This window comes from Hippopotamus amphibius, chromosome 6 (assembly GCF_030028045.1).
Source record: "Hippopotamus amphibius kiboko isolate mHipAmp2 chromosome 6, mHipAmp2.hap2, whole genome shotgun sequence".
NCBI classification, from domain to species: Eukaryota; Metazoa; Chordata; class Mammalia; order Artiodactyla; family Hippopotamidae; genus Hippopotamus; species Hippopotamus amphibius.
Window position 1 is genome coordinate 128476804 of NC_080191.1, and position 72089 is coordinate 128548892.

The 72089-nt window shown below is 38.8% G+C and overlaps 2 protein-coding genes across 2 annotated transcripts in view; both read right to left on the bottom strand.

Moving 5' to 3' along the window:
* Nucleotides 1-255: 255 nt before the first annotated feature.
* Nucleotides 256-34339, bottom strand: LOC130855602 (ceruloplasmin-like). The gene is made up of 18 exons (XM_057739425.1): nucleotides 34185-34339; nucleotides 33100-33350; nucleotides 31770-31982; nucleotides 31130-31300; nucleotides 29388-29630; nucleotides 26493-26658; nucleotides 24573-24703; nucleotides 24076-24216; nucleotides 23584-23795; nucleotides 21772-21922; nucleotides 21033-21245; nucleotides 18001-18208; nucleotides 17073-17212; nucleotides 15301-15429; nucleotides 8470-8576; nucleotides 7294-7495; nucleotides 4622-4761; nucleotides 256-414 (listed from the first exon to the last, which is right to left on the bottom strand). The coding sequence occupies exons 1-18, from the start codon at nucleotides 34337-34339 to the stop codon at nucleotides 256-258; spliced, it is 3132 nt and encodes a 1043-aa protein (XP_057595408.1).
* Nucleotides 34340-53485: 19146 nt separating this feature from the next.
* The window catches only part of TM4SF18 (transmembrane 4 L six family member 18), a 21938-nt gene continuing 3334 nt past the window's right edge, over nucleotides 53486-72089 (bottom strand). Inside the window, exons 3-6 of the mRNA XM_057739727.1 lie at nucleotides 71796-71885; nucleotides 58479-58621; nucleotides 54615-54795; nucleotides 53486-53862 (exon numbers count right to left, since the gene is read on the bottom strand). Of these exons, the coding sequence (XP_057595710.1) occupies nucleotides 53848-53862; nucleotides 54615-54795; nucleotides 58479-58621; nucleotides 71796-71885 (429 nt within the window). The 3' untranslated portion in view covers nucleotides 53486-53847. The remainder of the gene's footprint in view (nucleotides 53863-54614; nucleotides 54796-58478; nucleotides 58622-71795; nucleotides 71886-72089) is intronic.

The following is a 72089-nucleotide window of genomic DNA, read 5'->3' on the forward strand; positions in this document are numbered from 1 at the left end:
TTTAAATCCTCAAGCATATATTATAGGACTCTAGAAATTACATTTAACTCTAAAGTATCTTTTATCGGGTCAGATACAGTTACCTAAATTTGATAAAGAAAATAAAGCTAGATTATCATGGCCATATCAAAACAGTAATCTTTGAATGAATGAGTGGTGTGTCACATCATGTAAACATCCAGTGGATCAGATATCCTTATATAAACACTGAGTTTATTTAAATATCATCACTTCTAATTAATTTGGCGTACCTTTTCACTCAATTACGGTGTAAGTGCTTTCCATTCCAGCCCCAATGTGAACAGTGACATGGCAATGAAATAACCAGATTCCAACATCTCTTGGATGCATTTTTACAGTTTGATAGGTCCCAGGAGGAAGGTCGTAAACATCAGAGCGATACACGCCAGCATCCTCAACAAAAAGGACAAAACACGACTAGATAGCTTATGAGAGGTATCAGTCATTTACAAACCGCTTGCTATAGCTTAGCGCTTGCTGTAACTCCTCATTTCTATATACTCTGTCAGATGATGATTAGAAAGCACTGGGTGCCACTGCACCTCTCCTCTGAATCCAGTTGAGAGTTTGGAGAAGGAAGTCCCAGAACGTTTTAGCGATAGGTCGCAGGGAAAACATCTCACTCTAAAAGGTTGCCTGTGTCAGTATCAGTCTTAGGTACCTTGTCAGCGTCTCACATAGAATGCTCTAGATTTCAGAGAAAATCGGTTTCACAAATCCCAAAGGTTTTAACTGAAATGTTTCTAACTAGAGATGTTGGTGATATGAAGATGATCATTTCTCGAGATGTAGCTAATTGGGAAAACTCATGGTTACAGGAAGGAGAGGAGCTATGTCTGCCTTCTGAGATTGGGCCTGAGGGCTGAGGGCTTGATGGCTAATTTCTCTCCTAAGCAGAGAACCTGAGGTTTAGGAGACTTCCTCATCTGTAGGCTACTTTCATTTTGATAAATGAAACCCAGGGCCTGGTTTGGCTGGATTAGGAAGAGAGTAAGCGGGAGATGAATTTCTCCGCATAATAAAATGGGAGGTATTTGGAGGATGGGGAATGTGTTGGAGACTGCAGCTCAAGATGGGCTCCAGAATAATTTGAGGAGAGAAAAGAAGTCAAGAGAGTCTGGAGAGGAAAAATACAGAGAAAGAAGTCTTGAGGGTGAGAGTAAAAAAGCAGGAGAGTCAGGGATTCTCAGTCATACATAGCAGAGGGATAATTAAAGACAGGGGAATTTAATGTCAAATGGTAACAACAAATGGTAATACTTTCACTATGTAATAATAATAATAATAATAATAATAATAACCCTCTTATTTACCCCCAAAATTTCACTTGAAGTGTACCGCCCACAATAGCCTTGATTTTGTGCTTGCTTAGGTGAGTCATAAGAAATGGGGATGTGTTCCAGTTTGGAGCTGCACAGATCGGTGAGGAAATACCAGCCACAGGAAGTGAGAAGCCAGAAAACTGTGCAGAAGCAGGAAATGAGGGTTGAAGATGGCTAGAAGAAATGTGGGCTCTCAAGACTCCCTGGAGATGTTAGAAGGTAGAGAGGAGAAAGGCTGAGCCGTCTCCCACTGGAGGCAGAGTAGGGGCTTGAGTCATTGCTACCTAGGAAAATTAATTTTGCATCTGAGGTGACAATAATATGCATGACATAGATCCATTTCTAAGAGGTCAGAAAATTTGGAGAACAATATGAAACAATTTTAACAAAGAATTGACAATGTCCAAGGTACTAGTAAATGTACCATATATACCTGGAGCCCTGGCACCAAAGGAAACCACAGCCTTAGGGAATAGGAGGTGTCTGGCTGGTTTGTCCCAAGACCCAGTTAGTAACCCCAGAGGGCTGCTCTACTGTCCCTAGATGTTCCAGGGAGTAAAGCCCAGCAGCTGCATCATTGCTGGAGTAATTAAATTCAACCTCAAGGGAAGGGTAAGACTACTTGTGTCCATCTGTGATGGGTTTACAATGAGTGGCTTGAGTTGACCGCTGGTGGTACCAGGCTCCATGGTACAAATAGGATCATTCTTATGGGAGGCAGCTTTGTGAAGAGGTTAAGAGTGAGGGGCTCTAGGACTTCCCTGGTGGTGCAGTGGTTAAGAATCCGCCTACCAATGCAGGGGACATGGGTTCGAGCCCTGGTTGGGGAAGATCCCACAAGCCACAGAGCAACTAAGCCCATGTGCCACAATTACTGAGCCCACGCTCTAGAGCCCGGAAGCCACAACTACTGAAGCCTCGTGTGCCTACAGCCCGTGCTCCACAACAAGAGAAGCCACTGCAAGGAGAAGCCTGCACACCACAACGAAGAGTAGCCCCCCTCACCACAACTAGAGAAAGCCTGTGAACAGCAACGAAGACCCAATACAGCCAATAAATAAATAAATAAATTTATTAAGAAAAAAAAAAAAGAGTGAGGGGCTCCAGAGTGAGAGCCAGAGGTTCATATCCTGCGTATAACGCTTCCTGATTGTGGAAAAGTTCTTTATCTTGTTAATCCTTCATTTCCCTATAAAATGGTGATAAAATAGTACCTCTTTCATACAAAAGTTGTGTGGGTTCAATGAGAAATCCATGCAAAACACTAAGCATAGCATCTGGCACATAAGGACTTCGTAAAGGTTAGCTATAATCCTCATTATAGAAATGATACCATAAATTCCACTTAATTTGAGACCTTATAATATGATCATTTATATAGATGTAACCCCTGAAAGGTAACTCTGGTTTCCTTTCACTTCCACACAACACTTGGCATGGTTCTAGGAATATCACAGGCGTTTGGTGAACTGAACAATCTGAACTGAACAACAAATACACTATAAATAACTATAACCAGATCTTAATTTCTTTTGTTCTAAACTCTAATATAAACAGCTATGAACTTAATAACAACCCTATTATCTAGGTTTTTCCTTAAAAAATTTGGGGAGTATAGGTGGAAGCATAGAAAGGTCATGATTGTTGGAGCTGGGTGATGGGTAAAGAGGTTCATTATACTATTCTGTCTACTTTATTATATAAAATTCCCTGTAATAAAATTAGTTTTTAAACAAAAAAAATGTTTAAGGAAAATAAGTTTGTTTATTAAAGGAAAGAAAGCAATATACCAATAAAGCTTTGTGTAAATTGTCATGCAAAATCATTTAATTTATTTCTATGATAAGCCCAGAGCATTAAAGAAACTATGAACTGAATGCATCTAGAATTCAGGAACACTTTAGGAGAAGCTTCTATTATTGTGTAAAAGATAGACTGTACCATGCCCAGTGGCTAGATTCAAAGTTTGAGGTGTCAAATGCATAAAATATAATTGGTCCTCAATTGCATATTAATGTATACATAAAGGATTAGGATGAGGAAATAAGAGAATGCTCTTTAAGTAAATAAATGATACTAACTTGGAGACAGAAAGAGGAAGAATGAAGTTGAAAATACTTACAATAAATTAGAGAAATAGCCATCAAAATTAGTCAGTAAAAAAAAAAATTTGTAGGGGCTTCCCTGGTGGCGCAGTGGTTAAGAATCTGCCTGCCAATGCAGGGGACACGGGTTTGATCCCTGCTCTGGGAAGATCCCACATGCCATGGAGCAACTAAGCCCATGTCCTACAACTACTGAGCCTGTGCCCTAGAGCCTGAGAGCCACAACTGTTGAGCCCACGTGCCACAACTACTGAAGCCCACGCGCCACAACTACTGAAGCCTATGCGCCTAGAACCTGTGCTCCACAACAAGAGAAGCTCTCACACTGCAAAGAAGAGTACCCCAGCTCTTTGCAACTAGAGAAAGCCCAAGTGCAGCAACGAAGACCCAAGATAGCCAATAAGTAAATAAATTAATTAATTTAAAAAAATTGTAAAGAACTATGACAGGTGGGGTGATGGAAAGCAACTCCTCAGATAGAAGATACAAAGAGACTAAGAACTCATAAAGTAGAAAAAGATGGCAAAAATAATAAATGACAACCACATGCTAAGTATAAATGATTAGATCTTGGATTACAAAAAAGTTACAAAGAGATTTTGGCGACAACTGGTGATATTTGAGTGGATTGTATGTGAGATTATATTATTGAATTAATGTTAATTTGAAGGGGGTGAAAATGTTATTGTGGTTGAGGCAGGTTGTCTTTACTCTTCGGATGCATGTGCTGTGGTATTTAGGAGTGAGAAGTCATGAGGTTTGCAATTTACTTTCGATTGGATTCAGAAAAAAATATATATATAGAGAGAAAGCAAATGCAGCAAAATGTAAATGAGTGTTCAAGGAATTTTTCTTTTATGTTACTGAGAGTTTGAAAATTAAAAAAATAAGTTGGGAAAGAAGGGGTAGATATTTTATTTACTTATTGAGAAGCATCAGAATAGAGCAACAAATGCAATTCACATATTCAGAAGCATTTATCAAATGTCTGTGGGATATAAAGAGCTAACGGTATAATTATTTACTTGCATCAGATATACTGCAGATTGTGTGTACTTAACCTCAGTTCTGGCTTGATCATTTCCTTTCCCGTCCTGTTATCTTGCTATGCTGCCCCAACAATTGGATTACAAGGTACCACAGTAATTAAAGGGAACTGCCCAGGCCACTTACCAGGTATTGAAAGCTGTGGCCGTGAAAGTGAACCGTGTGCAGGTCAAACTCACCCCCCATGCCAATGAGATACCAATTCACTTCATCCCCAACGTGAACTGTCAGGCCTTGGTTATTTGCAAACATTCTTCCGTTAATTGCTGTGGGGGGACACAGTGCATTATATTCAACAAGGATTTGAAATAATACGTTTTCTAAAAAACACCTTATAGAAAGCACCATGTTTTCAGAGACCGTGAGGGTTTTAAAGCCAGCCTCAGGAAGCTATTGAACATGACCAAGCCACCCATTCATGGGTGTGTCTAATGCTAGAGAGTTTTCCTTGCCCCTAGGAAATGAGGCACTGACTTTCCTTTAACATAATTGGGTTGTTCTAGAATAGTTCACAACTAAGGATACTTACACTGGTGGATACTTAAATATATCTATATATTTAAAGTATTCTTAAAAGTATCACCAGAGGCTTAGAATTTTAGGAGTATGTTTCCGTTTAACTGCCTCACGTCAGACCTTCATAATCTGTCACTGGTATGAGTAGAATGGCCATCTGCCTGAGGTCTTGTCTCATCCCCTCTCTAAGTCTCTCCAAGTGTGGCTTCCAATGGGTAGTAGGAAGAAAATATTAAAAAAAAAAAAAAATCTCTCTCTATATATATCCTCCTTTTTACTTTTCTATTTTGTGTGCATCTTTGGAAATGCATAGAATACATTATTACAGTGGTACAAATATATAACTAATAATATATAGTTAATAACTATGTATCTATGGAGGTTGGGCTCGAACAGTTTTAGCTGATGGAGAGATGTAACAGAAAAAACCTAGGAGACTCTGCTTTAGATCAGTGCTTCTCTAGTGTGTACGTGACTGGGGAATCTTGTTAAAATGCAGATTGTGACTTGCTGGGTCTGTGAAGCCTGAAATTCTGCATTTCAAACAAGTTCCCAAGGGATGCTGCTGCTGCTGGTCCACGGATCACACTTGGAGCACAAGTGCCAGAGTTGTTCCTAAAACACACATCTATCCCTATTATTCCCTGACACAGTGCCCTTGAAGCCTTTAGTACAGTGGTCCTCAACAGGATTTTGTCCTCCAGGGAAGTTAATACCTGTAGACATTCTTTAGTTTTCACAGCTGGTGGGGAAGGAGCTACTGGCATCTAAGGGGTATGGGTGCCACTAAACATCCTACAATGAACAGGACAGCCCCACCAGAAAGAGTTATCAGACCCAAAATGTCAATTGTGGCAAGCTTGAGAAACCCTGGTTTAGATCAAGTTTAACTTCTTAACAGGGGATTCAGGGTCTTCCACCCACGGATGACTTTTTCTTTCCAGGTGCTGTGTGGCTTAGCTTACATTCCTCCATACACCTGGAAGGTCATTCCCCTCATTTTCTACTCGACAGACTCGTAGGCATCCTTCAGTAGTCAACTCAAAAGTCTCCTTGCCTTCGTGAAATGTTTCTTGACCTCCCAAATAAGAATTCAAAACAGAGCACTGTTTATATTTCTGTCACAGCATCTCCTCAAGTCCGACTTGTCCTGCGGCAAAACACCGAACGACTTGAGAGATGACCCATCGTACGGATTTTGTATCTCCTTAGGGCCTAGGACAGGGCTTTGTGCCTTTAGTGATGCTTATTACAAGACTATGGATAGAGTGAATATTGTCCTCTAATTAATTTTAAATTTACATATATTCCTTGCAGGGGGATAAAACCTGAGAAGTTGAAAATGATCATATTTGGATTTGCTTTAGTTAAGGATTTCTTAACCAGTCATAACCCTGAACTTCCTCAGGTGAAAGGATTGGGACCCAAAGTTTGACTAGGTAAGATTGTAATTGAGATTGTTTATATGCTTTTTATTTGAATAATTGTCTTATTACTGTGATTCTAGATGGGGGATGTAGGTCATAAATAGGGCAAAACTGGTCACAATGAGCCTATGAAAGAGTTTTGGCTGATAAGCATGTGGTTTTTAAAAGTTCTGCCTGTGAAGGTCCTTTGGTAATGGTGGTGGGGAAGGGTGGGTGGGCCATGTGCTCTCCAGTTTGCCTCAAATCGTAGCTCTCCCTGGGTCCATCCAGGGAAAATCCTTAGAAGAGCGTGTAGTCAAACCCTCCAGAAATGATAGCTGATATCCTCGGTTTTACATTGCCCGCAGGGCTCCAGAGACATTAGAATTCGCCATGCTGCTAGGACAGTGGTCTACAGCCTGAATGCCAGCTCCAGCCACTCACTGCTCTTTTCTCTATGGCTCACGAGCAAAGAATGGTTTTTAAATTTCTAAAGAGTTGGAAAAAAATAAAAAAAGAAGAATATTTCCTGACCTGTGAAAATTGTGTGAAATACAAATTCCAGTGCCCCAAAATGCAATTTTACTGACTTGCAGCGACTTACATTTGTCTTTTCTGTGGATGCTTTTGTGTCACAAGGATTGAACAGAGGACAGCTCACGGCAGAGACCCTATGGTCTACGAGCCTAAACGCTTTACTATGTGGCCCTTGATGGAAAAACTTTGCCGGCCCCTGGTCCACATGATCTGCACCCCAGCTCTCTGTTATCATGTTCCTTAAACTGTGCCGAGAGTGACAGATGCAAACCTTTATCTGTTCCCTTTGGGCAGGACAACCTGTAGGCTACAGTCAGTGAATTAATGAGTGGACATTACCGTGCATTTTGTTGCTGAGGTCAAAAGTAGCATCATTCCTGTCTGTTTGGTTTGGTTCTTGAGAATAGGTGTTGATGTTTTCTTCAAAGTACCAAGATTCATTCTCATTAAAACTCATGAAGTGGAGAACACGGTGAACTATGCTGGCTTTGGTGTCTTTTCGACATATGATCAAAGGACCTACCAGTCCGCTATTAAGATCCTAGAGAGGCAAAGCAAGATGATGAACTGTGCCCACAACTAAACATTTTCCCCAGTCAAGGAAAAGAGTGGAAACAAGTTCTAGTTTGAGTGAGGTCAGATCCTGAGTTTTGAATGATTAGGATTCTAAGTCTGAGCTTAAGGGTCAAAATATTTGACATGCTAAACTCTTGATTGAACAAATGATCATCTCACTCATTAGAGTTGAGGTCTAAAGAGAACAACAAATTCCTAAAAGGGATTTTAGACACATTCCTTAGTGGATTTAGCTCTATCTTTGAAATTTTAATTAAAAACAGAACTTCTGTTTTAATTAGAATTCTCTGGCATTGGAGGTGGTTGACAGACATGCCTAAAGGGTCTCGGATCCTCCCCTCCGTGATGCCTCTGCCCCGACAGCCACTTTCAGCTGGGAGCCTTGGTTTGTTTATATTTATTTTGTTTTGGGGTTGAATGTCTCTGTTTGTTCTTGGTTTTGGTGGAGAGTAGGCCAAAAATAACTAAAAGGCCAAAGAGAGAACTTTTTTTTTCTTTTAATACAAACAAACTGGAACTCTAGAGTTGAGAGTTTTTAAAAGAGATATGCTATTTGTGTATTTATTTGTCACTCATCATAGAATTTTAAAACTCCATACTTTGCTTTCTGGAACCCAAATCTTATTCAAAGAAACAAAGAAGGGGGTAGTATCATATAATTTTATCTATATCTTTATCTATATCTATTATCTGTCTATCTACCTGTCTATCTCTATTCCAATCCACAGTAACATTTTGGAAAATATCTTAAATCTAAGTAATCATAATACAATAATTTATTTTGCTCTTGAAAAATGCAAACCTGTGTAGATTTAAAAACTGAGCAGTATTTAGAGAGTTTACATAAAACTAAGATTTTTTTGAAAGGAAAAATAAACTCCTTTCTTTCATTTTAATTTCTAAGAAGAGATAGGATAAAAACTGGGATTTAAAGTTTACCTTAACCACATCCACAGTTGAATAGTAAAACCAAGGTATGCACTCAAAATCCTTTGAGGTAGGACCAGCTCTTTCAGGAATCTGCCAAATATATGTTCGGATCTCTCCTGAAATAGGCAAATACAATGTATTTAAATAGAATCTTTTAAATCACACTTCTTTATGGAGAACCACATAATGAACAAACTCTAAAGCTATACAAATATTAAACAGCATAGTCCTTGTTTTCACTTCTGGCTCTCCAGCTCCTTGCTTTGTGATTTTAGTCAATGTGTTTACATTTTCTAGTCAATGTGTTTCTACATGTTCTGTTTTCTCATGCACATAAAATGGGGATTTAGGGATTAGTCAAGATGGTGCAAAGGAAGCCCTTGGTGTTGCATTACCTGGCCCACAAGGCAAGGTCAATGACACTATCAGTGTTGGCTATTATGCTTTCAGCATTACGGGATCAAAACTTTATAGTGATTCTGTCATAGAAAATCTCAATCATTAAATATCTAATTCATTTGTTCAACAAATATTTATGGCAGTGAAGATAACTCAGGCTTTGAAATGTGACAGAATTGTTTTGAATCACAGCTCTGAACCTTCCAGTTTGTTGATCACATGCACCTCCTGCCTGCCCCCAAAGCTGTTTGCAATAGCCCTCCTTAATTTGAATCCTCTTGACTCTTGCAGGAAAGTTCTTTTGGTCCCCACCCTTACCCCTTGCTGTATCATTCTACAGCTCCCCCTTCCAGAGGCTTAAGTTAATTTTCCCAAGCACCTGTGACATAGTCTTCCTTCTCCGCTAACCAACCCCATCCTCAGCCTCCCCACTTCCAAATCTTTAACAATCATCTTGGTACTAACCCTCCCCTTCCGGCACACCACCCAGTTGCCAGCGGCACAGCAGGTACTCAGAAGTGTTTGTGAAATGCACGTAATGTGATCTTTTCCTGACTAATCAGAACAAAGTGCTGACTTGCAAACTCCCTTGATAGGAGATTCATGTTGGTCCCACCATAGGACTGTCTGCTTTTAAAATCAAAAGGGAATATTTCACCTACCATCAAAGTCTATCTTCAGTCTCTCTGCCCCACATTTTTTTTTTTTTCTGAATTAGGCTCTTTCCTTGACACCCTTACTTCCCAGAACTGCTTATTTTGGTGGGCAAATATGGAGGACATTCTGGATGCCCCTTTCAGATCCCCCTTGAAAAATGCTCCACCAGGTGTCAACAGCCAGGCTCCCCACACCTGTATCCAGTGACTGAAGCAGGCACATAAAGGTCCAGCTCTCTTATCCCAAGTCAAGAGAGCTGAGGGCCACCTAATCTTTGGAATTTCTCACAGGGTTATGGCTGTGACTTCTATTGAGGCTGCATCTCTGTTAAACCTCTCCTCCTGCCCAATTCTGCTTCTTTCTTTCTTCCCCATACTTATTGACCCCAAGAGCACTACCTGCACACAAATCTTCATTTTAAAGTGTGCCTCCTGGGCATTTATATTAAAAAGTATTCATATTCTTTGAGTTTAGACTGCTGAGTGCCATGCTGTGGTGATGCCACAGTGGTCAGCATATGAGGTTCATCCCTTTTTCGTACCTGATCAACTCTCTCCCTTGCCCCCTCCCTCACACACTGCATCTTATACCCAACTCCTACTTTAGCACTTTAGTGGGAGAGACTGAACATAGCACAAATACCTGACAGCTGGAAAGGTAAAGAGGTGGGAGAGAAGGTGGTCCTAGAGGAGAAACTGTATATACTGGGGAGTTGTATACAAATCATATACACATGGTGCCCCATCCTGGAAGCAAACTCCATTTGCAAAAGGAACTTCTCTCCCATACTTGTTCTTCAGGTTCTTCTTACTAGTCCACTAATCTCTCTCATCTGGAACTACACCCGTATTTAAGAAAGAACATTAGCCCTACAGTCCTGCATAAAAGCTTTGGGGCTTTTCTTTCTCCCAAAGCAGTTACCTGGGAGAAACTGCTGTGTTGGAACAACAGTGGAATAGTTTGCTTTCACTCCAGGAGTGGTATATCTTTCCATCTGTTTGTGTTGTCTTCAATTTCTTTTCTCAAGGTCTTATAGTTTTCTGAGTACAGGTCTTTTACATCCTTAGGTTGGTTTGTTCCTAGGTATTGTATTCTTTTTGATGTGATTGTAAATGGGACTAATTTCTTAATTTATTCCTTAATTTCGCTTTCTGATATTTTGTTGTTAGTGTATAGAAATGCAACAAATTTATGTATATTAATTTTGTATCCATCAATTTTACCAAATTCATTGATGAGCTCTAGCAGTTCTTTGCTGACATCTTTAGGATTTTCTATACATAGTATCATGTCATCTGCAAAGAGTGACAGTTTTATTTCTTTTCCAGTTTGAATTCCTTTTATTTCTTTTTCTTGTTCAATTGCCATGGCTAGGACTTTCAATACTGTGTTGAGTAAAAGAAATGAGAGTGGGCATCCTTGTCTTGCTCCTGATCTTAGAAGAAATGCTGTCAGCTTTTCACCATTGATTTTGATGTTAGCTCTGGGCTTGTCATATCCTTTATTATGTTGAGGTATGTTCCCTCTACATCCACTTTGTTGAGAGTTTTTATCATAAACTGATGTTGAAAATTTTCACCCATCCTTCTCAAACTCTTCCAAAACATTGCAGAGGAAGGAACAATCCCAAACTCATTTCATGAAGCCACCCTGATACCAAAACCAGACAAAGATACTACAAAAAAAGAAAACTACAGACCAATATCACTGATGAATTTAGATGCAAAAATCCTCAACAAAATGCTAGCCAACAGAATCCAACAACGCATTAAAAGGATCATCCAGCATGATCAAGTGGGGTTTATCCCTGGAATGCAAGGATTCTTCAATATACGCAAATCAATCAATGTGATACACCACATTGACAAACTGAAGGATAAAAAGCACATGATCATCTCAATAGATGCAGAAAAAGCTTTCGACAAAATTCAACACCCATTTATGATAAAAACTCTCCAGAAGGTGGGCATAGAGGGAACCTACCTCACCATAGTAAAGGCCATATACGACAAACCCACAGCAAACATCATTCTCAATGGTGAAAAACTGCAAGCATTCCCTCTAAGATCAGGAACAAGACAAGGATGTCCACTCTCGCCACTACTATTCAACATAGTTTTGGAAGTCCTTGCCACAGCAATCAGAGAAGAAAAAGAAATAAAGGAATCCAAATTGGAAAAGAAGAAGTAAAACTGTCACTGTTTGCAGATGACATGATATTATACATAGAAAATCCTAAAGATGCCACCAGAAAACTACTCGAGCTAATCAATGAATTTGGTAAAGTTGCAGGATACAAAATTAACACACAGAAATCTCTTGCATTTCTATACACAACAATGAAAGATCAGAAAGAGAAATTAAGGAAACAATCCCATTCACCATTGCAACAAAAAGAATAAAATACCTAGGAATAAACCTAACCAAGGAGGTAAAAGACCTGTACTCAGAAAACTATAAGACACTAATGAAAGAAATCAAAGAAGACACAAACAGATGGAGGGACATACCATGTTCTTGGATTGGAAGAATCAACATTGTGAAAATGACTATACTACCCAAAGCAATTTACAGATTCAATGCAATCCCCATCAAATTACCAATGGCATTTTTCACAGAACTAGAACAAGAAATTTTACGACTTGTATGGAAACGCAAAAGACCCCGAATAACCAAAGCAATCTTGAGAAGGAAAGATGGAGTTGGGGGAATCAGGCTTCCTGACTTCAGGCTATACTATAAGGCTACAGTGATCAAGACACTATGGTACTGGCACAAAAACAGAAATATAGATCAAAAGGAACAGAATAGAAACCCAGAGTAAACTATGGTCAACTAATCTATGACAAAGGAGGCAAGGATATACAATGGAGAAAAGGCAGCCTCTCTTACAAGTGGTGCTGGGCAGAGTGGATAGCTACATGGAAAAGAATGAAATTAGAATACTCCCTAACATGATGCACAAAAATAAACTCAAAATGGATAAAAGACCTAAATGTAAGGCCAGACACTATAAAACTCCTAGAGGAAAACATAGGAAGAACACTCTTCAACGTAAATAACAGCAAGATCTTTTTTAATCCACCCCCTAGAATAATGGAAATAAAAACAAAAATAAATAAGTAGGACCTAATGAAACTTCAAAGCTTCTGCACAGCAAAGGAAACTATAAGAAAGATGAAAAGACCACCCTCAGAATGGGAAAAAATTTTTGCAAATGAATCAACAGACAAAGGACTAATCTCCAAAATATATAAACAGTTCATCCAACTCAATATCAAAAAAATAAACAACCCAATAAAAAAAATGGGCAGAAGACCTAAATAGGTATTTCTCCAAAGAAGACATACGGATGGCCAAGAAGCACATGAAAAGCTGCTCAACATCACTAATTATTAGAGAAATGCAAATCAAAACTACAATGAGGTATCACCTCACACCAGTTAGAATGGGCATCATCAGAAAATCTACAAACAGTAAATGCTGGAGAGGGTGTGGAGAAAAAGGAACGCTCTTGCATTGCTGGTGGGAATGTAAATTGATACAGCCACTATGGAAAACAGTACGGAGGTTCCTTGCAAAACTAAAAATAGAACTAGCATATGACCCAGCAATCCCACTCCTGGGCATATACCCAGAGAACACCATAATTCAAAAAGACACATGCACTCCAATGTTCATTGCAGCACTATTTATGATAGCCAGGACATGGAAGCAACCTAAATGTCCATCAACAGATGAATGGATAAAGAAGATGTGGCACATATGTACAATGGAATATTACTCAGCTGTAAAAAGCAATGAAACTGGGACATTCCTGGAGACATGGATGGACCTAGAGACTGTCATACTGAGTGAAGTGAGTCAGAAAGAGGAAAACAAATATTGTATATTAACACATATATGTGGACTATAGAAAAATGGTACAAATCAACCAGTTTGCAAGGCAGAAATAGAGACACAGATGTAGAGAACAAACATATGGACACCAAAGGGGAAAGCAGGAAGGGTTGGGGGGGGGCAACGAATTGGGAGACTGGGATACCAGATTGTACACTCTAAATATATGCAGTTTATTGTAAAAAGTAAACAAAAAGTTAAAAAAATTTTTTTTCAAAATTTTTTTCTGCATCTATTGAGATGATCATACGGTTTTACTCTTCAATTTGTTGATGTGATGTGTCACATTAATTGATTTATGAATATTGAACCATCCTTGCATCCCTGGGATAAATCCCACTTGATCATGGTGTATGATCTTTTTAATGTATCATTGGATTTGTTTTGCTAGTATTTTGTTGAGGATTTTTGCATCTATGTTCATCAATGATATTGGCCTGTAATTTTCTTTTTTTGTGATATCTTTGTCTAGTCTTGGTATCAGAGTGATGCTGGCCTCATAGAATAAGTTTGGAAGCATTCCTTCCTCTGCAATTTTTTAGAATAGTTTGAGAAGGATAGGTGTTAACTGTTTTCTAAATGTTTAGTAGAATTCACCTGTGAAGCCATCTAGTGCTGTACTTTGTTTGTTTGTTTTGATTGATTCAATTTCATTAATGGTAATTGATCTGTTCATGTTTTCTATTTTTCTTCCTGAGTCAGTCTTGGAAGATTGTACTTTTTTAGGGATTTATTCATTTCTCCTAGGTTGTCCATTTTATTAGCATATAATTGTTTGTAGTAATCTCATGATCATTTGTATTGCTGTGGTGTCAGTTGTAACTTCTCTTTTGTTTCTGATTTTGTTGATTTGGGCCCTCTCTCTTTTTTTCTTATGAGTTTCACTAAAGGTTTATCAATTTTGTTGTCTTTTTGAAGAACCAACTCTTAGTTTCATTGATCTTTGCTATTGCTTTTTAAATCTCTATTTCATTTGTCTCTGCTCTGATCTTTATGCTTTCTTTTCTTCTACTAACTTTGGGTTTTCTTTGCAAACTGGAGCAACCATTACTGGAAACAGTATGGAGGTTCCTCAAAAAACTAAAAATGGAACTACTATATGATCCAACAATTCCACTCATGGATATATATCCAAAGAAAGTGAAAACACTAATTTGAAAATATACATGGACCCCAATGTTCATAGCAGCATTATTTACAATAGCCAAGATATGGAAGCAACCTAAGTGTCCTTCAACACATGAGTAGATAAAAAAGATGTGGTGTATACACACACACACAAACACACACACACACACACACACAAACTGGAATACTGCTCAGCCATAATAAAGAACAAAATTTTGCCATTTGCAACTACGTGGATGGACCTGGAGGGCATTATCTTTAGTGAAATAAGTCAGGCAGAGAAAGACAAAAGCTATAATATTACTTGTATGTGGAATCTGAAAAATAAAACAAACTAGTGAATAAAGCAAAAAGGAAAGATTCACAGATATAGAGAACAAACCAGTGGTTACCAGCAGGGAGAGAGTAGTGGGGAGGGGCAAGATAGGAGCAAGGGGTTAAGAGGTACAAACTACTATGTATAAAATAAATAAGCTATAAGAATATATTGTACAGCATAGGGAATAAAGCCAGTATCTTATAATAACTATCAATGGAGTATAATCTATAAAAATTTTGAGTCACTATGTTGTACACCTGAAACTAATATAATGTTGTAAATCAACTATACCTCAATTTAAAGAAAAACATGGCATGGAATATAGTAGGTATTCCACAAAACCAACCAACAAATAAAAATAGGAGAAAAAGAGCAAACATGAGCCCCACAGTCCTGCATAAAATCTTTGGGACTTTTCTTTCCCCCAAAGCTGTTACCTGGCTGTGTTGGAACAACAGTGGAATAGCTTGTCTTCACCCCATGAGCGTGAATAGAATATGGTCTGGAGGCATTATTTTTAAAGACAACATGTAGTTTCTCGCCAGGGCTGAGAAATATTATGGGACCTAGGAAATAGAAAAAGGAAAATGTGTGGATAGTTGTTATTATTTTAAATTATGAGTCATCTGTCCCCTTAAGTATATACACAGAGACTTATTCTTATTCTTTTCCTTAGCTTGCAGCCAAATGAAACACAAACACATTTAACAAATGGACCATTGCTGGTTTATGACACATGGTTTTTGCCTGGAAAATTTAAATCACCTAGAATTTTTATAAGCTCCAGCACTAGAAAACTTATTTCGATGAGCATCAGTTAATGCCTATGAAAACACACAATTTAGAAATGGAACATTTTATTTTTTTTCTTGACAACTTCATCATGTAAGCCTCTTATTCTCTTCCCCCTTCACTCTAATGGAGGATTGGGAGAAGGCTACAAGGTGCCTTTATTGACCCAGGGTGATTATCTCTCTCACAAACTAAAGACCCTTCACTTTACTCTCTTTCCCTTTCATCCTAAGCCAAGAACTGGAGGTATATAATTTGTAATAAAAATTATATTTGGAGACAGATTGAATATGTGGCTCTAAAAATTCTGAAACAGAGATGGTTTTGAGATGAACTAAGCAGAAAAACTCTCCTTAAAATTGTGCTCTAATTACTAAAATCAGAGCCCCAAAGAGACCTGGTGGATGCTGGCTGCTAGCAAAGTAAACACCTCTTCGCCTTCTGTGGCAAGTTTACCGTCTCAAACACTATGCTTGTTTTTACTTTTCTAAAAAGTGGGGGTTTTTTTTGTATAAATAATAAAGGAATCTAGGGGGTCATTTCGTGTTATTTATCTTAGTACATTTGGCCAGAACCCCAGAGAAAACAAATATACTGTTGTTACTAAAAATAAGGGCCCACTCAAAAGCACTGGGAACTGGATAGTACAGACCTCCCTCCAGGGGTTGCAAAGCCCAAGAGGCCGATGAGGAGCCAAGAAGAGTAAAAGTCCCTCCTCGTCAGCATGTACATCCATCTTCTCAGGGTCCCATGCCAGAAAACGGCCTCTAGTAGACACACAGATGTTAGGAATGAAACAAGATTTGGGCATATGGAAATGCCACGTGACTTCTGGAAATACTACGCAATGTATGGAAATGCCATTTGACATATGAAAACATCATGTGACTACAGAAATGTTACATGTGGGTGCCTGGGAATGACTTGTAGGTTTCCTAGCTAATCTGTCAAGGGTGGAGGAAAGAGCTATAATTTTTCTCACTCCTAGACAGAAGATGAAAGTAAGTCTTAAGCACTTAACTGTTTCAATTAAACACTTAAATTTAAACAAAGAAGGCCCCCTCCTAATTATACTAGTGTCTCTGGGATTTGTTTTAATTTCAATGAAATTATCTCTAAATGCTACTTCTAAGGTCCCTCCCAGATCCAAAATTTTTGAGTTCCGAGTGTAAGAAACCAGGTAATCTGAAACTGACCATATTAATGGTCTATGGTCTCTTTATTTTCCATTAAACAATATTTGAATCACTTTTCTTTTCCCAGTAAAAGTGTCTGCCAGCAAACACATTAAAGTTAGAATCATAGGCACCTTCCTCCATCGAGGTAGAAGCCAACCATATCCTTAATATAGGCAACAATTCCTAATGGTTGAGGACAAGATGACAAACCCCAAACCAATCTTATAGTACATCAATACCTAGTATGTCCAGATGTATTTCATCTTCATTTCTCACTGTTTGATTTGTGAATGTGATATCATCATATTGACGGTATATGACTTTCTTGTATTTGGACCCAAGAAACGTCCCAACTCTATCCAAGTATATGTTTGTTGCACTTTGAGAAAATTAAAACAAAAACAAAAAAACACAGCGTTAGTTAATTTAACCATTAAATATACAAATTCTCACATGGAAGAACTCATTGGAATAATGCAATTTATTAATATTTAGAGTCTATTTTACCTTGGAAAGTAATTTCCCTTTTAAAAAAAATATTCATTTTGGTAAGGTTGTTGGATATTCATTCTGTACTTTAAAACATGTTTTCAGGATGAAATTTTAGTTTTGATAAATGAATAAATAGTAAGAGAGAAAATCAGAGAAAGATATCAAATTTTACACAAAGAGAAAGATCAGTGTCTTCAATTTGAGATTCTCAGAATAGTGATAGACAGAAACAAGTGAAGACAAAAAAATTCTGACTGATTTCAAATGTTAAATGTAGCTGAACTTATGTTTATTATACTTCAAAGTGGTGAGGTTGGATGGTAAAACACATAAGGAAGATAGGATGCAAGGAGTGATAAGAGAGACAGGAGGAAACAGCACAAAAGAAGTAAGTTATGTAGATGTTTGGAAAGATTTGAAGTCATTTATAACTGAAGGCATCACACACACACACATTTTGAAGTTATTTGTAATTGAATGTATCCTAAACACAAAAGTCACACACACACCACACACACATACCCGTCACACACATGCATACCACACGCAAATAAATAAACACACCACAAACATGTACGCACGCGCAGGTACACACACACCCACGAGACTGAAAGGAAAGCGTAGAGGACTACAGAATAAACCCTGCAGGATTAGAGACTGAAGTCACCGCCATACTTTTGTCCTTGAAGACGATGCAGTTCTTTCTCCCACTTCCTGCTAGGAGAATAATCCCACACAATTTCCTCAGCTGCGATATAAATAACCTTCTCCTCCTGGCACTGTGTTTGATCCGAGTTTGGCTTTGAACACTGACTCACTCGGTATTTATGTTTCATGCCTCCAATATAGTGCTCTGATGTCATACAAACCACGTTAAAAACTCCTAAAGGTGAAAAAGAAAAGGATGCTTAACACTTTGCATTCAGATTTCTTCTCTCTGTTAAGTCATCTATAAGATATAAATCTCCCCAAAGAAATATTGTAAGATAGTTCATTCATTCTTTCACTAATTTGACAAATATTTATTGAGTGTCTTCTTTATGCCAGGCATATTTCTGGGCACTTGGGAAACATCAATGTACAAAATAGGTAAAAATTCTTGCCCTTGGAGTTTATATTGCAGGGTGTTCTAGAGACAGACAATAAACATACTAAGTAAACTTTGTATATGTTGGAAGGTGATAAGTGCAATGAATTTAGGAAAAAAGTAGAACAGCATAAGGAGGACTGAGAATTCTGGGTGAATGTGTGGAGGGAGGGGCAATGAACAATATTCTATAGGATGATCAGGGTAGGTCTTGATGGGTGAGGGACATTGGGGCAAAGAGTCACGAGAGGTAAACGGTGGATCTAGAGGAAAAGCAATTCAGGCAGAGGAAGCAGATAGCAAAATCCCCAATCTGAGGGTCTGCTTTGTGTGACTGAAGGCTATCTAAGAGGCCCATGTGTCTGCAGTGGAGTGAGCAAAGGTGAGGGTACGAGGAGACAGGATTGGTGGGGAATGGAGAACAAAGTTACATGGGCCCTTGTGGGCCACTGAAGAATCTGTAGCTTTTACTTGGTGAAATGGGGAGCCATTGTGGTACTTTGCATCTATGAGCGACATAAGGACATTCCGGCAGCTGTGCCAAGAATAGACTGGAGTGGGCAAGGGTGCAAGGAGGGAGACCTGTTAGGAGCCTATTAAAATAACCATGAGAGATGATGGTGGCTTGGATCAGAGAGGTAGCCATGGAGGTAGTGAGAGGAAGTTGAAGGAAATCAGAATCAATATATTAAGAACCCAAAACAATAACCACAACAAAAACAAACCACCTCAACAACAACAACAACAACAAAACTCCAGCGTGGTTCAGACCAGAAAATTCCACCTGAATTCCAGCTGTCTTTTATTTTGGTAATTTTAAGCCCCTCATGTTCTGACTTTGCTTCTTAATATCACCTTCATCAACACTAACATTCTCTTTCAACTCTGTACACATATTTCTGTGGTTGCTGTTACTTTTTGTGGAGGGTAAGAGTGAAGAAGACTGACAAGGAAGCAAACCCTTCAGACTCAGAGGGTTTGGGAAAGACAATTTGTTTAGAAAGCAATGATTCCTGTATAGCACAGCGTTTGACACCTCCACGTGTTTACTGTGGTGGACACTGTTTAGGAAAGAAAATGAAATGCAGGCTACTTTTTTTTGTAAGAAATCCAGGGAAACATCTACAGGGGAAAGGAAAGAAAGAAGTGGGAGGGGAATGGGTGATAACTCGCCACTGGATGAGTGTGTACAGCAGAGAAGAGAAAGTGTTGGAGAAAGATCTTTCATTTTTCCTTCCAGTTACTTTTTTTTGGATGATCTTTTAAAATTTTTTTTATTTTTTTAATTTAAGTATAGTTGATTTACAATGTTTCTGGCATACAGCAAAGTGATTCAGTAATATATACATATATATTTTTTCAGATTTTTTTCCATTATAGATTATTACAAGCTGTTGAATACAGTTCCCTGTGCTATAAGTAGGTCTTTGTTGTTTATCTATTTTATACATAGTAGTGTGTATCTGTTAATACCAACCTCCAAATTTATCCCCCTTTCCACTTTGATAACTTTAAGTTTGTTTTCTATGTCTCTGAGTCTGTTTCTGTTTTGTAAAGAAGTTCATTTGTATCATTTTTTTAGATTCTGCATATTAGTGATATCATATGATATTTGTCTTTCTTGGTCTGATGTACTCCACTTAGTATCATAACGTCCATCATTGTTGCTGCAAATGGCAATTTTTTTAATGGCTAAATAATCTTCTGATTACTCATAATCACAGGCTTTGGAAAGTAAAATAAAAATTACTGAAATGTAAAAAAATGTAGTCAGATGAATCTGTGATATCACAAAGAGTTAAGGTACCAATCCATGGTATTTATAGAGTAACTTGTTTATTGTGCAGCCAGTATTCAACTGGTGCCAGTACTTTTTGACCAAGAAGGATTTTGTTTGCTTGCTTGTTTTATTTTATTTTTTTCTTAAGGTAGATCTGCAGGATAAGAGAAGAAACCAACATTTTACTGAAAGTCTAACATATGCCAGGCCCTTTACTATACTACATCTATCTCATATGATTGTGTTTCCTTTTTATGGATTGTAAATTATTACAATCCTTATTTTACAAATGAGGATATTAGGTTCAGAGGGGAGGGGAGGCTTCTCTGATCCCCACAACAATTCTCTGATACAAGGTCCCTTTAAAAAAGTTTCTAGCAACAATCAACTTCATTTAAGTAAAAAAAGTTTCCCTAGAGAGCAAAGCTAGCAAGGAGAGGCATTAAGAGAGAAAGGCAGAAGAGAATAGCGTGAGGTAGATGCAGGAGGAAGACCTGGGAAACAAATGGACAGAAGAGTAAGAAATGCAGCAGATAATAAAATGAAAACAAGTTAAAATGCTTCAAAGCATCTTCAATGCTTTTGAAATGGGTTGATTTAGAGCCTGGGTTGATTTAGAGCCTGGTGCCTGGGAAGAGAGAAATGGGAAGGGCTGAGGGGATTTTTGTGTACAGGAAAATGATATACTAATGCTCCTATAAATTTAATGGAGCAGGACAAAGGTTTTCTAAACACTATTTGGATAACCTCCTTTTTTTTCCTGTACAAACAATTTTCAGTACCTATGAAGACTGCTTTTTCATACTTTGGACATATTTCAAGAGAAGATCCACAACTTACCCGTGGAATCGGGTGTCATAAGAAGTGTTTGGGACGTATGGGGAAACAGAGCTATGGTGTCTTTCCTTGCTCCTAAGGAAGTGAAGGTATTTCCTGAAAAATATATCCCATGTAAGTCTTCATATGATCCCACACTAAGAACATGCCATGAAACGTTGTCTCCTAAGCACATATCCAGTCCAGGCAGATTTCCATACATGTATCCATTTATGGCTGCAAGACATTGGTGACAAAAAAAAAGAGTATTTAATTTATTGGTACTTGACATCTCTTGAAACTCAACCAAGGACTAATCATTAAGCAGTTCATTCATGTAAGATTTCAAGATTATCCAAGGCAACACCTTCCTTTTAGATTTGAGGAAACTAAGGCCAGAGAGATTTGTTTAATGTCATTAAGCTAATGAATGAAACAACCAACCAACCAACTCAACAAACACTCCACCTGTCCACTCCATTACTTTGGCAATAGAGAAATGCAAGACTTTTCTATATCACATTTAGTAATAGCTAAAACACCAAAAAGGCATTGGTAAATATTTGGTAAATTGAATGTAACATAACCACCCTAGCAGGCAATTTTTTTGGGGGGAAATTATATTTAAAGAAAACATGAAACAGATTAGCTAACAATTGAGGGGGAAATGTAAGTCTCTCTTTAAAAATTTGTAATTCTTTAGGCCTAGTGAAATTAAAAAACTGCTGAATACATTTATCTTGAAAATTAAGTGTTCCCTTACAGTACATCTTGTTAGAATTTTGGAAGTCCGGGTCCTCTGTATCCACATTTTCAGGTTCTGTGGTAAATATCATGATATTTTCATCTAAGAGATGGCTTTCATTTTCATCAAATATTGTGGCAAGAAGGTAAAATTCTTCATCTATTTCTTTCTGTGGATTGGAATAGAAAAATAAATATACATGACATATACATGGTCTGTATTCGAACTCTAGTCAAATGGTTGATCCTCATACAGGATTTCCCATATAAGGGCATTTGTATACTCCTGGAAAAACTGATCAATTGACTTCCCACTTATGGACATTTTATACAAAGGCATGAATCCCAGTGAATGAATTTATCACAGAACTAAGAAGTTGGGAGAAATCTCTATGACTGTTTTCATGTAAAGCTCTTACTCTAGGGACCCCTGTATCTTAACTCCATAAAACGAAACTGTGGAATCACAGATGTTTATAGTGGTTTCTCATAGGAATCTTTGTAAAAAGTAAGTTAAATAAAATGTTTTCAATTCTAGAAAGTCTGTATTTTTAGGGTTTATGAAGAAATACATGTGTATATTTATATTTTTGGATAAAATATAAAATTATATGTACTGTAAGAGTTATGAGACTATATGACTTTCATCATATAGATGAATATAAATATATAGCCATATTTTAAAATAAAATATACATTCAATTATATATATTTATATTGGGGTGTTTATAAGGCTTTATGATATATGAATTACAGATGCAGAAAAGAACGTGGATATTAGTTCACTTGTCAGTGAAGAACAAGGGAAGTTCACTCATTAAGCATTTATTGAACACTTACTACATGCCAGAGAGGGGCTGGGATTGTCTCAAAAAAATTAATAAAACCCCGTGAATGGTTTTAAGGCACTTATAGTCTAGTGAGGAAGACAGGCCAGTAAAAATAATTGCATGCGTAAGTGCCCTAACAGCAACATACACAAGAAACTACTGTCACCTGCAGGAACTTGAAGTAACTTTAGTTAAGGAATATTGTTTGAAGGAAAAAAAGGAGGCCCTCAGTCTGAGTTTTTATTAAAAAGTTTCCCCTTTTAGCAGGTAAAACAGTGAGGAAAGGCCATTCCAGAGAGAGAAAGGAAGGCAAAATCAAAGGGATGTGAATTAGTCGTCCTAACTCAGAGACTAACCAGCTAATTGTGCAGTAAGACCAGAATGGTGCGTGCAGGGTGGCGGGGAGGGCAGCATGAATCTGGAGGAAGCGGCAGGGTCTGATGTGTTGCCTTCTGAGCCAACAAATTCTAGGGCAATTTTTAGGGTGCAGGGTGTCATAACCAGATTAGAAAGGGAGGCACGTGGAGCTATACTGAAGCAGAATGAAAGTGCGGACAGGAGTTAGGAGTTTACAGGAATTCAGAAAGAGCTGACACTGCCTCAAATAAGGCAATGGTATCAGAGAGCTGGTGACTAATGCTGGAGGTGAGAAAGAAGGAGTTGTTGAAAGAAGTCCTAGGCTTGGTGGTGTCATTAACGAAGACACAGAACAGAGGACAGGGGGCTGACTTAGAGAAGGGCGGCACAGGAAGTGGCTGTCCAGAAGTAGATGAAGAGTTGAAACAGTCAAGTGAGATTAGAGGTGTCCGTGGCACATGCCACACTGGGTGTTCACTGGGCACGAGAAGACAGAGATCTGGAAGTGAGGGAAGAGTAAAAGTGGGAAATATTGCTATACAGAAGAAGTTGAAGGTGCCCATGGCCACATTGCCTTTTCCTTGAAGTTCTGGCTCAGGAAAACTCTCAACAAGGCATACCTGGACACAGGTCCCATCACTCACCTGTTTGCCATCCTCTCCAAGACTTCCATTTCTGCATACGAGGAGAGGCCCTACGAGGCCACTGTTGATGTCTTTTAAAAGATTTACGGAGGAGTAGTATAACCAGGTCAGGCAGTTGGGGTCCGTGGAAGTGGGACCCACATCTGTTGGAACTTCCCATGTATAGACAAATATTGTGCCAGGATTTACATGTGAGGAGGGTGAAGGGGGGCCTGGTAAGAAATGAACATTTGTGAGATAGGACCCAGGACCAAAAGTACCCTAGTCTAGACTGCGAGATCTCTGAGGGCAAGAACTGTGTCTTGCTCAGCTTGTGGCACCCTGAGTGACAGCTGAACGGGGCTGAAGGACTCCCTCTGCCACAGTAAGTACACAGAGCTGTTATGATGTGAAAAGCAGGCTGCACAAGGATTTTAGGGGGAGTTTTACTTTCTTGCTGGCATTGTGTTGCAGTCTGCTTTGCTTGGGCCTCCCTTGAGTTGCGGTACTTACTTCCTCCCGGTGTTTTGTAGTAGGCGCCCTCCTTGCTCTTGTTGTAACGCAGTCCATGGGGCTGAATGCTGAGCGGCAGGGAAGCATTGTTATAGAAAGTGACCTGGATGGTCTGTCCCACCTCTGCCTTTAGGACAGGGCCTAGAAACCAGCAGAGTTAGGAGCTGTCCTCAGCGTTCATAAACATTATTGTCAGGTTGTGTTACTTGGGTGAGGTTCTTCTAGGAACAAATTAAAGGGATGATGCCATGAACCAGAAATGTGTTCAATTATAAGATGATTCAGGGTCTTAGAAATTCACAAGGATATATTCATCTTATTGATTTACAGGGACAAAAAAATACAGTTTAAAATCAGATGAATAGGCACGTATTGTTTTCATAAGGCTATAAGATGAGAGCCAAAATCTCTAAAACTGAGTCGGTGAATATTCTTTTGATGACACAGAATATGTATAAGTGGTGTTTATAACCCCACAAGCTATGAAATAAATTTACCAAGGATTCCAAGATGATCTGGTTTCAGCTTCTGTGTTTGGAAGGAAGCATCTGTGTATTCAAAGTAACTTAGTTTTTTGTAAATTCCTCCAATTCTGTTTGGGCCTTGTTCAAAATAGAGCCAGGATTCACTGTGCAGAGAAGGTAGATACACAAAGAACTTTTAAATTTATAGTGATCATATGAAAAGAAAGCAAGAACCTACATGCATCTGTTTTAAAGTACTTGTAATTTATTTATAAAAACAATGCATGCTCATTGTAGAAAATTTGGAAAACAAAGAAAGAAGGAAAGAAAGAAAGATATGACAAAGAAAGTTAAAATCTTCATAATCCCACCATCTCTATATAATCACTGTCAACATTTTCCATGGACATCTTTTCAGTCTTTTGTCTATACATGTGTATACAAGTATCTCTATACTACCTACTAGTTTATATACACATTTTCCTTTGGAATAAAATTTTAAAAACATTTGTCTGATTTTTTTAAGGCAGGTAATAACAAATATTGCTTTTAAAACAACTGTGCTGAATGGGGTGGGGGACGAAAGGAAAGTTGGACGAAGTGAGACAGTAGCATTGACATATATACACCATTAAATGTAAAATAGATAGCTAGTGGGAAGCTGCTGCATAACACAGGGAAATCAGCTCGATGATGGGTAAAGACTTAGAGGGGTGGGATAGCCAGGGTGGGAAGGAGTCGCCGGAGGGAGGGCATATGAGGATATATGTATAAATACAGCTGATTCACTTTGTTGTACAGCAAAAACTGACACAACAGTGTAAAGCAATTATATTCCAATAAAAAGCTTAAAAAGAAAACTGTGCTGAAATGCTAGACTATTCAGATGAGAGATGTCATTCTTAACTTTTTAATTCTACTATAATAACATAAAATGGAATCCCCTGAGAAAAAGTGTCCCCTAGCAGGAAGTGATGGCTGGCAATGCTGAGACATCATCAAATTTCACAGTCAGGAGAGTCACGCAAGCCAAAAGATTTTAATTAATTCATGCTTATTTTAGTCAATATAAAATGAGAATTGAATCTAATTTTTGCTCTAAACCCAGATAGCCTTCTCACAATTAAGACAAAATTTGCACAACACAGACTGAATTTACTCATGAGCTTAAAAATGTAAGAAGAGAAAATATTCACTTGATGTAACATTCTTAGTTTTCTTAAATTTTCTGTGAGTAAATTAGAAAAAAAAATACTATGGGAAACATTATTTTTTGGTGGTTATAGAACTTGATATTTTCTGACATAAAACTTTCATTCAATAGACCAAAAGCATTAAAACTCCTGTAATCTTCAAATTGGTAAATATATTTAGCAGTTGGACTATCAGAAAAACTTTTTGTGCACTTTTAAATGCCTATGTCACAGTGATGTATTTTAGTTTTAGTTTTTGGTTATTAAGGAAACAATTGGTAATATATTCTTAAGTGTTATTGAGTAAAAAATGTTTATATGATATGATTTAAAAAATACGTTCTTGAGTAAAAACTATACTATATTTATATAGTATTAAGGATGTCGTAAGAAATTCTTAATTATACCCTCAGATCTTAGCAGGAAAGTACAAATTACACAAGGAATATTTTTGAATTTTTGTAAAATTCCTATTGATAACACCATCTACTGTGTTGTTAAATATCTCATAATTATAAAATAAATGCATTTTAAAATTTAGCACTAAGAAAAAGATAAGCAATGTGTTTTTCTTTGCAGTGGCTGCCAAGGCATTTAGAGAAAAACTTTGTGTAGCAATGATCCTTAGGCTCAATATTTTCCAGTTATTGTTATAATTATTTTCCTACCGATGGCTAAATCCTTTTTAGGAGTAGCTAGGTTATGAAAAAGTCCAATTATCTTTATTTAACTATAAATATTTTAATCGCTGAATCATTACCTTCCAGCTGCTGTTAAATTATTTCCAGTGAACAAATCTATACCAGATGGAGCATAGTTCCAAAAAATTTCTTCAGCAGCAATATAATAATGTACAACTTGTGTCCCAGTAACTTCTGTTGAAGGTTTTTCACAATCCCTTACACTGAAGAAGCTCTGCATACCCTCTGAAAAACAGTAAACCCAAGTAGAGAATGTTACGAAAATATTAAAACATTTTCCTTTGTCAATATATATTTTTAAAATCGTAGCCATCAACACTGCAACTTCCCCTTCCTTTGAGAGATTTGAGGTATTCTATCTATGGAATCTGTGTAAAAACCTGAAATGTATGAAGCAAGAACAAAGCTCAAGATGCCAAGATGAATGTTGGAGGAACGTATAGCAGTGGAGAATAATAAGCAGCTTTGGACCAAGTCCTGTGTGAACATGGCACCTGCCTACCGGGAGGAATTGGAGAGTCTGTTTAACCAAAAGAATCTTCCCTTATGGGTCTGAAATTGTTACCATTAATTACTAATGAGTTAGTTGGTTTATTAGATTAACTAGTTGGCAGACAGGGGAAAAATCAAGGCAGGTACATTTCCATGAGGGCTTCAGTCCTGTGTTTTCATTTTAGAGCAACATTGGTGGGAGTGTAAATTAATACAGAATTTTTGGAAGGCAATTAGGCAGCATTTGTTAAAATTAAAAACTCTTACATGAAAAAATTTCACTTTGTAGTTAAGCAAGAAAAATATTTGCACATACATAAAAAGATACAAATAAAAAGGGTTTAGCTATAACACTGTTAGTGAACCAAGAAGGTGAAAGCAATTTGAATATCAGTAGGAAAATGATTAAGTAAGTTAGGCTACATCTCAAATATGCAAAACTGTACAATTGTTTAAAAGAGTAAGTTAGAAGTATAGGGAATGTCATGGAAAAGATTTCAAGACATGGATGAGTGAAGAAAGCAAGCAACAGAATGAAGAAAAACCTATTATATAAAAATAAGAACCTATTTTTGAGGTTATATAATTAAATGAAACCTATTATATGCAGTGTGATCTACTTATGTAGAACAAAGCAGAAAACAATAGCTGTGCATTTTTATTTCTACATTTTCATATATATATAGTATGAAAATGCATAGTAAACAGGTTTGCAAGTATTCACACCAAATTGCTTACAGGGCTTATTCTCTGGAGAGGGAACTGGGATGGTGGTGGGGTAGGGTTGGACTAATGGTATATTCTGAAACCATTTCTCCAATGATGAACACAATCTAATCATTTTTCCTTCCTTCCTTGCTTCCTTCCTGTCTTTCTCTTCCTTCCTTCTTTCCTTCCTTCCTTTCTCTCTTTTTTCCTTCTTCCTTTCTTCCTTTCCTTTTCTTCCTTCCTTCCTTTCTTTTTTTCTTTCTTTCTTTCTTTCTTTCTTTCTTTCTTTCTTTCTTTCTTTCTTTCTTTCTTTCTTTCTTTCTTTCTTTCTTTCTTTCGCTAATTTTGGTGGTATAAACACTCTTCCTATGGCCAATCTGAAGCTACCACAAGTTTATCAGCTGGCTTATTTAATTCTCAACTCTCTGAAGTGCCTATGAGGCAGCTTCCATATACCATATTAGACTTCACTCTTTCTGTCTACTGCTGCTACTGAATTCTCCCTCCCACCTTCGCTCCCCACCAACTCCTTCCTCTTTCCTTCCTTCCTTTTTTTTAAAAAAGCATTCATTGAATATTTATAAACATTAATTATATACTCTTTCTTCCTTTCTTTCCAGCAAGCCTACTCATGTATTCTTGTAATTCCTAAAAACAAAACAAACAAAAACAAACAAACAAAAATCCCCAAACTGTAGGCCACAGGAAGAGAAGACACAGAGGGGAAAGCTATGGGGCCCATCAGCCAAGGAACTTTCAGAAGCTTTCTTGACTGTGTCTAGGACTAACCCTATTTTTTCTGCAGAGTTGAGGAGGAAAGACCTGGCTTGTAGGCAACATCTGTAAATGAGGTGAATAGGAGGAGTGCAGCTGAGTGTACATTTTAACCTTTAAAACAGGTTTTAAAACAATATTCGTTTCTAAGTGAGAACTTTTTATCATTAAGTTCTGTCCCTGAGTTATAATAGTGGCGTGTGGATCTCCTTTTTCTCACAACTCTAGGAGGGACACAGCACGTTGGAGATCCCAATAAATACTTGTTGTTTGGTTGTTTAAATAATTAATTGAAGTATGATGCTAATCAAAGTATGGAACTGAAAAAAAAAGAAAGGGTTTAATCAGAGAGATAAATCCCATTTTTGCACACACACAAAAAAGTTAAATTCTTCAGTTCTAGTAACAAACATGTTTTCTGATTGAAAAATAAAACATTTACATGATTATATGTAGAGTTTAATCATATTTAAGAATAGAGAAGATCAATAACTTCATAACAGGCCTTCCTATCATTAAATGTGAAGTGTGATTAAAGAGGGAAATAGACGAAAACAAGGAGGTTTACTGGGTACTGGATTAGAATTACTTGGTCTTACATAATTCCTGGCTCTCATAGGGTTTTTGGTAAGTGTTTTAACCTCTTGGAACTTGTTTTCTCAATTTAACAAAAAAGTGTAATAATACGTGCTCTGACACTGAGGATTCTTGTAAGGCTCACCGGCTAATGAGTATAAACTTCTTTTTTTGTAAAAACAACAACAAAAATAATCCCTATATACCTAAAAAGGTTTATCACCATAAAGTTAAAGGTGTCAGAGACCTGGGTTCTAGTCCTGAATGAGTCACTGACTTTCCAAAAATCAATCCTGTCACCTCCCCGATGGCAGGTTCCCCATTAGAAAGATGAGGCATTTGGAATGAGTAGTAACCCAGGGAGTCCCCTGACCCTGTATGACATAAAAGGAATAAATCCCTACCATGTATCTGACAACCCAGCATCCACTCTCCAACACCCTTGGCCACCATGAAGGCATCATCCATTGAGGCAGGGAAGACGGTAATGGTGTCTTTTCTGTGATTCCGAGAGATCAGAGTTTGTCCGTGGAGATAGATGGAGTGTGTGTCCAACACACCACCCATGTCAATAAAATACCACTTGACCCTGTCCTCCGCACACATGGTGAGACCGAACAGGTTTCCATACATGTATCCATTTATTGCTGAAAACACATGTAAATTAACCTATCAAGCATGTTAGGTCAAGGCCACATGTATCTATGCATTTCCTCAACACATAAACCTGGCAGTGTCATCATTTTTCTCATGCATAATCTATGACAGGATTCAATTTGTTTCCTCCCAAAAGGAGGCCATAAGCATTGCTTCTGATTAAAACTGAGGAGCACACACATTTAGAGGCAAGAGGAGGAAAAGTAAGCTGAAAGGCAGGAAGCCGTGCAAAGGGGAAAAGAGTAGAAAGAAGCTAAGTTTGTGGAAAAGGAACACAAAGATAAAGGTGACTGAGATAACCAGAGCATCTTTTCTGAAAAGTTCTATGTAGAAACACATTTCCATAAAATATCTGGTCTGTTACGTCTTTCTTCTTCCACAATATTTTATTGCCTTAAAATTACATCCTTGCTATGTTGTCACCATCTACTTTTTTTTTAATTAATTAATCAATTTATTTAATTTATTTATTGGCTGTGCTGGGTCTTCATTGCTGCACATGGGCTTTCTCTAGTTGCTGAGAGCGGGGGCTACTCTTCATTGTGGTGCGCAGGCCCCTCATTGTAGTGGCTTCTTTTGTTGTGGAGCACGGGCCCTAGGTGCATGGGCTTCAATAGTTGCGGCACATGGGCTCAGTAGTTGTGGCTCACAGGCTTAGTTGCTCTGTGGCATGTGGAATCTTCCCAGGGCAGGGCTTGAACCCATGTCCCCTGCATTGGCAGGCGAATTCTTTACCACTGTGCCACCTAGGAAGTCCGTCACTATCTACTTTTGATCAATATCAGGTGTTAGAAAACAAAGGCAGGGATGTCCCTGGTGGTGCAGTGGTTAAGAATTTGCCTGCCAATTCAGGGGACATGGGTTCGATCCCTGGTCCGGGAAGATCCCACATACAACTAAGCCCGTGCACCACAACTACAGAAGCCACATGTCACAACTACTGAAGCCTATGTGCCTAGAGCCCGTGGTCCACAAGAGAAGCCACCACAGTGAGAAGCCCGTGCACCGCAACGAAGTGTAACCCCTGCTCACCACAACTGGAGAAAGTCCGTGCGCAGCAACAAAGACCTGACGCAGCCAAAAAAATAAATACATAAGTAAAAACTTTAAAAAGCCCACAAAAACAAAATATTGTGCTGTTTTAAAACCACTGTATGGTGGGACTTCCCTGGCAGCCCAGTGGTTAAGATTTCACCTTCCAATGTAAGGGGTGCGGATTTGATCCCTGGTCTGAGAACTAAGATCCCACAGGCCTTGCGGCCAAACAACAACAACAACAAAAAGAAAACAAATGCATCTATCTAACTTTACTTGCTATGAAACTTTGGAAATCAGCAGAATTTACTAGATGACTTGCATATCAGCCAGCATACCCGGAGTCAAAAACTGGGAAATAGAAACTTATCGAAACGAGCAAAGGAAATCACGACATAGAATCATAGAAATTAGAATTATAGGATATAATGAATGAGAAAGTTCTTAATCTTACAGCGCATGAGATTGCTCTCCCGGAAGCCAGGATCTCCAGCATTAACCTGGCCAGGTTCAGTATATGTATTAATATTGTCATTGATATACCAGCTACGGTTTTCATCAGTTATAGAAAACATCAGAACATAAGACTCGTCGATATTTTCTTCCACGTCTCCATCCAGAGTTCCTGAAACAAAAGGAACAGCAAAACTTCCTCTTTGCAGACATTATTTTTGCTATGAAATAAACTAGTGATTCTGATTCCACTTAAAATATGAAAGTAAAATATTGCACCTCCACAGACAGAACCCTAAGGAACTGAGCATGCAAGGAACAGGCAGACAGTCTCTCATCTCCCTATTTCCTCCCACCCTGTAGGAGAAAGGTGGCAGAATTTTGTGTGAAGGTGGCTAAGGCTGGGTTTGACTACCATCTAGTGTCCAGCCTGCACTATTGAACTTGAACAGCGGCATTGGACTCAAGATCGCCATCTAGTGCTCAGGGTCCAAGTGGCAACGTCACCTTCTTAACTGGAGAACCAAGGTCAAGGCATAAAAAGACAGTTCATTTGATAGCAAAATTCCACTGGGAGAGTGAGGGAGACCCCATATATCCTGGCTGGCTCTATTGCTACAATGAGATTTTTCGAATGTTACCTCTTTTACAAGTCAGAATTGGTCCAAGAAGTCCTGAAGCCACATCTTTTAGAGTGTCTACGTGGGAGTGGTACATTCGTGTCACGCAATTACTGTCACTGGGGCCAGGCCCCTGATTTTCTTCTACAAACCACCGGTAAGTATACTCTGCCCCTGGCTCTAGCAAGTCATCTTCCTTTTGCAGGCCCGTAGTGTTATCAGGGTAGAGAGCACCTAGAAAACATAACCTGCACAGTGACTCATGCGTTCTCCATTAAGCCATGAACGTCTGTTAATTTGTATTTTTAGAATAAAGTGTTCATCTCCCCCTTCCTCTCTCCTGCCTCCTGTCTCCCTAGGTCCCCCTTAGTTGGTTTCTACCTGAATGCCCAGCTTGGCCAGTTTCCAGACTAAATCAGGCAGCATATTAACAGACTATTATCACTTTTATTGATAGACTCCATAAATATTTATTGTACACCTACAATGAGCCTGGTTCTTGGATACAGAGAGCTAGGATCCTGAGTTGCCCTCTGTGTTTTCTTTACTGCATTTCAGACTTTGGGACCCAGGGCATCAAGATCATCCGTGTTACCTACAAGCTGCCCACAGGCGTCGGGAAGTGGCCTTCTGCCTAGTAGATATTACCCTGAGCTACTACCTTAGTTGTGAATCTGGGATCTTGCTCTCCTTTTTTGCTTCCTCCCCTAGAATCTGGCTTCGGATCTCCACCTCTTGAAGCTGGAATCTGATGACTATGGATAACATTCCTTCATTCAATCCAAGACTTTGAAGCATGACCAACCTCTCATCCTTTATCATCTTTTGAAACCACTCTGCTCCATATTGAACACAAAACCCTATCTGTTAGCTTTCTTTGCCTTTCCTTTTCCCAACACCATCAGGCAGCTGTGAGTATGAATGTTTAGGAGAGAAGATACTGTCTGGAAAATAGTGACTTCACCTGGCACTGATGTTTTCCAAAAGGCTAATCCTCATCTACCAGGAAATGGAAATGAAATGAAGGCAGAACAATGTTTCTGCAAACCTAACATTTATCTCATGAGTGTCTCCTACACTGCCCCCCCAAATTATTTATTTATCTATTTATTTACATGAGGGAAAAGTGTGTTTTCTTTTCTGTAAATTGCTCAAGGGGGGTTCCACTCATTTCAAATGAGGAATTAAGAAGAACAACCTGGGATATAAAAATTAAAGACATCTGAAGTAAAAGTCTGCATTCAGCCCCAATCCATACCTAGTTCATGATTAACTTGTGTTTCCTGAGGTTTTGGGCTCATCCTCTTCATAAGCAAAAGCTTAGGAATCTAAGGCATAGGGACCCACTTACCTTCATTTTCTTTAGTGTAGGTGATTCCATGAGGATGGAAACTATAGCCTCTTGAAGCAAAATTTTTCACATGTACGCAAATGAGGTCTCCAGTCTCTGCTTTCATGATTGGACCTAAAAATCCCAACCAGGATGGTTTTTCAATGATAGTTTGAAATGTAGCATCCGTGTACTCAAAATACAAACACTTTTTATAAACAGATCCTATCCTATTTTGGCTTTGTTGTAGATATGTTTGGGAGTGAAACTCTCTGTAAACAAACAAACAAACAAATAAGAACTTTAACAAATTTCGACTGGAAAGAAAACAGTGTTAAATCAACTGAAACTAGAAGTAAGAGGCTTTAAGGCCTAATTTTATAAAGAAAACCTAGACACTGGCAAAAATCTAGGAGTACAAAACAGTGTAGTAGGCAAGGAGAAGCTTGGAAGGTCTGGTGAAGAGATCAAATGCAAATATAGCAAGCAATAGACATGGCATTTCAGTTTAAATGACTTACCAAATTCTTTCTACTGAAACACAAAAGGTTTCCAACCCTCCTTTGAGGTTCCTTTAGCTCTCAAGCACTCGATCAATTCCTACGATCTAGGTTTGTTTACACATTTTAATTTGTGGATTTTTTGGTAGAATTGGGGGCATTTTGTGGATAAACTTAGGAAATCAGAACCCCCCTCATAACCTCCAGATTTCCTTGTCCCAATCATCTGAACAGAGAAATCAAGACGGGAGCTGCAATTTTACAATCTCTGTCAGAGACTCCATAGCTGAAGAAAAGCATTGTTTTGCATCTTGAGTGCCACTCAAACAAAATCAAGGATAAATACAGAATTAGAGATGATCCCTGAAATACGCATCATGAGGGCAAGAGTGGCAATGATCCCAGGAGGGAGCAATTTCTGATTTATATTAATAGCTGTCTTCCACGTCATGCTTATGCTAAAAAATCAAAGGAAGCAGTTCCAATAGCAAATGTGCCCTGAGAAGGTCAATCATGGAAAATTCTTCAGCAGCATTTTATCAGTGAATAATAATTATCAACCTTTGCTTCTGATAGCAGCTTTTTCAATGTGAAGGAATTACTTACAGATCTTCTGAGAAAGGCATGCCATTGAGCATATTTATACCAGTAGGAGCGTAGTTCCAGGTAGTTTCTCTAATGCCCATGTAGTAGTTCCTCTCTATTGTCCAACCCGGGGAACTAACAAAGACCAGAAATGTCAGTGGTAAAAGCATCTTCATTTTCAAACCTTGCGCCTGAAGAGGCTAACTGAGTGATATTTGCCTTCCTTTTATCGTCTAGACATTCTTCCTTTATTTGTGTTCGTTTGCATAAATCAGGGTTGCAAAAGAGCTCATCAAACGCTTCATCTACATATATGTCATTTCCATTCCAAATACATTTAGTTTTCATTAGTCAGGCCAGGTGAAATGTTGCACAACACTTAGAGGATACTGGTTCTTGACCCAGTGTACATTGCCAAATTAAGGTCTTGCTTGAATTACTGGGTAGATGGGCTACCCAGATCATCTATCAGCCCCTCACGATTATTTTCTATTTCTGGATTATAGGAATCATCTCCAGTCTAGTCTAGTCTACATACATTCCCCTCTTTCTCAGTTCACTATGTTACCGAATCAGGTTTATTTGCCCAACGGGCAGCAAGTCAAACCCTGAGACGCCAAGGTCTGTGACAAAGAAAAGATTTTTTCTGCAAAGCAGCCAAGTGAAGAGAGAGGAGAACAAGTCTCGAATCTGCCTCCCCAAAGGTGAGGGGCTTGGGATATTTATGGGATGAAGAAGCAGGGTGGTCTGAGGCATGGGGAAAGGTGATTGGAGGTAAGGAAAAGGTGAACTAATTGTCATTCTGCACAGGTGAAAATGAGCTTCATGTTTCTTCATGGGACACATGTTCAGAAAATGGTAGCATTAGTATCCAAACTCTGAGGGTGGAGTTTTTGGCCCTCTGATGTCAAAAGTTCACTTATTAGACATTTGAGCAGCCCAGTTGAGGGATTTGTGGTCTCAGTGGGGTTGAACTAGATGAGAGGTGACTCCAAGTTCCTGAAAAACAACTTGAGCACACATCATAAGGCTCGTATATCAGAGCTACTGTTTATAGGGGGTGGTGAAGGGAGTCTTGTGATACATGGTCTAAGCTATGTGAAGCTTGGTGGGTATGCAATTTTGCAAGAACAAAGTGAAAACAGATTACAATTTTCTAATACCTGGACAAGCTAGTTATTGTCTAATGAATCTAACTAATAACTGTCCTCAGTTTCAAGAAGCTGTACCAAAGTTGGCAATTAACCGCACAATATTTTGCATTGTTTACATTTTTATATGGTATTTTCTCTACCCCAAAAGAGTTTAACTCCAATAGATTAGGGACCACTTCTTTTGCTCTGTATATCTCCCAGAGATATCAAGAAATAAATGTTAAACTTTTTTGAGACAAATAAGAGTGGGTTGGCCAGGATTACAAAAGTGAGGAAAGGAGTAGGAGTCTTTTTGCCATTGATCTGTGTACTGTCATATATTGGCGTATCTATTCCTATTAGGTATTGTTTGAGACTTTTCAATTTGAAAGCCACAGTGGTTTCAGCAGTCATAGTGGCACTCCAATTTAGGCTTAGAAACCCACACTTAGAAATATTAAGACAGCAAATATGGCAGGTATTGTTCTGCAGCTTGGCTTTTACTTCTGAACTACATGTCTTAGAGACCTTTATATATCACTAACTAGAAGTCTACAACTTTCATTTTAATTGCAGCATATTTTTTTTATCAGGAATGCACAGCATTTTTTCTTTTCTCATTAAAAAAAATTCTTTGTTGGCTGCCTTGGGTCTTTGTTGCTGCACACGGGCTTTCTCTAGTTGCGGCGAGTGGGAGCTACTCTCCATTGAGGTGCATGGGCTTCTCATTGCAGTGGCTTCTCTTGTTGTGGAGCATGGGCTCTAGGCACTCTGGGTTCAGTAGCTGTGGTATGTGGACACAGTAGTTGTGGCTCGTGGGCTTAGTTGCTCCTCAGTACGTGGGATCTTCCCGGACCAGGGCTCGAACCTGTGTCCACTGCATTGGCAGGTGGATTCTTAACCACTGTGCCACCAGGGAAGTTCCCTCTTCATTTATTTTTTAAAACACACATTATCAAAGTATATTTTTTTCTCTGTGTGTTCACACAGATAAATATGCATACTTAAGGACATAAACTAAATACAGCTCTGAGAGGAAGAGAGAGGAGTATTATATTAAAAAATGTTTTTTATAAGGAGAGCACATTTCCATATTGATTTTAAGAAATCAACAAAATATTTACAATTTTTTTCTTTTTTGCATTAAAAATATTGAAGCTACAAATATCTTCCTTATAAGCAACAGTTGCTAAATTCTACATGGGTCAAAACATCCAGGCTATCATATCACAAAGTTTTTCACATTTATGAATCCTTTGGTGAGCTTTTAACAGGAAGTTGAGGAAACAGCCCACTGCCTTGGCAGATTTTTATATCACCAGCAGATGTTGAAGAAATTCAGAAAAGCTAGGCCTGGAGGGACCAAGATGGGTGGAGAAATCACCCGCAGGAGAGCCATGAGGAAGGGATTCACATCTGGCACCCTTTGGGAAGCAGTTGAAAGGGGTGGGGAGAAGACCCAGGTCAGACATGATGGGTTTCACTAGCAAGGAGTTTGGGATGGGCTCTCTGGCCTCAGTGAGGAGATCCAATTGTGTTGGAATAGTTGGATGCTACGGTCTCCCATGTTTCACTCTGTGTATGGAAGAACCTTATAATCTTCCCTGTCACTGTGGCCTAGATCAGCTGCTGTAGAAGGGTCCACCCATCAGGCAGGGGGGCAGGATGCCTTAAATGGGCTTTCAGATGTCCCTTTATCTAGAAATTCTGTAACTTCCTTCCTCTTCCTTTTGGGAACATTAATTTTACTCTGGAATGTAGATGATAGAAAAGCCATTCAGCAGGCATATTTTTCCCTCAGTAAGTCCCCCAATAAGTTCAAAGTCTAATGTATTCGCTTCAAACGGGTCTACCTACGATTCCCACTCTACCATTTACTAGCTGTGTGATGTGGGATGAGTTGCATAATCATTCTGAACTCCAGTCCCTTCCTACCTGGAACACAAAAGTAATATTAATTAAACCTCAGGGCTTCTATGAGGACCTCTTCCATCCTGACACAGTGTAGGCATTCAAAGAAACTTAGCATCCTCCCCCGAGACAATGAAAATGGTGTTCATAAATGTTCATTGTTCCTTTCTTTTCTTCTCAACAGATGACTAAGACTGGCTTCTACTTTTCAGGGGAGTTGGGGAGGGTTGGGAGCACTTTCTCTTAGGTCATGTTATATTCTACGGCTCTTCCGTAGGGAAATTATGTTTGCAGTCCTGTCCTTCCCTTCCTGCTTCACTTAGATCCGTCTTTTGGTATAGCAGGATTTGAAGTTGGTCATCATTATTTGACTATATTCTTGGTTGGTAGCCCAAGAACATAAGGCAACTGATTTAGATAAGCGTCACTGAATTTGGTCCCAAGGTATGAGCTCAAACACCTTGGAGGGAAATTTGAATTCTTTCCTGGTTTTTCCATTCCATGACTGAAAATAAGTTTAAGGAATAAATTGAACTCGTAAAAATATGTGTAAGGACCAAATGATAATAGACCTTTGTTTGTAAAAAGCTTTACAATATATAAAACACCTTACAAAAGAAAAATATTACCCAATGTAATCTTCAAAACACTCAACTCTGACTCCCACCCCTCATACATGTTTAATAGATGAGGTATCTACAGCTCAAAAGATCAGGTACATTGCTGCAGGGTGTAAACTTCCCAGTTATGGAGCCAGGAGTCAAATATAAATCATTGGATTCCAAGTCAAATGTTTCTTTCATGTGATCTTACTCCTCGGCTCCCATAATTTAAGAGTGTATACTTCTATATTATCAACAAATGTTAAGTTTTGCTCAGAATGTATAATTATAATGATATCTTCCAACAAGGCAAACCAATGGGATCTAAATGGTGTGGGGGCAAGACGGGGAGTTTAAAGGCAAGGGGAAGATGTCAGCAATTTTTACACCCATTTCTATTCTTTCTATTGTTTCTACCAATAACCACCACTTGTTGAAATGGCCATCAGATTTTCCTTAGCCGCTTTCTAAACACTAGCCAATTGTGTCAGCCAATCCCAAAAGGGGAGTTTATTAAGCTCTTGTAATCTAGGCTACTCTGTGGGAAACTATCAACCAGGTTAGAGGAGGATAAATAAACAGAGCAATTAGTAGCTGGGGCAGATGGGTGCACTTGAGATAAAGCCCTGTGTCCTTTTCAGGTTAAGACCATATAAATTGCAAGCTTTCACAATATGAGCTAGACTCCATGAAGAACCAGATGCCCACAAAACAAGACATAGAAGGGCATAGAGGGAAGATATTGAGGACTGATGAGAAAGAGAAAAGCAGCCTCTGACATCCAGAGCTGGCCTGGCACTCACAGGTAGGCCTTGTGTTCTCCTGTTGGACATAAACGATTTCTAGGACACCAATATCCGACAACACCACTGTGACCAGGATAGATCAAGACAAAAACAGGACCACTTCACAATAATGTCTGAACACACGTGAGGAACATGAACATGGTCCAAACCTTTACAATAACCAAGTATTCCCAAATATTCCCTTATCCTGGCCATAACTGATGGCTGCTTCTTTATCAATTACACCTTTAGCTTTAATCCTCATGCCTTACAGACAAGATTTATGAAGACTTCCAATCATAGCATTACCCCTACTTCCTCACTGCATTCAATCCACAGCAAAGCCCTGCTTCTTACACACTCCCTTAAATCACCTAACATTAGTCCTAATCCTATAACGAATCCTTTCTAGCACACTTTTTCTGAGATACTATGTGGTTCTCCATGGTCTGGGTTCTCTCACATTGCAACAAGCAGTAAACACAACTTATTCAACTACAGATGCATTGACATTCATTTTCCCTAGAAAAAGTCCATGACGGGGCTCAGGAAACCAATTTCATGGCTAAAATACTAACAACATGACAAAAATTCAGAAATTTATGTCTCCAGCCTGGACCTCTCTGCCTAACTCGATACTCCAGTGTATATGGTGGTCTCTTCCACATCCTCACTGCATTGTTTAATACAGTATATCTCAAACAGCTATGTGCAGGTGCATCCCCAGAAAGATCTGTGGATCTTTTAAAATGCAAGTTCTGATTTTGTAGTTCTGGGGAGGGGCCTGAAAGTCTGCATTTCTGCACTGACTCTCCGATCGTGACAATGCTGCCGGTGCACAAGCCACGCCTAGAGCAGCGAGACTCCAAGAGACACCTCAAACTCAACACGCCCAAATAATGCCTAAGAATTCTAGCTTTAGCTCCAACTTGTGAAGAGCTTAGAAGTCATCACTGCCATTCTTATAACAAGAAACACCGGACAAGCTGGAAATCAACAACTTTTTTTGAACCCATCAGAGAATGGAATTTGTAGGGCAAGCTGCTATCCTCAAATCTGGAGAGTCAGGCAGAATGTTACAGTGTTTTTGATGCTTTATTAGACTGGACACAACCAACACAATAATCAGTGAGCTTGAAGATTAGTCAACAGAAATTTCCAAAACTGAAATGCAAAGGGAAAAAAAAGAGTGAAAACAAAAAACATCAAAAAAGACACATTATGTTGTACACCTGGAATTAATATAGTGTTATATGTCAATTACACCTCAGTAAGTCACACACATACACACACAAAACAGGATATCCAAGAACTGTATAAAAATTTCAAAAGATGTAAAAGAGAAAATTGGAATACCGGAAGGAGAAGAAAAAAAGAAATGGAGTAAAATAAATATTTGAAGTCATAATGGTCAAGAACTTTCCAAAATTAATGACAGACACCAAACTACAGAAGAAGCTCAGAGAACACCAAATGCCAGAAAACATCCCCCTCCAAAAAAAGCACCAAAAAACCTATACTTAAACATATCACATTTGAACTGCAGAAAACCAAAGACAGAGAAAATCTTGGAAGAAGCCAGAAGGGGGAAATATCTCATCTACAGACAAACAAGGGTAAGAATTATGAAAATGAACTGAACTTCCTCATCCCCCAAAAGTCATTCCAATTACCTCCTTCTTTATCTGAGTTAATGACACCTTCACTCTTCCAACATCCCAGGCCAAAAACCTTGGATTCATTTATCGCTTTCTTTCTCACATTTCACAGCTGGTCTGTCAGCTGTTCAAAATATATCTAAAATGTAGCCACTTCTCACCACCTCTACTGATACTTCCCTGGTTCAAGCCACCATTATGCCCCTCTGGAGTGCTCTAAAGTCTCCTAAATATTTCCCTAAGTCAACCGTTTCCTCCCCTCAGTCTGTTCTCAGTACAGCAGCCCAAATGATCCTTGGGCTGTATGATCCTGTATGATTTTTTCTTAAAGAAAAAAGAAAATTTTATTTGTGCCAAACTTAAGATTATAACCCAGGAAACAGAACCCCGAGTGATCCTTTAAAGCAGGGGTCCCCAGTCTCCAGGCCATGGACCAGTACTGGTCCTCAGCCTGTTAGGGACTGGGCCACACAGCAGGAGGTGAGTGAAGCTTCATCTGCCGCTCCCCACTGCGCCCCATCGCTTGCAGTACTGCCTGAAACACCCCCCTCCCCCCCATGGAAAAATTATCTTCCACAAAATCAGTCCCTGGTGCCAAAAAGGTTGGGGACTGCTGCTTTAAAACTATAAATCCCATCAGGTCACTCCTCCACTCAAAGTCTAGCAATGGCTCCTTATTTCTTGCAGAGTAAAATCCATAGTCCTTTCTATGGCTTTCAAAGTTTCTTAAGGATCTCAGCTCCCATTACCTCTTTTCTGTCATCTCTCCTCTCCTCTCCTTTGCTTACTCTGCTCCAGCCAGGCTTGCCTCCTTGCTGTTCCTGGAACATACCAGCCACCCTTAACATAAGGCCCTTGCGCTATTTTCCCTCTGCCTGACTGCTTTTCCCCCAGATATCCTGATGGCTCCCTTCTTTGCCTCTTTCCAGTCTTTAATGTCACACTCTCAGCAAGGTCTATCCTGATCGCCTGATTTAAACTTTTTTTTTTAAGATTTATTTTATTATTTATTTATTTATTTTGGCTGCATTGGGTCTTTGTTGCTGTGTACGGGCTTTCTCTAGTTGTGGTGAGCAGGGGCTACTCTTCCTTGTGGTGCGTGGGCTTCTCATTGCAGTGGCTTCTCTTGCTGCGGAGCACGGGCTCAGTAGTTGTGGGCTGCAGGCTCTAGAGCACAGGCTCAGTAGTTGTGGCACATGGGCTTAGTTGCTTCACAGCATGTGGGATCTTCCGGACCAGGGATCGAACCCGTATCCCCCGCATTGGCAGGCAGATTCTTAACCACTGCACCACTAGGGAAGCCCCGGTCACCTGATTTAATATCGCCACCTGCTCCACCTCTCTTCTCCCCAGTGCTCGGATCCCTCTACTTTTTCTTTTGTCCACAGTGCATATCATCTTCTAATTTACTGTAAAAGTTTCCTATTTATTTGGTTTATAGTTTATTATCTGTCTGTCCTTACTAAAATGGACGCTCCGTAAGGGCAGGGCTTTTGTTGGTTTTGTTTGTTGATGTATCTACAGCACCTAGAAGAGCGTTTGGTACAAAGCCTGTGCCGAATAAATATTTGTTGGATGAATGCTTTGTAGGAAACCCTGAAACTGGCTATGCAGCCTAGAAAAACAATAGCAGCAACAATAATGATAATGGCAGCCATCTGGGAGGTGCTTTCTTTGTGTTAAGCACTTTATGAGTTTAATACAGTTGATCCCAACAACCTCAAGAGTGAGGCAATTAAAACAGAAGGAGATGATCATATAATTTTTCCCCTTTACTCTGCTAAGGCAGAAAATCACATTGATTGATTTTTCTAATATTAAATAACCATGCATTCCTAGAATAAACTCAACTTGGTCATGAAAAAAAAAAAAAAAAAGCAGAAGGAAGGGAAGACTCAGCCCAGGTCACTTAGTTGCCTGGAGACAGAGCCAGGATTTAAATACCTAGGCATTTCTGGCTCCAGGGCCAGGGCCATTCCAAAGGATAAGACCACGGAACTGTTTGGAACCATGACCTTATCGTGAAAATGTCTGTGGAAGCTCCCAGGGTGATGGCTTTGAAAATATCTACATTCACTTGGATATGCACATTGGGGTGTGTTTCTTATTAAATCCGTCAAAGTCACATTCACAATTCTTCAGCATCAGTTAAAAAATGGGTTGATTGCAAAATTAATTTTTAATTCATCATTTGGACCCCAGGGGGACTTTTCTCTCACTGAAGCAATGTTCTAAGCAGTAGGTGGATTAAATCTCTGCCCTCCAAATGCCATTGTAACCCCAAATGTAGATAAATAACCAAAGATAACTGTTAGCAAAAATTGGCCACTTAAAGTGAATTCATTTGGAACTGGAAACAAAATATTTTACTAGGACTTTACTGTTAGAAATGAAAACCAGTTAAGAAAATAAGCTTATTTTATCTTATATTAGTTTAAACCCTACTTTTTTTGATTTATAAAAATGACAATTGCACACTGTTCAGTCTAATATACAACACAATTTTGATTTGTCTTGTAAGTCTGCACCAAATCTTTTTTTTTTTTTGACTGCGTCGGGTCTTCTTTGCTGTGTGTGGGCTTTTCTCTAGTTGTGGCAAGCAGGGGCTACTCTTCATTGTGGTAAATGCGCTTCTCATTGTGGTGGCTTCTCTTGTTGCAGAGCACGGGCTCTAGGTGCATGGGCTTCAGTAGTTGTGGCAAATGGGCTTAGTTGCTCCGTGGCATATGGGATCTTCCCAGACCAGCGATTGAACCCATGTTCCCTGCATTGGCAGGCAGATTCTCAACCACTGTGCCACCAGGGAAGTCCTGCACCAAGTTTTAGAATCAACCAAAAATAAATCAAGATGTTGTTTAGATTCAAATGCTGTAATTTTTGTTGACAAAGCTTTAAGAGAGTACAATATGGAGTCCATTTCACTTTTGATTTTTGCAGCACCTTCATAAGCAGGGTTATTTTGCCTAAATATTAGAGGGCATCCTAAGGGAATCGCTTAATCTATAATATTCAAATCATTCTTTAGACACTCATAACATATTATCATCCTTTCTGATTTTTCTTTGAATATTTCCTAGACTAACTCTGCCAGAACCTTATTTGTCAGAATCTTGTGTTTGATTTGGGTATTTCTCCATTACTTTTAGTGACTTTCAAATCTTGCATTATTTGCATTTGATTGGCATTCTATTTACAGCACGGAGTAACACATATATTGACACAATGGATTCAGAAAGTTATTTGTGTTGCATGGGAAGCAATGTTTAAATAGGGAGTAACATCATAAAACATCACTTTAAACAATCACTGGGTTCCCATGAATTCGTACCCGTAATAAAAATGGTAGGAGACAATGTTGGCTCTCATATTAAAAAGTTTAATTAGAGAAATAGAAATAATGATTCTGAAAGAGCCCTTTTATATACAAGCTGGGTATTTGATCTCAGGGGTTAACAGAATCAATTCTTTATTATAAATGATTCATTTGAAAAACATGGATTTATTCTCCTTGGGATTGGTCTTTCAAAGTCAAGATGCTTAAAATATATAAACCATAATAATAGCTGTTTTGGTACTTTTAGCAGCCACATTTTCAAGCCCTTTGATACACGTGTATTCCATTCATTTTTGTGTTTTACAGACTCTTTGTTTGCCCCCTCCCACTTTTTAGTTTGAAATTTCAAACTACAGAAAAATTGAAGGAATAAGTAATGCAATGAACAGTTGTATTCCCTCTACTTGGATTCATCAATAGTTAACCTTTTGCTACATTTGCTTTCTCTCTCTCTATTTTTTCTCTGAATCCTTTAAAAGTAATTTGTAGATATGTTGTTTCTGATACTTCAGCATGCATCTCCTAAGAGCAAGGATTTCTCATATATCATCACAATATCAGTATCACTGATACTGAAAACTTGACCAATATGCAGTCCATAAGCAGAATTTCCCAATTATCTCAATAATGTCCCTTATAGATTTTTTTTCTTCTTTTTTTCTGACCCAGGAGTCCATCAAGGAATATATTTGCAATTGGTTGTCATGTCTCTTAAGTTTTCAGTATTCTAGAACATTTCTTGGCTTTTTTCAATCCTTTATTATATTTATGTTTTTGAAGATCACTAAGGAGCTGTTTTGTGGAATGTTTCACAATCTGGATTTGTCTGATTGTTTCCTCATTATTGGCTTCAGGCTAAACATTTTTTTTAAACCATTTAAATTTTTTTCAACTTAAAATTAATTAATTAAATCATTTAAAAATAATTTATTTTTAAATATTTTTTGGCAAGAACATTGTGTAGTATCATGTATTTCCTGCCGTGTCAGTGTGCACTGTTATTGGTAATGTTATACATCATAATCTGGGCTTTCCTAAAAGTAGATCCTGAGTTAAGAATTTGGGTACAAGCAGTTTATTTGAGATGTGACCCCAGGAAGCATGAGAGAGTAAGGGAGACAAAGAAGGGAGGAAAAGCCAATAAGTGAGTGAGTTAATGTTGTAGGCAACTGGGGCTCATTCCAGACTAAGATTTTTGAGAAACTGAAGAATACTCGCCCTCAGAGTTACCCTAATGAAAGGCAAGGAAGTGATGGAATTTATCTACCAACTCTCATTGGTTGAAGATCATTATGGGGTGTTAACCCCCAAGTACTTCTGGCCTGCCTTGTGTGCTGTGCAAACATGCTCCTTCACCTGGAGAACATCTTCAGGTAGAGAGACATCTGCCTGCGCTGGAACTGTCTGCAGAAGCCCTGCTGGGTGAACCAAGGGGAAATGCAGGAGGCACTGACGTGTCTGCTATACTCAATTTGGTCACTTGGAGGAGGTGGTGCCTGCTGGATCTCTCCATTAGAAAGGTAACTTTCCCCTTTGTAATTAGTAATTTCAAAGGTGATGCTTTGAGATCAAATACATACCTTATTCCCCAAACACATTTTCACTAGATGAGTTTAGTATTATTTATTCATCACCATTAATATAAGGGATCAAACCCTATTTCTGCTCACTGAACTCCAAAAACCTATAAATAATGACGGTTAACCTCTGCTGAGCCCCTGAACTCTTTCAGTCTGCCTCAGTCCTTCCCCCTGGCTATCTTCTTAGACATCAAGTCCAAAAGAACTCATCCTTAGGGTTTTTTATGGTATTGTAGAAGCTGACCCAAGACACCAGGAACTGCCTCTAGGATTCTTGCAAATGTTTCCCGTCAATCTCTCTGCCTCTACCCTTAGAGCTGGGTCTATCCGCCTCTGCCAGAGTAGGTGAAGAGGAAGCCCAGACCTCAGAGGCAGAGCAGAGACTTGCTCTGTCATATCCAAGGACAGCAAAAGGAGCCTCATTTTCCAGTTCAGAGAAGCTGATGAAAAATCCCTCCATGACAGGCAGCATCTGTACTTCTAGAGATTCCTACAGTGGTAGACCTGATGGATTCCCTAGGGCTGCAGGGTAAGCCAGTGTACCTCATCCTGCCCCTGAGGCAGAGAATCCCACATCTTGTCAATTTCTCTGGCTTATTTTTAGGGTCCTTTTCTCTGGGTCTTTCAATAATAACTTTATGATCCATGAGGCCTCATGCCCTGAGGCCAAGAGAGCTCGGTGGTACTCAATCAGCAAGGTTCTTCACCTACAGAGGACCCCTCAGTTCCCAGCCTAAAGGAGCTCCAACTTCCATTGCAGTGCCTTCTGCTGTATCCCTGCATTAGATGCAGTGGTTCTGCAAGTAGAGAACCAGGGTCTCATTGAAGATAAAAGGGTGGAGAGGGAGTCCAGAAGTTGCTTTCTGAAGATCTCAGGCCCCCAAGCTGGTCTACAGATAAAAATAAATTTCTCTAAGCATCTTTAGCATTGCTCAAATATATTAACCTTAGTGCACAGAGTGACAACTTATGAATTCTACCACCATCAGAGCTTAACCATCCGAGACCACACGGAGGGAACTGCAGGAGTAGATCTGGGTTACCAGAAGCTGGCTGACAAATTTTGGAGAATGAGATAAAGACAATATTAATGTGAGTCTCTGGGCTGCTGTGCTGGGGGGTATCCTTGAGCTAGAATTTCCCAAGACTTTCAATAAAACATTTTATATGAAGTCCACCCTGATTATTAAAGATCCTGGAACCACCAGGGTGACACTAGAATCTACCTGTGAACACAGCTCATCCCCTGGAAAGTAAGTTGCTCTATTCTGTATCATTTTAAGATTTTACCTGGATATCTATCCCTAAACAATATGTTGGGGTTTTTTAAAATTTTTTTTAAAGATTTTTTTTATGTAGACCATTTTTAAAGTCTTTATTGAATTTGTTACAATTTGTAATTCTGTTTTATGTTTTGGTTTTTTGGCGGTGAGGCATGTGGGAGCTTAGCTCCCCAACAAGGGATTGAACCTGCATCCCCTGCATTGGAAGGCGAAGTCTTAAGCACTGGACCACCAGGGATGTGGTGGTAGCAAGCATAAACCTGTCTGTGTTCAGAAGGGGCGACTGTGCCACTATTGGATGAACGTTCCTGGGAGAAGATAAGCTGAAAGTCTCCCGGTCACAGTTCGGCTCCACAGCCCCCCTAAAGCTCTCAGGAGTGAAGTGAGTGCCCTTAGGGGATCCAAGCAGTGGGGAACAGAAAGGAGAGCAGGAACGTCATCAGCACATGGTTAAGCCAAACCAAATACAGATAAAAACCGCAGCCAGGCTTACTGTCCTGAAGTGAAAAGGATAGTACATTCTTGGTGATGACTGCCCTGGGCATGTCTGTCTCTCAAGTCATACGACTCCAGTGGGCTGGTTGATCTCCACCTGGCACCCAGGTGTTACTCTGGAACATTCTTTCCCTTCTTTCCAGGGATTTCCCCTAACCTCTCTCCTGTGTTCTATCTCTTGTTTCCTGAATCCTATTTCTTCCTCTTCTTGGAGGAAGAAACAGGATTCTTCTTCTCTTGCCTTTCATTTTGGTGGAGTGCATTCACCAGTAGTTTCTTGGAAGGGGGATTTTTTTGAGAACTGACTCATGAGAAAGTATGTATCACAGAAATAATTTCCTTGAGAATTTAAAAGGCATTGCTCTGTAGTCTTTGTCCAGTTTAGCTGTGCAGGAGCTTAAAGCCAATATGATCTCCTATACTTTCTATGTGACCTGTTCTTTTTTTCTCTGGAAGCATATAGACTATCTTCTTTCAGTTGGGGGTTTTTTAAGTTCTTTTGGTATATCCTTTCCATCTGGATATTCATGCTTTTCAGTTTCATGGAATTTTCTTGAACTAAAATGATTTCTTCCCTCTGCTTTCTCTATTATAGAAATTCCTGTTGTTTAGTATTGGACTTCTCAGACTGACTGTTTCTCTATTTTTCTTAGTTTTCAAGCCATTAAAAAAATATATCTCATTCTTTCTGTTCCAATGTCTGAGTGATACCTTGACTTCATTTTCCACATCTTTTACAAAGTTTTTTTGTGTATGCTTTCTTATTTTTAATTCCCAAGAGTTCTTCTTTTGCTCTATGAGTGTTCCTTTTTAAATAGCATTCTCTTCTTTTTTTCATGAATACAGAATTTTCTCTTTCTGAGAAATGAATGATATTTGTTTTATTTTTTTAAGCTTTCTTTTCTCTAAGTTGGTTTCCTCCAAATTGGTCTTTATTTAAATTTGTTTTTGTCTCTATCTTTCCTGTAGGAGGCTTTCATCAGACCTCTGGGGATCCTCACCTATCTGGTAATGGCAATGAATGGAGGGAAGAGCTGACTAGAATTGAGTGTGTGTGTGTGTGTGTGTGTAGGGCTTATTGGCTCTGAACTTCACTGCTGGGTGAACTGGGTGAGCCGTTTATTGAGAAATTTCAAATATCGTTATAATAGTTTCCTACTGCTACTGTGACAAATAATCAGAAACTTAGCAACATAAAACACAAATTTCCTGTCTTACAGTTTTGGAGAGCAGAATTCCAAAATCAGTGGCACTGGACTGAAATCAAGATTTTGGCAGGTCTAGGCAAGAATCCATTTCCTTGACTTTCCACCTTCTACAGGCTGCTGGCAATCCTTGATTGATCCCCTCCCTCCATCCTCAAAGCCACCCGTATAGCCGCTTCTCTCCTCTCCAATTCCCATTTCTTTTCTTACATCTTCTCTCTGACTTTGATACTCTTGCCTCCCTTGTGATTACATTGGATGTATCTGCATAATCCAGGATTATCTCCCCATTTTAACATTCTTAATTTAATCGCATCTGTGAAGTCCATGTCAAGGTAACATATTCCTAGGCATAAGGAATAGGACATGGGCATTTTGTGCGGGGTGGTATTATTCAGCTTACCACAGTAAGTACCTACATTTTTCCTCATGCACTGGCCAGACTCCTTAGAAAGAGGCTCCAGCTTGGAAAGCAAAATTCTGGCTGCCGGTATTCTAAGATCTGAGGGCTTGGAGGTGGGTCTGCTTTAGCATTCACCATTCAGGATGTACAAGCCATTTAATCTCTCTGGTTCTGCTGTAGTAGCCCTGTCTTTGGTGAACCTGGTTCTCTCCAATTCAGAGACCCTCTATTTTACCCTTTCCAGAAAATAAACTTTCAGATGTCTGCCCCTTCCCAGTGGCATGGAAAAGAGAGGGGATCCAGGGATGCACCCAATCCCTCTCGTTCTAGAGGTCTTCCTTTACTCCCAGTTCCAGAGGAATCTGGTGCTATCCACTTGGGAGTCTTTTGAGGATTCCAAGGTGTAAATCAGGTTTTCTCAGTTTCCCCCAGCGATAGCTTGGGATTTTCATGTTTCTTGAGTTGTTTTTGTCGGTTACATTTCACCAGTATGCTTTGTAGCTTTGAAAATTTTATTGCTGTTTCGTCCTCCCCTAATTTCTCCATGTTTATGTCAAAAACAAAACAAAACAAAACAAAACAAAACAAAATAACAACCTTTATTGTAAATTTCATGTGATTTTAGGTAGGAATATAAGTTGATATAATTTGATGTGTGTGTGTGTGTGCATGTGTGCACTTGCATGCATGTGTGTTTTCATATTAACCCAGAAAAACCGTGTAATTTGAATTGCTTGTGTTCCTTGAGTCAGGCATCGATTGGCTCTCACTTGGGTGGCCATGTGTGCGAGACCTCCCCACCTGCCCCGTGACACACCCTTAAGCTTGACTCCCTGCCTTGGTTTCCTGCCAGGACCGGAGTCTTTCCCAGATTCCCACTTTCATCTCACAAAGCAGGAAGCAGAACTGGCAGGAGTCTTTCTGAATAAAAGTAGTATTTTTCATAACAGTAACCTTGAATTGCCTCTATTGCTTGTAGATCTGCAGTAGGATGGAAGCATACTGGCCAGAGGCTGGGGTTTTAGGAACCTGAATATGATGGTGATTATGTTCACGGTCTCAGAGCTTGTGATAAAAGGATGTGCTGGTCTCTCCTGCACTCTATCGAGACTAGCAATGCCTGCCTCTTACCTTTGCCTGCTTTCTCTCCCCAGACTCTTGACCCTGTGCTGTCCCTATGACCCTGCGACTCTCTTCCATCCTCTTCCCCTTCTGCTGTATTTGTGGCCTTTCCAAGTCCAGCCATTTCAAATCTGTTCCAACTGCACTCGGATTCAGATTTAAGTCACCATGGTTCTAAGAGCTTTAAATGTACTAACTCACTTAATCTTCGCAGCTACTCTATTATTATTCCTGTTTTACAGATTCGGAAACTGAGGCACAGAGAGGTTAAGTAAACCTGACCAGGGTCACTCAGCTAATAAGGCAGAGCCTGGCTTTGAATCTGAGCAATCTGACTCCAGAGTACATCTTTAAACCACTATGTTTAGGCCACCTATAAATCTCACCATGTGCCAAATATTGTTTTATGTATATAATACAAATTTATATATAAATATATATTATATGCTATATAATGTAAATATACATATGTAATATATAGATAGATATGTTAGTGGACACATAGATGTATACACTCATTTAATCCTCATAGAAACCCTAGATCAAGCAAACAGCCAAAAAGGAAAGATATTGAAGATATGAACAACAAAATTAACAGCTTGACCTAATGGACCCATGTAGAATCCTACATCCAATATTTGAAGAAAACATAATTTGTTAGTACATAGAAAGAATACTTATAAATATTAGCCATAAAACAAGCCTTAAGAATATTCATAGTATCAGAATCATATGTACCACATTCTATGATCAAAATACACATAAAGTGGATATCTAAAAAAATAACAAAAAATCACATATTTGGGAATTTTAAAGCACATTCATAACTTGAAAAATGTCATAAAGTAGAAAATATTTATAACTAAATAACAGGTTAAAGACAACATTTCAGAGCTTATGAGATGCAGCCAAAGTAGTACTTAAGGAAACGTGCATAAACTAGACCCCCCACCTTGTCCGTGCTTTCGCCTTCTGCGTTTTCAACTGAGGTCTGAAAATATTAAGTGGAAAATATTAAGTGGGCAATTCAAAATTCAATTAAATGTTTTAAGTTGCACACCTACTGAGCAGTGCGATGAAATCTTATGCCGTCCTGCTCTGTCCTACCTCAGATCCGCAACACTGACATCGTCCACTCCTGACATCCAATCACCATCGATATCATCGTGCCTCAATGATCCAGGATAACCGGAAGCAGATGATCCTCCTTCTGACATAGGGTCAGAAGGTCAATAGTAGCCTAATTCTACGTCACAATCTCTTCGTCATTCATCTCATCACATTGCATCATGTGGTCATTTTATTATCTCATATTATCACAAGCAGCAGCAACAGAAGGGTGTGTCCAGTACAATAAGATATTTCGGGAGAGAGATCACATTCACAAACTTTTATTACAACATATTGTTATAATTGTTCTATTTTATAATATTATTAGATATTGTAGTTATTCTCTTACTGTGCTTAGTTTGTAAATTAAACTTTATCATAGGTTCATAGGTATAGGGAAAAAAACATAGTATGTATAGGGTTCAGTACTACCCGTGTTTTCAGGCATCCAATGGGAGCCTTGGACTGCATCTCTTGCAGATAAGAGGGGACCATTATAGTCTTAAATGCTTATTTTAAGAAAAGAGAGAAGGTTGGAAATTAATAAGCTAGGCTTTCAATTTAAGAAGTCAAGAAAAGTACAATGAGAAAGAAGCAAGGAAAATGAGAGAAATAATAAATATAGGAGCATAAATGAACAAAATAGAAATGATTCTCAATTAGGATTAGTAGGCAATACTCAATCCCTTTGAGACTCAAAAAATGGACAGAGTACCTTCTAAAACAGGTAAGGAAAAGGGCTACCACACACAGCTTCATGTGTAGTTTTTTCCTATTTTTAGATTTTTAAATGGATTTTACAGAAAGGTTTAGAGGATGCTTGCTTTTTAAATGACATTTATTTTTTCTAATTCTTCAAGTAATGCACTTTCAAAAGAAAATTTGAAAATATAGAACAATGTAGAGAAAAGAAATATAACTCATAGTCACATCAATAGGTGATAATTATTAACTATTAACAGGTATTTTTCCAGTCTTTTTTCTACACATCTGAATGTTTGTACTGAATGTTTGTAATCATATGGTTATTTTAAAATGTGGGTTCAAATGGTACATGAAGATTTGTATGCAGTTTTTTTACTTAAAATTTCATCATCAGCATATACTCTTGAAATACAAAAATTTGGGTGGCTGGTTAATATTTGATTTACTGATAGAGATACGGTACTGAATTTGTGCCCCTGTCTTTAGACAATGTTTCCAGTTCTGTGGTGGAGTCGTTCAACTGACATCTATTCATGTCCACTCAACATATGGTACCATATTGAATCTAAACACGATTGAGACAGTCTTAATGACAAACTGGTGGGGTTGATTTGCCAGAAGTTTGTTTACCAAAGGACTGAGGAGTCTTTGGGGAAACTAAAAAAAAAAGGATGCAGGATATGATGAGCTTGTGGGCTTGATAAAATAATCAGATACACTCTGTATGTTGTCTTCCTTTCTCATCATTTAAATATTTTCCTGACAGCATTGTCTGTGTTGCTTCACTTTTTGGTTTCGTAATTCAAATTTTCAAGCAAAAATAACCATCAATCTCATTTGGACATTGTTTCACATTAGGCTAAATCATTCACCACTAGAGTGACAATAGGTTGCTCATGGCTGGGGCGCTGGTCCCAGTTCTGTCAGCTAGGTCCCGGGCATGGGGATCATGTGGTACCAACATGGCTTGCTTTCCAGATGCTCTCCTTGGCAAAGGCTATGGACATGGCAGCTTTCTTAAAGGAAGCTATAGGTTGAGCAGGCACCAAGGAGAGAGGGATTCTCCGGACTACTGACTACTACTGCCCAGCAGACATTGGTAGAGCAATGTTGACATTGTCCATAGAGGAGGCAATGGGGAAGTGGCAGAAGTGTTAAGGCCCAGTGGGCCCATGATGGAGATAGATGCTCAGCAAAGCAGCTATGGAGAGCAGAAGAGCTCGGCATGAATGTCCAACATGGAGTGTCTCCTATGCCCACTTCTTGCTAGGCCCTATGGATGACTGGAAAACATAAGATATGATGGCTGTCCTCCAAGAGGTCATGCCAAGTATAGGTAGAAAGTTCATAAGTATTTTATAAAAATTTTTTTAAAAATTTTTAAATCAATAAAGCAGTGGTAACTCCCCTTGACACAGGTATCAACTGGTCAGTGGTCACTTTCGCTAATCCACTGAGCATATCCTCACTGCTCATTCATTTCAAAGTCTACCTCTTGTAGCCTACCACCACCAGAAGTAAGAAAATAATGCCAAGAGCTCAGTTAGATTGTATAAGCATATATAAAACTTTTTTTTGGCTTATCTATCTCATTACTTTCCCCATTGAACATTGATTGAAGTGTTATTCTATGATGTTTACAGCTCGTCAAGGTTGGAAAACATTTGGAAAAAGCATATTCCTTTAAAGGTTGGAAAAATAGCAAAACTTTTAATAGTAAAAATATGTTTTTTGTAAAAGTATTTTAATAGTAAAACATAATAAAGAAAACTTGGAAAATATAGAAAAGTAGGAAGGGTCACCTATGACCCAAATCAACCACAGCTGACATTTTTATGTAAATCCATCTAGATTTAGTTTTTTAACCTGTATCTTGATTATTTGTTTTTGTTTTCATTTGTTTTAGATAGTTATGCATATACTGTAAACATAAATTTGTAATCTGCTTTTTCGCATAGTACTACTCATTATCTTTAAAACATCATTTTACATAACATTACAACTAACGTACCATGATTTATTTAATCCTTCCCCTAAAGTGAGACTTTTGGGTTATTTCTAATTTTCCAGAATATTAAATAATGTTCAAATATATGTACTTGCATAAAGTTTTATCTTGTATTCTTATTTATTTTCATAGTATAGGTTATTGAAATTGGATTTATTTCATCAAAGGGTATGAACATTTCTGAAGATCCTGACACACAGAGCTCAGAAAAATGAAGGGACCGCATTGCTGTGAGGACAAGAAACACCAGCTGGAGAAAAAGCCCATCATTTGAATATGACCTTCAAGTCCATTCAGTAGACATAGGTAGATGGCCATATCTTGATAAAGAAAAACATTCTTGTCATTATTCAAATGATTCCAGGCTATAAATAAAAAGAAAGACAAAGTGAGTAAACTTGATTAATGAGCCATCATCCACGAAGCAACTTAAACTCATAGTTTATATTCAAAACATGATAGAAGAGGACAGTATCTATTTGAAACCACTAGGAAAAGTATTATACATTATATGTTGTTAAACAAAACGCAAGATGTCTCATTCTTGATGTCTCTTCATTCTGGACTTGCTGTATAGGTTTAGCACTTTCCATCATAATTAAATTAACGCTAATATTTTAGCAGATGAAGCAGAAGAACTGCAGTTTCAATAGGTTAAAGACATATTTCTCTTCTTCAAAACCACTCACTAGTGACTCAATATAAAGAATGATTAGTGGTTGAATGTAGCAGCATGCATAAGAGAAATTATTTCACTGGGATTGGGTTGTGAGCCTTCAACAATTTTATGAACAGAGACATTCTCAATAAATGGTGAGATTTCTTTAAGCTTTGATTTATTTCTACATAGAAATTTTGTTCATTTAAAACACTCGTAGTGTTTTCACCATACAACACGGAATGTGATTTTACAGATATTCCATCAATTTGATCCATTTAGACAAGCCAATAGACACGTTGCAATATTAGAAAAAACTGAGATATTAAAAGTTAAGACAAGGGTAGTAGGAATGGAAAGAAAATGATGGAATTCTAAAAACCTTCCAACAGGATTCACTGGATCCTGGACCGCGGGGGTAAAATGGAGGCGGCACAGGTGCCAGTGGGGGTCTGTTACCTGGATGATGACTGAATAGTTTCCACACAGTATCCTGGACAACTGAATGACTACTCTGATGAGGCAGACAATCACTTGAAGCCCACTGAGAGCTATGAGAATAGAAAATAAGATGATGTTCCACTCCACTACATGAGCTGGTTCCAAGCACTGAATCCATAAGCTGGAATCTGTAAGGAAACTGAGAGAGAGGAAGGAAATGGTCAAGATGATGCATGGCCAAGCCTAAAGACTTGGTCTAAGGAAGAAGGCTGCAAGTTTTCATATGTTTGGGAAATTAATATATTGATGCATGATTAAAAACAATATTATTAAATATGAATTCATATATAAAATTATTCAGATGCATAATTGAACACTTAGTATGCCTAACACTGGGCTGTGCTTATTATGGACACGATGTCTGCCTCAGACAATTCTAATTCACTTAGGAGGCAAGATGCATACCGAAGAGTTCAACAGCAATGAAGGGCCGCACACGTCAGTACCAAGAGAGGCAGAGATTGCCCATTTCCTAGGAGTCCAAAATGAGCCTGGGCTATCTCAGGGACTGGGCTGAGCTAGCATTGGATATAAAATCACACAGGTGGTAAAACCGCAAAAAGAAATGATGCTAGTTACTCTTAGACTCTGTCCCAAAGCCCTTTAGAACCGTGGTTCTCAAATCTGAGCATCCATCAAGATTATCTGGAAAGCTTGTGAAAATGCAGGTTGCTGGGCCCCAGCCCAGAGGCTCAGATTCAGAAGGTCTAGATGGGGCTGGAGACTTTGCGTGTCTAAGCTCCCAGGTGCTGCTGCTGCCGCTGCTGGTCTGGGGTCCACTGTGTGTGCTGCAGCTCTTAAGACGACTGAGATTGTGAGGTGGAAATGCAAGACCGAATGGCTGGGTCAGTCTAGTTTAGCACAGGTTTGTAAGAATTAAACCACTTCCACTTTTAAGATAATCTTAAAACCACGCTGAATTACCCTGTCTTTTGCCCACTTCCAGGTTAATTGTGGTCATTAACATTTCTCCAAGTGTGGCACCTTCTTTGTTGAACTAAATCGAAATAAAAACTGGTCTCCTCAAAAGAAAAAAAAAATCCCCAAACAAAAACAATCAAGACCAGTTACAGGGCAGAGTTGTTTGTAAATATCTTGTCAATAGCAAGATGCTTTTTCTCAAAACAGCAATTCAGGCAATCTTGGTGCCAGCCAAGCGGCTCTTAACTTTCTCTTTACTCCCTTTCTTCATTTACTCTTCTCTATGGTCTTGGACATTCAAAGGCATTATGAAAATTTCTTGGTATTGCTGAAGGACCTTAGGTCTCAAGGGGTAAAGAGCACTGAATATGGAGTGAGAACTCCTGGATCTGTAGGTTCTTGGGCCAGGGACTTTACCTCTTCGATCTGGACAATGGGTATAATATATCTAACCCTAGGGGTATTGTGAATATTTGATGAGTGGTATGTAAAAATGCTTTAGAACCCATAAAGCACAATACAGGTGTAATTTCCTGTTATTTTTCTAGACCCACCTCATACACCCACCTACTCCTAACTCAGTCTCAGCCACCAGGGAAGCTAATCCCTTCAAGATCCTTATTCTAGACTGTTCCCAGTATATACTCTGCACAGACCATCCAACACTTTAAAGCAAGATGACTTGCAGGATTTCTATTTTTCTCCTAGGATATGGTCCTATTTATTCTTCTTATATAAACAGAATGGGTCATATAAGTGCATTAGCAGAGTCTGGAAGGAATAGAGAAATTTGCCCTGATGCTCATTCTCTCCAGTCTCTATACACAGTTCTAACACAGCATTTACTTCATTATAATTCTATCTCTAGCTGTATCTGTGTACCTAGTTCCTCACTAAACTCTGTACTGTGAGAGCATATTATTGTGATTTATCTGTCTCTGAATGGCCATGTCTAAGGCCTAAAGCAGTGCCTGGGGCATTGCAAAGATCAACAAATGCTTGTTGAATGAAACTGATTCAGGATCCTCACTGGTCACCATGTCAGTGACTGAACTTAATGGTTGAACTTGCTGTACACTTGGCAGATGGAAGACATCCTGTGGTATAGAAGGTTATGCAAAGTAATGATTTTAATAATAAAATCTGGCATGTTGAGAATTTATTAAATCTAAGTTGTGCTTTACTTCTGTTTAATTTTCAATCCTGTGAGGTAGAAATGATTATTATCTCCAGCTTACAGAGACTCAGAGATATCCAGATATTTGTCTAATGCTCTACAGTTTGTAAGTAAGAGGCTGGAGACTTGAACCCAGATCTACAAGCACTGAAGCCCTGTGCTCCAAGGGCAGTGTACATTCTAAGGCTTCCATCTCAGCAGGATGTTTTGTCAGGTCCATGTGAGTTTCTAGAGGGAAGTGAATTTGTGTAATTTATCTTTGATTGTCTAGAACCTAATCCAAGGCAGAGACATAGTAGGCTCTTAATTAATATTTGTTGAATAAATGTACAGATGAAGAGCTGATTTGGGCAACTTTAAGCTGATTTGTTTCTACATTAACAACTGCTCCACACTGCATTCACCAAGCCTTGGAAACTTCTTTAGGGGACCAGAGACTTAGCTTCCCTTCATGGCCTCCAGTTTTTCACCTCTCAACATTTTTATACAGCTGGAATCAGGTGAATAGAAATATCAAGGGCAACCTTAAAGGAGGAATGAAGAGGCGTGAGGGCAACCTGAGATTCCTGCACTGAAATTGGACGCTTACTTGGTTTGGGGCTGATGGCATAAAACATGATTCTTTGTACCCAATGGGACTTTCTAGGGTCTCCTCTCCTGAGCCCCTTCAATCCCATTGGAGAGTCTCCTCCAAGTGTTCAGAAAGACCTGAAGTAATTGTCTAGGTTCTCCTGCCCTGAGGGAGAGCTCTGCTCACAGCACGTGGCACCTCATAGAAGCTTTAGAATAAAGGCAGCTACGGGCACAGAGGCAGTTGTGTTCTGCAGGCTGAGGTGAGCATCTAAGACCTCAAATGGATGTGGGCTTTGAACAATAGAGCTAGTCATGGGGAGTTGAGAAGAAAGTGTAACTTCCCCAAGGAATGGTACACAGACACGTCCTCATTTTATTCCATTGGAATTCTCTGCACAGAACAAGATGGGGAGAGATTGAATTGACCACTCTTGTATCTCTGTCTGGGCCCTGCTCCCTCCTGAGCTGGTAAGCCCATGAGTCCAGCACGATGCCAGTGAGAGGCATTCTGTGATCCAAGATTGGGTCCCTCAACACTTGACTGAACTACCAGCCTTCAGAGCAAGGCTACCCCTTGGACTCTTCTTCAGTACATGCTCAATAAGCTCCCGGGTCCTTCCACAAACTCCTGCACCTACTCAAGCCCCTGGATCTCACTTTGCTGCTCACTCTGCCTGATTCTATCTCCATGTGGCCCCTGATGGTATAGTCCCAGGTGGCACCATCCAAGGGCACTGTGATTCCCTCCCAGCCAAGGCCTTTCACACGTGTGACAGACTACACGTCCAACCTGGCCGCAAAACAACACTGACTTCCCAGAACCACTCAGGCCCCAAGCTCTAGCAATCGCTAGTCCACAATAATCATGAAGCCCTGTTCTGAAGTATAGCAGAAACATGCCTTTCATTTGGAAATGTCCATGACAGCCTCAAAACAGTGAATGCATGTGACATGAAAAGACTGGAGAAAAAAATATCTAAGCAAAGATCTGTATAGGAACAAATTGGTTTGGATATTAGTAAACCATTAGGAAAACTCTGGACTAAGGTAGCCACACAGAACCACAAGTGATGGCGAAAAGCTAGTATGAGCATGAAGCCAGGTGTTTCTGACCTTCAGACCGCCTCCCAAATCAGGGAATTATTCCTTACCGTCCTGCAGTGCCTTCAAAGGCGTAACTCCAGCCATCAAAGGTACGGCAGTAAGGGCCCTGAAGAAGGCCAAAAGCAGATATGACCAGGCAGTATCCAGAGGAAGCAATTCCAAGGGCAGAAAAGATCATCGACAGCAGTGTCTAATTAAACACAGAAGGAGGTTAGTGTCGTAGAATGAGACAAGGGGATATTGTGAATAAGTGATCGGATAAGTACCTTCCCCTACTCGTCCAAACCTACTGCAGCCTGTGTAATACCAAATGTCCACAGAAAAATGGAAATATTTAATCAAACCCACTTGATCTTAAAAACAAGTTTTTTTTAAATGATTTTTTCTTTGCCATTCCACAGAGAAAATTAGTTAATTTACTAAATTTCTTCCCTTTTTTTCCTGGAATTTTGGTATCAAAATAAGGATCAGCTCATACAGATGTGATCAATCAATCTAGACTTCTTTATTGAAGACGTTATTTTCTAGGTAGGGTGGGTTCTCTAAGAATCGAAAGCCGTGATCCTTGTTTTTCTCTTATGAAGATGATATTTGACTATGTTCACACACAGGAGTATGTGGAGGAATATCAAGTGTTAGCCTAGATGGTCATATTTATACTCAAGTGAGGATAGGATTGATGGGGAGGAGGGTGTTTTCATTTGAGTAGAAAGAATGAGCAATGTTCACCAACAGATCCGTACAAGCCGAGTTGTGAGAGTAAGTACATGGTCTGACCTAAGAGGGGATTGCTACAGAGGAGTAGAGGGGAGAAGTGTATGAAGACCAGATTGGCATGGTGCTAATACTGGGAAAACAGGCTTGACAGGACACAGTACAGCCCTTAAATTGCTTACAAAGTGAGTGCGGCTTGGGAGATCTGGGCAGAAGATGGGCTTGGATGCTGGATCAAGGAGGCTAGCCTTCATCCTTCAGGGAAAAAGGCTTTTTTCCCCACAACCTTTTATTAAATTTTTCTTCAAATCTACAAAAATGTTTAAAGTATAGTACTGGTTACTTAGGCTCACCTCTTGTGAGTATTTTACCATTTTTGCTTGCTCTCTCTTCCTCCCTCCCTCTCTTATGCATACGAACATCTATACACACATATATTTGTTTACATTTTTGTTGCTTAACCTTTTGAAAGTAGGTTGCAGACATTGTGATATCTCACCCCTAAACACACCAACACAACTCCCACGAATAAAGACATTCTATTATTCTGCAATTGTGTTTTACTTTTTTGTACAGGATGCAATGAATGTTTATGCACACGGTTACAGCTCTTTAATTTCCTTTAATCTACACTAGTCTTGCTGCCTTTTCTTTTCTTTTTTCTTTTCTTTTCTTTTTTTCTTCAGAATATTAAGTTGTTTTTACAGAATTCCAGCCAGTTGTCTTATAGAAAGTCCCACATTCAGGGTTTTTCTGATTGTTTCCTCACTGTTGGACTTGGATTAAACATTTTGGCAAGAACACGTGATTGGTGCGGGTATGTTATGGGCCTCTCACTGCTACTGATGGTACTAAATTTGATCTCTTGGTTAAAGCAGTGCCCTTCAGATCTATACATGTACATTGTCCACTGTGCAATTAGGAAGTAGTTTGTGAGGTAATACTTTGGGACTGTGTCACATCTTGTTCCCTAAAGACACTTTAACAGATGGATTTAGCATCTAGTCATGCTCCTCATGTTCACTGATCACCAATCATCACCATAAGTGGTTGTATTATGGTGCTTTTCTAATTCTATCATCTCTCCTACATTTGTAAGTTATCATTTTTCTTTGAAAAACATTTTTTCTTTTTTTATTAATTTTTATTGGAGTATAGTTGCTTTACAATGTTGTGTTAGTTTCTGCAGTACAGCAAAGTGAATCAGTTATACACATACATATATTCACTCTTTTTTAGATTTCCTTCCCATTTAGGTCACCACAGAGCACTGAGTAGAGTTCCCTGTGCTGTACAGGAGGTTCTCGTAGTTGTCCGTGTTATACATAGTAGTGTATGTGTGTCAATCCCAATCTCCCAATTCAGCCACTCCCCCTTCCTCCCTTGGTAACCTGAAGTTTGGTCTCTACATCTGGGACTCCATTTCTGCTTTGCAAATAAGTTCATCTGTACCATCTTCCTAGATTCCCCATATAAGCGATATTACATGATATTTGTATTTCTCTTTCTGACTTGTAAGTTACCATTTTTCTGCACAGAAGAACTTCTATTTCCCATTTCTCTCCTCTGCCTCTCTCTATCTGTATTATTGCGGACTCACGGATTTTCCAATTCATTGTGTTATAACTCATAAATGTTATTATTCTTTTAGATACTCAAATGATCCAAATATGAGCAGAGGGAACATCCCTTCAAGTCAATTCCTGTGCCCTTCGACATACCCTTAACATCCTTTGAACCCTTCCTTTCTTCCTGGCACAAGATGTCCCATGCTCCGTTTGAATTTATGCTGTCTTAGACCTGGAATAGCTCTTTTTCCAACAAGCCATGGAATTAGTTTTTGAGCAAGGAAGTGACATGAACCAATAAATGACTTTGAAAGATTGCTCTGGCAGTGCTGGCATACCAACCAGAAGCGAGAGAGCCTCCGAATAAGAATTCCAGGTGGAGAAAACTTCAAGTTGTGGTGACAAAGACACGCACTGGACAAAAAGACATTGAGGAGGAAATGAGTAACTGGAGATGGGCTGAAAAAAATCCCAGCGTTTGGGACTTAAATGAAAAGGAGACAGAAGGATGCTAAGAAAGGCAGTTTGGTTTGGGAGACAATTTAATTTAGTTTTAAAAATGTCGATTTCAAGTGAGAGTATGGCCAAACAGAAACATGCAGTAGCCAGTTGATAAATTCAAAAGCTGAGACCAGAAAAAGTGAGAAAAAAAACCTGCGATTTTTGAAACAAAAGTTATCTCAAATTATATTTCTTTGTTTAGAGTTATTTTCTGAATGTAACAGTAATACATGATCATAATGGAAAATTAGGAAAAAGCATTTTAAAAACACAAAGAAAGAAAGAACAATTATGCTTTTTTCTTCTTTGATATTAGTGATCTCATTGGCAACGTCACATATGATGAAAAGCTCTCTCAAATTATATTTTTCATATTGATTGTAATAGAGTTTTGCCTTGTAGTGGAATGAGATGAGTTATTTTTTTACAGTAGATTTCTGTTAGTTATACTTTGTAAAAAATATTTACCTATTCATCAATGCCATCTTTGAAAAAGGAAGAAGGATGTTTTCAAAAGATTGAGCTCCTTTACCAAATGTATTCTTAAGCAGTTCACTGGAAAGATCAGTGAAGAATTTCTTCATTTGTGGAATTTGCAACCATAGCACAATATATATATATAAATTACAATCTAATACATATAGATTACAATATATAAATTTTATATATAATTTACATATATAAATTATGTATACTTATATACATCTATGTATATATAAATTATATATAAATTATACATACATAAATTATATGTATATATATAAATTACATATACACATACATAAATTACATATATAAATTACAACCTAAGTGGTTACAATTGCGCAATCGAAGTAAGCCTCAAAATAAAGTGGGAATAAGAATCTCTCCAAGTCATAGTCTCATTTTCTGTAGAATGTAGATGATACAGATGGTTATAGCTCCTACATAATAGAGCTGTTTTAAAACTTAAAGGATACAATGCATATAAAAATTATTTGAAAAGTGAAAAGCATAATCAAAATATTATCTATTATTGCAAGTGTCCTTATCTGGCCAATATTTGTTTTCCCGGGATAACAACACACAGAATGTTGTCAGAAGATGAGACTCCACAGAGGAATAGAAAGCAACCAAGAAGTTCATGGGATTCAGGTCATGCTGCTCCAAAATATGGCATCTTGGCATATTGATATCTTAAGCTGAAGGAGTTTGAGGAAATGGCAGAAGCAGGAAGTTCACTGTGACCTCCCCACCTTCTCACCCTTCTTCCCTGAAACAGGTCATAAAACGCCCATGTGAAAGTTACACCCCCTGCACCAGGAGGAAGGAAGACACTCTTACTACTAGAGAATGGAAATTTGGGGCCAAGAAATTTGTGTAAACAAACCTTGTTAAACTAAACCTTACCTTCCTAGTGACTTCTTCACCATTTAGTACTCCTAGCCCAAACCCCTCAGACTTGCCAATGCTTTACAAATGTATTGTTTCTTTGTCTGAAAGGTATGGAAGCTTCCTGCTCTGGTTATGTCTTCGGATCTTCATTCTTTTGTGAAGACTTCTGTGTCAATGGAAGAATTCAATAAACTTTGTATGCTTTTCTCTTGTTATGTTGTCTTTGTCAGTTTAATTTTCAGACCCAGTTATGGGACCTAAAAAGGTTGAGGAAAACTTTTTTCTCCCCTACAGTTTCTGGCACTCACCATGGGGTGCCGTCTCCTGGGGATACCTTGCTCAGTTGGGAAGCTGCAGTCAGAGATTCTAGACCTCTGACAAAAGCTGGCAGAAGAATTCTTTTTTCCCCAAAAACATTTATTTATGTATTTGGTTGCATTGGGTCTTAGTTGTGGCAGGTGGGCTCCTTAGTTGCAGCACATGGGCTCCTTAGTTGCGACATGCAAACTCTTAGTTGCAGCATGCATGTGGGATCTAGTTCCCTGACCAGAGATCGAACCCTGGCCCCCTGGATTGGGCGCACGGAGTCTTAACCACCAGGGAAGTCCCTGGCAGAAGAATTCTTGCTGAGTTAGTCTCTTAGCTCTCTTTCTGGCGTGACCAGTTGGGTGAAGGTGATAAAGGAAAGGTCCTTTCCTTTCCAGATTCAGACTGGCAGGAGAAAAACCTTTGCAAGAATTAGCTCTTGAGATTGTGACTCTGATTACAGTTTGGTTTGGGGGTACCCATTGGTTATTGATCCCTTCCCTCCAAAGGACAGCTATTGCTTTCCTGTTTGTCTCTTGTTTCGTGTCCTCAGAACTTGGCTTGGTTTTCTGCCCATCAGGGCATGCAAGTGTCAGTTCTTGTTTTTGTAGGCAGTCAATTGTGAGATGGCAAGCCTCCCAGGTATGGCTGTACAGAAATGTGGTTGTTCCCTATTTGTGGCCAGCATCCTCCCGACTGTTATCAGCTCTGCAGAGGGGTTGTCCAAGTTTCCTTTCTTTTGGCTATTGTATAGTCAGGCCACTCAAGATGGTTGCTCTCTTGCTTTCTGTACATCCCCCGCTCGACCAGTGCCTGCTTCAACTACACCCTACTCACAAGACTGACCTTCCTGTGTACTTGCTGCAGGCCTCAGTTAATGATTGCTCTTATCAAAGAGGCGGTGAGGGGTATGCCCCTCTGCTGGTTTCCCTGGTAACTAAGGAGCCAACCTGACATAATTCTCCCTATAGCTGGCAATCTCCCCGTCTGTCCTGCTGGCTCTCTGCTGCATGTGACAGGATGTTACTCCAAGACCTTGCTTTAGATGCATAAGCTCCCCCATCTATTAAACCATTGATGTCTCTGTTGCTGACTCCTGGCTCTTTCTTCAGTCTTACAGCTGGGCAAGTACAGGCCTTGTCGGCCTGCAGGGTGCAGCCTAACAGTTATCTTTGGACGTGGGTTTGGATCTTGAGATGGCTGCATCTCTTGCACCCTCTGGGGACACCTCTTGCATCCATAATTAAGTATTGGCTTTGAGTCACTCAATAAAGTATACCTTTGATTTAAATATTTGAAACTTTTTTTTTTAAGAGCTCTATGGTCAGAAGTTGGCCAAATTGGAGGTTGACATTCAGAACCTGATAGGAACTTTTTTTGTGAAGGCCTCTCTTCTCCTAAGCGGAAATGGAGCTCTGTACTCACAGGAAAAGAAAACATGCGAAGGTTTTGTGTAATGATTTATGAAAACATTCCAAAGACACACAGCTCTAAATCTAGAACATAGAATTGTTTCCATTTCCATCTTAGTTGGAAATCTTCCACCTGATATAAGGCCGCAACTTGAAGATAATGTAGTCGGATGGGCAGGTCAGCCCCTTGATATCATTCAGGCTGCAAACCAATTCTGTGAGGAATTGAAATAAAACTGTCCTTGTCTTACAAATTGAGTCTTTACAAAACCAGAAATGCAGCTGTAAAAGCAAAAGTCCACAAAACCTTACCAATCCCCAAACCTCTTCTATTGATATCAACACAAAATATTGGCAGATATTGTAAAAGATCAGGACGTTGGAAACAGAACTGTCCTGCATTTAAGAAAAAGAAAAAATGTAAGTAGTAATTACTCTAGACCTCTGATAATAGACAAATATGTTCTAAAACTCCATTTAAGAGAACACCTATATCCTTTCTCTGTCCCTCAGAGATGTAACTCTTACCAGTCTTTGAAATGTAAACATCCCAGGAGATAAGTAAAACACTGTCAACAACCACCTGAGAGTGAGGGGGGAAAAGGAAAAGAAGCTTAAAACAAACAAACAAACAAAAAACCTATAAAAGCTTCCTTACTCAAAATCTAGTCCATAGCCTCATGAGTTTACTTGTCAAGGGCAGATACAAATCTTAAAAGTCATCTCCACAAATATCAGTAAAAAGCTTTAGCCGTATGAATGGAAAACCATAACTTGTTCTTTCTGCCAATTTGGATTCTTCTATAAACTAACAAATTTTGTATTAAGGTACCTGACACATGGCTAAAATTTAAAAACAAAAGCTGTAAGATCTGTTTGTGTCTGTCTATATGTTTATTTGTATCAATATATGTATGTTACAGATGTGTGACATTTTCCTAACTCCCAATGGTATTACCAAATTAATTTATAAAATCTCTCAAAGGAGTTCTATTCAAATTAGTGTAGAGATAAGTGAGCACTCACATAAATTAAGTATTTCTAAAACTCTCAGAAATAGAAAAACTAATTGAAAGCTTCAGTCACGTGATCTGGGATAATCTTTGGTAAATAAAGCTAGTTTTTAAATTGTTGAAAAAAACAGGCATATCTTTAGAGTTGTCACATTAAATATAATGCAGTCATACAATTTTTATTTCTACCTAGGCTTACTAGTAAAAAACATATTATCTCTACTAGACGTTTAAGATGATAAAAACCATAAATTCAACCTAAAAACAAAACATACAATAAAAATACATTGTTTAATGTCTGCCACGCACAGTAGTTAAAAAAAGGGAGAAGCTGTATGTTTAATTTTTAGGTGCTTTGTTTCTACGATGCTTATGCTCACTGTATATGTATATAACAAAATTTGTCAACCAGAAAAATAACAAAATAATGGCCAATCTTGTCTAGTGTCTCATAAAATGTTCGCGAGTAATCTAAACATAATTAATGAAGAACAGGTGAATTAAATAAATGTGTGATAAAAATTTATAAATGAACTTTTCAACAATATGTTTTATAAAGTATGTCTACTTTAAAATAACTTCCTCATCAAATAGATGAGGGAGATTGAGAGGTACAAACTTCTAGTTAAAAAATAAATGAGTCACAGGTGAGAAATACAGTAAAAGAAAAAAAACTTCTAAAATCTTCTTGCTAAATTGAAACCTTAAAGTTATACTAAGTTAAGCAATAGAAATTCATTGGATATCTAGATCATTTCTGAATAAGATAAAATACTGAAACATTAATTACTGAACGTAAGCTTACCTACTTTTTTCTTCCTACCATGGAGGAACTAAAGATATTTGAGTTTGTTCGTAAACATGTTTTGTGCCACATTGAAAAATTGTACTATGTGGAAATGTATACTTGCAGAAATTATGAAAAATATATTCACAAATTTTCCAATCAACAGAATGTTGATATGCAACAGACAGTTCACAGTTGCTTACTTCCCAGTTTTCACTAGAAATTAAAATTTCTAACAGTTAAGAATTATAATATATGTAATTAAAGCTGCTAGAAGTAACAAGGGAATGACTCTGCATGCAGGAAAAGTAGGATGTGCTTTTGGTTAAAGGTATGAGTTATGGAGATGCGTTTTTGTTAAGGGAAGACTAATTTTGTCCTGAAGTAAAATAGTTGGTTGTTTCAGAATGAGAAAGAGGAGCAAAAAAGGACAAATTGAGTGAATATAGAGGGTTGAGAAAAGAAAGAAAGGAAATCTTATGTGGTCAAGCTGGCCTTAATATCAAAAGTAGACTAATGCAAAACCAGAATTGGTCTTTTTACCCCTAAAAGGACAAATTTTATTGGACTACTGATCTCCTTTTGATAAGAAATCCTGAAAGGTTTTATTTTTTTTTTAATTTATTTATTTTATTTATTTATTGGCTGCATTGGGTCTTTGTTGCTGCACACGGGCTTTCTCTAGTTGCTGCGAGTGGGGGCTACTCTTCATTGTGGTGCGCAGGCCCCTCATTGTAGTGGCTTCTCTTGTTTTGGAGCACAGGCCCTAGGCCCGTGGGCTTCAATAGTTGTGGCACATGGGCTCAATAGTTGTGGCTCATGGGCTCTAGAGCACAGGCTCAATAGCTGTGGCACGCAGGCTTAGTTGCTCCGTGGCATGTGGAATCTTCCCAGAGCAGGGCTCGAACCCGTGTCCCCTGCATTAGCAGGCGGATTCTTTACCACTGTGCCACCTAGGAAGTCCTCCTGAAAGGTTTTTAAGCTTTTGGGTAATCTACCCAGAAAGCAAAGATTTTGTGTTTTATCAAAATAATTTCCTGGGCTTCATGTTGTTTTTTACCACATCTTCGATTACTTAAGATAACTGAGTCTTTGCTACTTAAAGAGGCAAGTTCTCTTCTTTTTCTTTTTTTTATAACTATGTAGCTTTCTGTATTTACTTTTGAAATTATTTAATTTTAGTTAAATGGATCACTAAGTATTAACAGTGACTTATAATCCTATTTGATATTTTTGACAAATTTCCCCCCAAATCAAATTCTAAATGAAGTCTTTTTGACCTTGAACTAACTTCAGGATTTTCCAGAGGGCCCCTGGAACATCTCAATAATTTGTTCTCTCTCCTTTAAAAAAGGAAAAAAAGAGAAAGAGAGAGAGAGAGCAAGCGAGCAAACTAATTAGGTTTACTTGGTATGTTAAATTCCATGGGAAGCTTTGTCAAGTAAGAAGTGATTTTTAACCTTTTTAGGCTATATTTGTATGGATATATGTTGTCATATGTATTCCAGAAATTATATGGCATTCCTAGAAATCTATGACCTAGTATAATGCTATCTGTCATAATTCTAGTTATTACCTTAAAATGTCGTATGTCTCAGAAATAACAAAATTTTGTCTTTTGCATTATAATAAACTCTCATCAGATCTTTAACAATCGACATTTTAAAGTCTTTTGTCAGGCCCATCAACGGATGAATGGATAAAGAAGATGTGGCACATATATACAATGGAATATTACTCAGCCATTAAAAGGAATGAAATTGAGATATTTGCAGTGAGGTGGATGGACCTAGAGTCTGTCATACAGAGTGAAGTAAGCCAGAAAAAGAAAAACAAATACAGTATGCTAACTCATATATATAGAATCTAAAAAGATGGCACTGATGAATCCAGTAACAGGGCAAGAATAAAGATGCAGATGCAGAGAACGGACTTGAGGACTCAGGGTTGGGGGGGAGGGGAAGCTGGGATGAAGTGAGAGAGTAGCATTGACATACATATACTACCAAATGTAAAATAAATAGCTGGGGGCAACCTGCTGCATAACACAGGGAGATCAACTCGGTGATTGGTGATGACCTAGAGCGGTGGGATGGGGAGGGTGGGAGGGAGTCTTGGGAGGGAGGGGATATGGAGATATATGTATAAATACAGCTGATTCACTTTATTGTACAGCAAAAACTGGCACAACAGTGTAAAGCAATTATATTCCAATAAATAGCTTAAAAAAAAGTCTGATCTGAGATTCTTTATGAAAAGTTCCAGCAAAGTAGACATTAGAAGAGTCTATATGGTCGTCACTAACCTCATTGCACTTATGTAAATAACCAGGCCAAGTTTAATAAGACTAGATTTATTTTTTAAACCAATCAGTCTTCCTTTATTATTTCTGATAGAAATGAGGGTGATTGTACAGAAAAAAATATATTTCAATGGAAAATCATAACACACCCTCAGGGATATCAGATTCTAGTCTCATTCATTGTCTTTGAGTTTTTGTTATCTACCTATACACTGGACTGAATCCTAAATTCTTTTAGTTTCCTCCAATATCTGGCTACAATTCCCCAAATTACTGTTTCCAATTTTTCTCCCATCCTTCTTATTTGGAATCATTGAGAACTATAACTTCCCTTTTCCCAAATCTGGACAAATCTAAAGCTGGACAACTTGATATAAACTTCAGAGAAAGCAACACAGTAGCTCATGTCAGACAATCTTTGTGCCTGTTGCTGTGTGGGCCTCTCAGAAAGTTCACCAGAACACCTGATGACATCCCCAGAGACATTCAAACTATGAACCAGGGATGTCTGTCAGATTACCTTTTCCTGCTCTCATTCCATCTGAAGATGCTTGGAGTTCCAACATCTAGAAATCTTCTCAACTGACTGCCCTCTGGACTCAAAATGTGATTTTATAATTTGTTCTAACCATTAACTTGGGGCTTTCTTGTTTGTTTTCATGTAAATGTCCAGGACTGAGGGACTGGTTCATTGGGTTATAGGACAATCTACTCCCTCAGTTCCTGGACTGTGAAACTTCTTAAGGGAAGTTTCAGACGGAAGAATGATGGAGTTCAAGACACGCTACCCCCAAATATGGCATCCTGGCATATTAATACCTTAAGCTGAAGGAGTTTGAGGAGATGGCAGAAGCAGGAAGTTCACTGTGACCTCCCCACCTTCTCACCCTTCTTCCCTGAAACAGGTCATAAAACTCCCACGTGAAAGATACCCTCCCTGTACCAGGAGGAAGGAAGACATTCTTATTACCATAAACTAAAATTTGGGACCAAGAACTCTGTGTAAATAAACCTTGTTTAACTAAACCTTGTCTTCCTAGTTACTTCTTCACCTCTTTCTAACCCTAACCCAAATCTCTCTGTCTTGTCAATTCTTCAACAAATTTATTGTTTCTTTGTCTAAAAAGTTTAGAAGCTTGCTGCTCTGGTCACAACTTCAAGTCTTCATTGTCTTGTGAAATTGCACATGTACATGTGAAAATTCAATAAAATTTGTATACTTATGTTAATCCATCATCAGTTTAATTTTCAGACCCAACCAGGGACCCTAAGAGAGTTGAGGAAAACTTTTTTCTCCTCTACAAAATGAATCTTGGGTGACCTAATTTTCCACTCTAGAGCTTCAGAAGTTACAGACTGGTGCAGACTCAACTTTGGCCAGCAAGATGTGCTTTATTTAGTTTAAATGAGAATTAATTGCCAACATTTTATAATTGTGAAGTTTCACTGAAAACTCCATATTTCTACTTTCTATTGAAAACTGAGAATTATTGTCCAATATTGTAGTGGTAGCAATTGGTTGGACCTGAGTAACAGCACCCTCTCTTCCGTCAATAGAAAATTTTCTTTAATATCTACAGGTTCACATATTTCACTGCCATCAGTATTTGGCATCTTGGGGTATATCATTTGGGACCCCTCTTCTAGAACATACTCTGAAAGAACCAAGCAGAGAATCCAGGGAATCCTCTGTCCCTTCCTCCCGTTCTTCCCACCGAGAGGCCAGTCATCTCATCCAATGTTGATTATAACAGGGGTCCCTGCCCCTGGGGCCACAGACCAGTCCCAGTCCCAGGCATGTTAGGAACCGGACTGCACAGCAGGAGGTGAGCAGTGGGTGAGCAAGCAAAGCTTCATCTTCCACTCCCCATATCGCCCCATCCTCACATTACCCGCTGGACCATCCTCCCCACCCCTCACCCTTCACCTCCTGTCTGTGGAAAAATCATCTTCCACGAAACCAGTCCCTGGTGCTAAAAAGGTTGGAAAACACTGGATTATAAGACCGTGTCCAGACTCTACACTATTTCTAGCATCCATTGTGCTGGAGACGCTAATAGTGAGTTAATCCATGAACACATGGATTTTTATTAGATACCTAATGGTACCAACATTTCTTTTCTAGAAATTCCCTGAGTATCATAGGTTAAAGTTTACCTGAATCCATTGCTTCACCTAGGCAATTTTAAAAGCTTTTCTGTAGTATTATAACACCAGCAGTTACGGGGGGTGTTAGAGTCAAATGGTTAAGAAAATAGATACACACACACACACACACACACACACACACACACACACACACAGGGAGAGTATTTCAGTCTTCTAATTCGTCCCCACCAGGGGCACAGTGGTAAATTAAACAATTAATTTAATCTTCCAAAAGCAACAGTCAAAGAAAGTAAGCCATACCATCTTGGCTGCATAATTAAATCTGATTGCACCTCAGACCATTTAAGTCAGAGTCTCTGGGGGTGGGATTCTAATGCCAAGCTCCGAGATCATTGCAATGTGCAGTCAACATGTGGAACCACATCTGCAAAGAATGCCTCCCAGACCTCTGGAAAAGGTCCTCCTAGTTAATGACATATTCTCTTTGAGTCACAGGTGACTCATCTATGAAACAGGAGTAGCAATGATATAATTCATTGGGTAAATGTGAATGAACTATGAAGTGCTATGCAAATCGGAGTAAATGATGGTGATCTTGAGGAGGGGAGGTGGGTACACAGGAATCCGGTGCCCACCTGCTGAGCACAGGCTTAGAAAATGTGATTGTGTTATTCCCTCTTGATTCTATTTTAATTATTTTTAGTTCTACTTTTAAAAATGTCCATCACATATACCCAACTCTGGGATAAATCTAATGCTGTGTGAAAGAAGCCAGACTCAGAAGACCAATACTGTATAATTCTATTTATATAGCATACAAACTACTCTATAATGACCAAAAGCAGATCAAAGATTAATCTTTTGGGCGTGATGGTAATGTTCTGTATCTTGACTATGATGGTAGTTTCATGGGTGGAGTTAACTGTCAAAACACATGGAATTTTACACTTTTAATGGATGCCATTTATTAAGTGTAAATTGGTCTCAATAAAGTCGAAAAGGGAAAAAAATAGACTCATAGAAATCCAGTTAGGAAAAGGTAGTATTATTTTCTAATTTCATGAATTAGAATCTTGTATTTCTAGAGGAATATCAGCAGAACAAAAGTGGAGGAAAAACTGTACACAAAATCGAAGGTAAGTTTTGGAGTAAACTCTTGGGCTCTGAACTGAAAGGATGATAGAGAGAGTACAATAGTATTAATATTTTCCTATTTCAGAGTGAGAGGAAAGAGACCCAGAGCCCCCTCAACCATCCTCAAAATACTATTGCTCTTACCATGTATTTTTTGCTGCAGTTTTCACTCTGGAAACATTTATGGCTGTTATCATTCTCCAGTACAAGAAGAACTGCTGCTACTATAAGCATCTATAATAGGGAAGAGAAAAAATATCAGAAATGGAATATCAGTTTGCATTCACACTCATAATCAGAGCACTGAGTTTCAGAGCACAGACTGGGATCAGGTAGCTCTGGATTCAAATCCCAGCTCTGCCACTTAACAGCTGTGTGAACTCCAGAGTCCTTTCCTATAAAATGGTGCTGAGAACTCGCCTCTTTGGGTTGTTATGA

What these genes read in the sequence shown, in the direction of transcription:
- LOC130855602 (XM_057739425.1), bottom strand. Translation starts at nt 34,339, where the DNA reads ATGAAGATGCTTTTACCACTGACATTTCTGGTCTTTGTTAGTTCCCCG. An exon ending in AATTTAACAGCAGCTGGAAG is followed by an intron (nt 24,704 to 26,492) that starts GTAATGATTCAG and finishes TTCTCTGCACAG; the next exon opens with TGAATCCTGGCTCTATTTTG. An exon ending in GCCACAGCTTTCAATACCTG is followed by an intron (nt 415 to 4,621) that starts GTAAGTGGCCTG and finishes CTTTTTGTTGAG; the next exon opens with GATGCTGGCGTGTATCGCTC.